The following is a 72,089-nucleotide window of genomic DNA, read 5'->3' on the forward strand; positions in this document are numbered from 1 at the left end:
CACTGAAGACACAGGATAGAACTGTGGCCTGAAGACACTACAGTGAAGACACAGGGTAGAACTGTGGCCTGAAGACACTACATTGAAGACACAGGATAAAACTGTAACCTGAAAACACTACAGTAATGACACAGGATAGAACTGTGACCTGAGGACACTAGAGTGAAGACACAGGATAGAACTGTGTCCTAAACACACTACAGTGAAGACACAGGATAGAACTGTGACCTGAAGACATTACACTTAAGACACAGGATAGAACTGAGACCTGAAGAAATTACAGTGAAGACACAGGATAGAACTGTGGCCTGAAGACACTACAGTGAAGACACACGATAGAACTGTGGCCTGAAGACACTGCAGTGAAGACACAGGATAGAACTGTGACCTGAAAACACTACAGTAAAGACACACGATAGAACTGTGGCCTGAACACACTACAGTGAAGACACAGGATAGAACTGTGGCCTGAACACACTAATGTGAAGACACAGGATAAAACTGTGACCTTAAGACATTACAGTGAAGACACAGGATAGAACTGTGACCTGAAGACACTACAGTGAAGACACAGGATAGAACTGTGACCTGAAGACATTACAGTGAAGACACAGGACAGAAATGTGACCTGAAGAAATTACAGTGAAGACACAGGATAGAACTGTGACCTAAAGACACTACAGTGAAGACACATAATAAAACTGTGACCTGAAGACACTACACTGAAGACACAGGATAGAACTGTGACCTGAAGACACTACAGTGAAGACACAGGATAGAACTGTGACCTGAAGACATTACAGTGAAGACACAGGATAGAACTTTGACCTGAAGACACTATAGTGAAGACACAGGCAAGAAATGTGACGTGAAGACACTAAAGTGAAGACACAGGATAGAACTGTGACCTGAAGACACTAAAGTGAAGACAGAGGATAGAAATGTGACCTGAAAACACTACAGTGAAGCCACCGGAGAGAACTGTGGCCTGAAGACATTATAGTGAAGACACAGGATAGAACTGTGAGTTGAAGACACTACGGTGAAGACACAGTATAGAACTTTGTGCTGAAGACACTACAGTGAAGACACAGGATAGAAATGTGACCTGAAGACATTACAGTGAAGACACAGGATAGAACTGTGACCTAAAGACACTACAGTGAAGACACAGGGTTAAACTGTGGCCTGAAGACAACACAGTGAAGACGCAGGATAGAACAGTGACCTGAAGACATTACAGTGAAGACACAAAATAGAACTGTGACCTGAAGACATTACAGTGAAGACACAGGATAGAACTGTGACCTGAAGACACTACAGTGGAGACACAGAATAGAACTGTGACCTGAAGACACTACAGTGAAGACACTGGATAGAACTGTGACCTGAAGACATTACAGTGAAGACACAGGATAGAACTGTGACCTGAAGACATTACAATGAAGACACAGGATAGAACTGTAACCTGAAGACATTACAGTGAAGACACATTACAGAACTGTGACCTGAAGACATTTCAGTGAAGACACAGGATAGAACTGTGGCCTGAAGACACTACAGTGAAGACACACGATAGAACTGTGTCCTGACGACACTACAGTGAAGACACAGGATAGAACTGTGACCTGAAGACACTATAGTGAAGACACAGGCTAGAACTGTGACCTGAAGACACTAAAGTGAAGACATAGGATAGAACTGTGACTTGAAGACACTACAGTGAAGACAGAGGATATAACTGTGACCTGAAGACACTACAGTGAAGCCACCGGAAAGAACTGTGGCCTGAAGACACTACAGTGAAGACACAGGATAGAACTGTGAGTTGAAGACACTACAGTGAAGACACAGTATAGAACTTTGAGCAGAAGACCACAGTGAAGACACAGGATAGAACTGTGACCTGAAGACACTACAGTGAAGACACAGGATAGAACTGTGACCTGAAGACACTACAGTGAAGGTACAGGATAAAACTGTGACCTGAAGACACTAGAGTGAAGACACAGGATAGAACTGTGACCTGAAGACATTATAGTGAAGACACACGATAGAACTGTGACCTGAAGAGATTACAGTGAAGACACAGGATAGAACGGAGACCTGAAGACATTACACTGAAGACACAGGATAGAACTGTGGCCTGAAGACACTACAGTGAAGACACAGGGTAGAACTGTGGCCTGAAGACACTACATTGAAGACACAAGATAGAACTGTAACCTGAAAACACTACAGTAATGACACAGGATGGAACTGTGACCTGAGGACACTACAGTGAAGACAGAGGATAGAACTGTGTCCTAAACACACTACAGTGAAGACACAGGATAGAACTGTGACCTGAAGACATTACACTGAAGACACAGGATAGAACTGAGACCTGAAGAAATTACAGTGAAGACACAGGATAGAATTGTGGCCTGAAGACACTACAGTGAAGACACACGATAGAACTGTGGCCTGAAGAAATTACAGTGATGACACAGGATAGAACTGAGACCTGAAAACACTACAGTAAAGACACAGGATAGAACTGTGGTCTGAACACCCTACAGTGAAGACACAGGATAGAACTGTGGCCTGAAAACACTACTGTGAAGACACAGGATAAAACTGTGACCTTAAGACATTACAGTGAAGACACAGGATAGAACTGTGACCTGAAGACACTACAGTGAAGACACAGGATAGAACTGTGACCTGAAGACATTACAGTGAAGACACAGGATAGAAATGTGACCTGAAGACATTACAGTGAAGACACAGGATAGAACTGTGACCTGAAGACATTACAGTGAAGACACAGGATAGAAATGTGACCTGAAGACCTTACAGTGAAGACACAGGATAGAACTGTGACCTGAAGACATTACAGTGAAGACACAGGATAGAAATGTGACCTGAAGACATTACAGTGAAGACGCAGGATAGAACTGTGACCTCAAAACTTTACAGTGAAGACACAAAATAGAACTGTGACCTGAAGACATTACAGTGAAGACACAGTATACAACTGTGACCTGAAGACACTACAGTGGAGACACAGAATAGAACTGTGACCTGAAGACACTACAGTGAAGACACTGGATAGAACTGTGACCTGAAGACATTACAGTGAAGACACAGGATAGAACTGTGAACTGAAGACATTACAGTGAAGACACAGGATAGAACTGTAACCTGAAGACATTACAGTGAAGACACATTATAGAATTGTGACCTGAAGACATTTCAGTGAAGACACACGATAGAACTGTGGCCTGAAGACACTACAGTGAAGACACACGATAGAACTGTGTCCTGACGACACTACACTGAAGACACAGGATAGAACTGTGACCTGAAGACACTATAGTGAAGACACAGGCTAGAACTGTGACCTGAAGACACTAAAGTGAAGACATAGGATAGAACTGTGACTTGAAGACACTACAGTGAAGACAGAGGATATAACTGTGACCTGAAGACACTACAGTGAAGCCACCGGAAAGAACTGTGGCCTGAAGACACTACAGTGAAGGTACAGGAAAGAACTGTGACGTGAAGACACTACAGTGAAGACACAGGATAGAACTGTGACCTGAAGACATTATACTGAAGACACAGGATAGAACTGTGACCTGAAGAGATTGCAGTGAAGACACAGGATATAACGGAGACCTGAAGACATTACACTGAAGACACAGGATAGAACTGTGGCCTGAAGACACTACAGTGAAGACACAGGGTAGAACTGTGGCCTGAAGACACTACATTGAAGACACAGGATAGAACTGTAACCTGAAAACACTACAGTAAAGACACAGGATAGAACTGTGGCCTGAACACACTACAGTGAAGACACAGGATAGAACTGTCGCCTGAACACACTACAGTGAAGACACAGGATAAAACTGTGACCTTAAGACATTGCAGTGAAGACACAGGATAGAAATGTGACCTGAAGACACTACAGTGAAGACACAGGATAGAACTGTGACCTGAAGACATTACAGTGAAGACACAGGATAGAAATGTGACCTGAAGACATTACAGTGAAGACACATTATAGAACTGTGACCTGAAGACATTACAGTGAAGACGCAGGATAGAACTGTGACCTGAAAACATTACAGTGAAGACACAAAATAGAACTGTGACCTGAAGACATTACAGTGAAGACACAGGATAGAACTGTGACCTGAAGACACTACAGTGGAGACACAGAATAGAACTGTGACCTGAAGACACTACAGTGAAGACACTGGATAGAAGTGTGACCTGAAGACATTACAGTGAAGACACAGGATAGAACTGTGAACTGAAGACACTACAGTGAAGACACAGGATAGAACTGTGACCTGAAGACAGTACATGAAGACGCAGGATAGAACTGTGACCTGAAGACACTACAGTGAAGACACATTATAAAACTGTGACCTGAAGACACCACATGAAGACACAGGATAGAACTGTGAACTGAAGACACTGCAGTGAAGACACAGGATAGAACTGTGACCTGAACACACTACAGTGAAGACATAAGATAGTAATGTGACCTGAAGATATTACAGTGAAGACACAGGATAGAACTGTGACCTTAAGACACTACAGTGAAGACAAAGGATAGAACTGTGACCTGAAGACACTACAGTGAAGACAGGGCATAGAACTGTGACCTGAAGACATTACAGTGAAGACACAGGATAGAATTGTGACCTGAAGACACTATAGTGAAGACACAGGCAAGAAATGTGACCTGAAGACACTAAAGTGAAGACACAGGATAGAACTGTGACCTAAAGACACTAAAGTGAAGACAGAGGATAGAAATGTGACCTGAAGACACTACAGTGAAGCCACCGGAGAGAACTGTGGCCTGAAGATATTATAGTGAAGACACAGGATAGAACTGTGAGTTGAAGACACTACAGTGAAGACACAGTATAGAACTTTGAGCTGAAGATACTACAGTGAAGACACAGGATAGAAATGTGACCTGAAGACATTACAGTGAAGACACAGGATAGAACTGTGACCTAAAGACACTACAGTGAAGACACAGGGTTAAACTGTGACCTGAAGACAATACAGTGAAGACGCAGGATAGAACTGTGACCTGAAGACATTACAGTGAAGACACAGCATAGAACTGTGACCTGAAGACATTACAGTGAAGACAAGGATAGAACTGTGACCTGAAGACACTACAGTGGAGACACAGAATAGAACTGTGACCTGAAGACACTACAGTGAAGACACTGGATAGAACTGTGACCTGAAGACATTACAGTGAAGACACAGGATAGAACTGAGAACTGAAGACATTACAGTGAAGACAGAGGATAGAACTGTAACCTGAAGACACTACAGTGAAGATTCACGATAGAACTGTGTCCTGACGACACTACAGTGAAGACACAGGATAGAACTGTGACCTGAAGACACTATAGTGAAGACACAGGCTAGAACTGTGACCTGAAGACACTAAAGTGAAGACATAGGATAGAACTGTGACTTGAAGACACAACAGTGAAGACAGAGGATATAACTGTGATCTGAAGACACTACAGTGAAGCCACCGGAAAGAACTGTGGCCTGAAGAAACTAAAGTGAAGACACAGGATAGAACTGTGAGTTGAAGACACTACAGTGAAGACACAGTATAGAACTTTGAGCAGAAGACCACAGTGAAGACACAGGATAGAACTGTGACCTGAAGACACTACAGTGAAGACACAGGATAGAACTGTGACCTGAAGACACTACAGTGAAGGTACAGGATAGAACTGTGACCTGAAGACACTACAGTGAAGACACAGGATAGAACTGTGACCTGAAGACATTATAGTGAAGACACAGGATAGAACTGTGACCTGAAGAGATTGCAGTAAAGACACAGTATAGAACGGAGACCTGAAGGCATTACACTGAAGACACATAATAGAACTGTGGCCTGAAGACACTACAGTGAAGACACAGGGTAGAACTGTGGCCTGAAGACACTACATTGAAGACACAGGATAGAACTGTAACCTGAAAACACTACAGTAATGACACAGGATAGAACTGTGACCTGAGGACACTACAGTGAAGACACAGGATAGAACTGTGGCCTAAACACACTACAGTGAAGACACAGGCTAGAACTGTGACCTGAGGACATTACACTGAAGACACAGGATAGAACTGAGACCTGAAGAAATTACAGTGAAGACACAGGATAGAACTGTGGCCTGAAGACACCACAGTGAAGACACAGGATAGAACTGTGGCCTGAAGACACTGCAGTGAAGACACAGGATAGAACTGTGACCTGAAAACACTACAGTAAAGACACAGGATTGAACTGTGGCCTGAACACACTACAGTGAAGACACAGGATAGAACTGTGGCCTGAACACACTACAGTGAAGACACAGGATAAAACTGTGACCTTAAGACATAACAGTGAAGACACAGGATAGAACTGTGACCTGAAGACACTACAGTGAAGACACAGGATAGAACTGTGACCTGAAGACATTACAGTGAAGACACAGGATAGAAATGTGACCTGAAGACATTACAGTGAAGACACAGGATAGAACTGTGACCTGAAGACATTACAGTGAAGACACAGGATAGAAATGTGACCTGAAGACCTTACAGTGAAGACACAGGATAGAACTGTGACCTGAAGACATTACAGTGAAGACACAGGATAGAAATGTGACCTGAAGACATTACAGTGAAGACGCAGGATAGAACTGTGACCTCAAAACTTTACAGTGAAGACACAAAATAGAACTGTGACCTGAAGACATTACAGTGAAGACACAGTATACAACTGTGACCTGAAGACACTACAGTGGAGACACAGAATAGAACTGTGACCTGAAGACACTACAGTGAAGACACTGGATAGAACTGTGACCTGAAGACATTACAGTGAAGACACAGGATAGAACTGTGAACTGAAGACATTACAGTGAAGACACAGGATAGAACTGTAACCTGAAGACATTACAGTGAAGACACATTATAGAATTGTGACCTGAAGACATTTCAGTGAAGACACAGGATAGAACTGTGGCCTGAAGACACTACAGTGAAGACACACGATAGAACTGTGTCCTGACGACACTACACTGAAGACACAGGATAGAACTGTGACCTGAAGACACTATAGTGAAGACACAGGCTAGAACTGTGACCTGAAGACACTAAAGTGAAGACATAGGATAGAACTGTGACTTGAAGACACTACAGTAAAGACAGAGGATATAACTGTGACCTGAAGACACTACAGTGAAGCCACCGGAAAGAACTGTGGCCTGAAGACACTACAGTGAAGGTACAGGAAAGAACTGTGACGTGAAGACACTACAGTGAAGACACAGGATAGAACTGTGACCTGAAGACATTATACTGAAGACACAGGATAGAACTGTGACCTGAAGAGATTGCAGTGAAGACACAGGATATAACGGAGACCTGAAGACATTACACTGAAGACACAGGATAGAACTGTGGCCTGAAGACACTACAGTGAAGACACAGGGTAGAACTGTGGCCTGAAGACACTACATTGAAGACACAGGATAGAACTGTAACCTGAAAACACTACAGTAAAGACACAGGATAGAACTGTGGCCTGAACACACTACAGTGAAGACACAGGATAGAACTGTCGCCTGAACACACTACAGTGAAGACACAGGATAAAACTGTGACCTTAAGACATTGCAGTGAAGACACAGGATAGAAATGTGACCTGAAGACACTACAGTGAAGACACAGGATAGAACTGTGACCTGAAGACATTACAGTGAAGACACAGGATAGAAATGTGACCTGAAGACATTACAGTGAAGACACATTATAGAACTGTGACCTGAAGACATTACAGTGAAGACGCAGGATAGAACTGTGACCTGAAAACATTACAGTGAAGACACAAAATAGAACTGTGACCTGAAGACATTACAGTGAAGACACAGGATAGAACTGTGACCTGAAGACACTACAGTGGAGACACAGAATAGAACTGTGACCTGAAGACACTACAGTGAAGACACTGGATAGAAGTGTGACCTGAAGACATTACAGTGAAGACACAGGATAGAACTGTGAACTGAAGACACTACAGTGAAGACACAGGATAGAACTGTGACCTGAAGACAGTACACGAAGACGCAGGATAGAACTGTGACCTGAAGACACTACAGTGAAGACACATTATAAAACTGTGACCTGAAGACACCACATGAAGACACAGGATAGAACTGTGAACTGAAGACACTGCAGTGAAGACACAGGATAGAACTGTGACCTGAACACACTACAGTGAAGACATAAGATAGTAATGTGACCTGAAGATATTACAGTGAAGACACAGGATAGAACTGTGACCTTAAGACACTACAGTGAAGACAAAGGATAGAACTGTGACCTGAAGACACTACAGTGAAGACAGGGCATAGAACTGTGTCCTGAAGACATTACAGTGAAGACACAGGATAGAACTGTGACCTGAAGACACTATAGTGAAGACACAGGCAAGAAATGTGACCTGAAGACACTAAAGTGAAGACACAGGATAGAACTGTGACCTAAAGACACTAAAGTGAAGACAGAGGATAGAAATGTGACCTGAAGACACTACAGTGAAGCCACCGGAGAGAACTGTGGCCTGAAGACATTATAGTGAAGACACAGGATAGAACTGTGAGTTGAAGACACTACAGTGAAGACACAGTATAGAACTTTGAGCTGAAGATACTACAGTGAAGACACAGGATAGAAATGTGACCTGAAGACATTACAGTGAAGACACAGGATAGAACTGTGACCTAAAGACACTACAGTGAAGACACAGGGTTAAACTGTGACCTGAAGACAATACAGTGAAGACGCAGGATAGAACTGTGACCTGAAGACATTACAGTGAAGACACAGCATAGAACTGTGACCTGAAGACATTACAGTGAAGACAAGGATAGAACTGTGACCTGAAGACACTACAGTGGAGACACAGAATAGAACTGTGACCTGAAGACACTACAGTGAAGACACTGGATAGAACTGTGACCTGAAGACATTACAGTGAAGACACAGGATAGAACTGAGAACTGAAGACATTACAGTGAAGACAGAGGATAGAACTGTAACCTGAAGACACTACAGTGAAGATTCACGATAGAACTGTGTCCTGACGACACTACAGTGAAGACACAGGATAGAACTGTGACCTGAAGACACTATAGTGAAGACACAGGCTAGAACTGTGACCTGAAGACACTAAAGTGAAGACATAGGATAGAACTGTGACTTGAAGACACTACAGTGAAGACAGAGGATATAACTGTGATCTGAAGACACTACAGTGAAGCCACCGGAAAGAACTGTGGCCTGAAGAAACTAAAGTGAAGACACAGGATAGAACTGTGAGTTGAAGACACTACAGTGAAGACACAGTATAGAACTTTGAGCAGAAGACCACAGTGAAGACACAGGATAGAACTGTGACCTGAAGACACTACAGTGAAGACACAGGATAGAACTGTGACCTGAAGACACTACAGTGAAGGTACAGGATAGAACTGTGACCTGAAGACACTACAGTGAAGACACAGGATAGAACTGTGACCTGAAGACATTATAGTGAAGACACAGGATAGAACTGTGACCTGAAGAGATTGCAGTAAAGACACAGTATAGAACGGAGACCTGAAGGCATTACACTGAAGACACAGGATAGAACTGTGGCCTGAAGACACTACAGTGAAGACACAGGGTAGAACTGTGGCCTGAAGACACTACATTGAAGACACAGGATAGAACTGTAACCTGAAAACACTACAGTAATGACACAGGATAGAACTGTGACCTGAGGACACTACAGTGAAGACACAGGATAGAACTGTGGCCTAAACACACTACAGTGAAGACACAGGATAGAACTGTGACCTGAGGACATTACACTGAAGACACAGGATAGAACTGAGACCTGAAGAAATTACAGTGAAGACACAGGATAGAACTGTGGCCTGAAGACACCACAGTGAAGACACAGGATAGAACTGTGGCCTGAAGACACTGCAGTGAAGACACAGGATAGAACTGTGACCTGAAAACACTACAGTAAAGACACAGGATTGAACTGTGGCCTGAACACACTACAGTGAAGACACAGGATAGAACTGTGGCCTGAACACACTACAGTGAAGACACAGGATAAAACTGTGACCTTAAGACATAACAGTGAAGACACAGGATAGAACTGTGACCTGAAGACACTACAGTGAAGACACAGGATAGAACTGTGACCTGAAGACATTACAGTGAAGACACAGGATAGAAATGTGACCTGAAGACATTACAGTGAAGACACAGGATAGAACTGTGACCTGAAGACATTACAGTGAAGACACAGGATAGAAATGTGACCTGAAGACCTTACAGTGAAGACACAGGATAGAACTGTGACCTGAAGACATTACAGTGAAGACACAGGATAGAAATGTGACCTGAAGACATTACAGTGAAGACGCAGGATAGAACTGTGACCTGAAAACATTACAGTGAAGACACAAAATAGAACTGTGACCTGAAGACATTACAGTGAAGACACAGGATACAACTGTGACCTGAAGACACTACAGTGGAGACACAGAATGGAACTGTGACCTGAAGACACTACAGTGAAGACACTGGATAGAACTGTGAACTGAAGACATTACAGTGAAGACACAGGATAGAACTGTAACCTGAAGACATTACAGTGAAGACACATTATAGAACTGTGACCTGAAGACATTTCAGTGAAGACACAGGATAGAACTGTGGCCTGAAGACACTACAGTGAAGACACACGATAGAACTGTGTCCTGACGACACTACACTGAAGACACAGGATAGAACTGTGACCTGAAGACACTATAGTGAAGATACAGGCTAGAACTGTGACCTGAAGACACTAAAGTGAAGACATAGGATAGAACTGTGACTTGAAGACACTACAGTAAAGACAGAGGATATAACTGTGACCTGAAGACACTACAGTGAAGCCACCGGAAAGAACTGTGGCCTGAAGACACTACAGTGAAGGTACAGGAAAGAACTGTGACGTGAAGACACTACAGTGAAGACACAGGATAGAACTGTGACCTGAAGACATTATACTGAAGACACAGGATAGAACTGTGACCTGAAGAGATTGCAGTGAAGACACAGGATATAACGGAGACCTGAAGACATTACACTGAAGACACAGGATAGAACTGTGGCCTGAAGACACTACAGTGAAGACACAGGGTAGAACTGTGGCCTGAAGACACTACATTGAAGACACAGGATAGAACTGTAACCTGAAAACACTACAGTAAAGACACAGGATAGAACTGTGGCCTGAACACACTACAGTGAAGACACAGGATAGAACTGTCGCCTGAACACACTACAGTGAAGACACAGGATAAAACTGTGACCTTAAGACATTGCAGTGAAGACACAGGATAGAAATGTGACCTGAAGACACTACAGTGAAGACACAGGATAGAACTGTGACCTGAAGACATTACAGTGAAGACACAGGATAGAAATGTGACCTGAAGACATTACAGTGAAGACACATTATAGAACTGTGACCTGAAGACATTACAGTGAAGACGCAGGATAGAACTGTGACCTGAAAACATTACAGTGAAGACACAAAATAGAACTGTGACCTGAAGACATTACAGTGAAGACACAGGATAGAACTGTGACCTGAAGACACTACAGTGGAGACACAGAATAGAACTGTGACCTGAAGACACTACAGTGAAGACACTGGATAGAAGTGTGACCTGAAGACATTACAGTGAAGACACAGGATAGAACTGTGAACTGAAGACACTACAGTGAAGACACAGGATAGAACTGTGACCTGAAGACAGTACACGAAGACGCAGGATAGAACTGTGACCTGAAGACACTACAGTGAAGACACATTATAAAACTGTGACCTGAAGACACCACATGAAGACACAGGATAGAACTGTGAACTGAAGACACTGCAGTGAAGACACAGGATAGAACTGTGACCTGAACACACTACAGTGAAGACATAAGATAGTAATGTGACCTGAAGATATTACAGTGAAGACACAGGATAGAACTGTGACCTTAAGACACTACAGTGAAGACAAAGGATAGAACTGTGACCTGAAGACACTACAGTGAAGACAGGGCATAGAACTGTGTCCTGAAGACATTACAGTGAAGACACAGGATAGAACTGTGACCTGAAGACACTATAGTGAAGACACAGGCAAGAAATGTGACCTGAAGACACTAAAGTGAAGACACAGGATAGAACTGTGACCTAAAGACACTAAAGTGAAGACAGAGGATAGAAATGTGACCTGAAGACACTACAGTGAAGCCACCGGAGAGAACTGTGGCCTGAAGACATTATAGTGAAGACACAGGATAGAACTGTGAGTTGAAGACACTACAGTGAAGACACAGTATAGAACTTTGAGCTGAAGATACTACAGTGAAGACACAGGATAGAAATGTGACCTGAAGACATTACAGTGAAGACACAGGATAGAACTGTGACCTAAAGACACTACAGTGAAGACACAGGGTTAAACTGTGACCTGAAGACAATACAGTGAAGACGCAGGATAGAACTGTGACCTGAAGACATTACAGTGAAGACACAGCATAGAACTGTGACCTGAAGACATTACAGTGAAGACAAGGATAGAACTGTGACCTGAAGACACTACAGTGGAGACACAGAATAGAACTGTGACCTGAAGACACTACAGTGAAGACACTGGATAGAACTGTGACCTGAAGACATTACAGTGAAGACACAGGATAGAACTGAGAACTGAAGACATTACAGTGAAGACAGAGGATAGAACTGTAACCTGAAGACACTACAGTGAAGATTCACGATAGAACTGTGTCCTGACGACACTACAGTGAAGACACAGGATAGAACTGTGACCTGAAGACACTATAGTGAAGACACAGGCTAGAACTGTGACCTGAAGACACTAAAGTGAAGACATAGGATAGAACTGTGACTTGAAGACACTACAGTGAAGACAGAGGATATAACTGTGATCTGAAGACACTACAGTGAAGCCACCGGAAAGAACTGTGGCCTGAAGAAACTAAAGTGAAGACACAGGATAGAACTGTGAGTTGAAGACACTACAGTGAAGACACAGTATAGAACTTTGAGCAGAAGACCACAGTGAAGACACAGGATAGAACTGTGACCTGAAGACACTACAGTGAAGACACAGGATAGAACTGTGACCTGAAGACACTACAGTGAAGGTACAGGATAGAACTGTGACCTGAAGACACTACAGTGAAGACACAGGATAGAACTGTGACCTGAAGACATTATAGTGAAGACACAGGATAGAACTGTGACCTGAAGAGATTGCAGTAAAGACACAGTATAGAACGGAGACCTGAAGGCATTACACTGAAGACACAGGATAGAACTGTGGCCTGAAGACACTACAGTGAAGACACAGGGTAGAACTGTGGCCTGAAGACACTACATTGAAGACACAGGATAGAACTGTAACCTGAAAACACTACAGTAATGACACAGGATAGAACTGTGACCTGAGGACACTACAGTGAAGACACAGGATAGAACTGTGGCCTAAACACACTACAGTGAAGACACAGGATAGAACTGTGACCTGAGGACATTACACTGAAGACACAGGATAGAACTGAGACCTGAAGAAATTACAGTGAAGACACAGGATAGAACTGTGGCCTGAAGACACCACAGTGAAGACACAGGATAGAACTGTGGCCTGAAGACACTGCAGTGAAGACACAGGATAGAACTGTGACCTGAAAACACTACAGTAAAGACACAGGATTGAACTGTGGCCTGAACACACTACAGTGAAGACACAGGATAGAACTGTGGCCTGAACACACTACAGTGAAGACACAGGATAAAACTGTGACCTTAAGACATAACAGTGAAGACACAGGATAGAACTGTGACCTGAAGACACTACAGTGAAGACACAGGATAGAACTGTGACCTGAAGACATTACAGTGAAGACACAGGATAGAAATGTGACCTGAAGACATTACAGTGAAGACACAGGATAGAACTGTGACCTGAAGACATTACAGTGAAGACACAGGATAGAAATGTGACCTGAAGACCTTACAGTGAAGACACAGGATAGAACTGTGACCTGAAGACATTACAGTGAAGACACAGGATAGAAATGTGACCTGAAGACATTACAGTGAAGACGCAGGATAGAACTGTGACCTGAAAACATTACAGTGAAGACACAAAATAGAACTGTGACCTGAAGACATTACAGTGAAGACACAGGATACAACTGTGACCTGAAGACACTACAGTGGAGACACAGAATGGAACTGTGACCTGAAGACACTACAGTGAAGACACTGGATAGAACTGTGAACTGAAGACATTACAGTGAAGACACAGGATAGAACTGTAACCTGAAGACATTACAGTGAAGACACATTATAGAACTGTGACCTGAAGACATTTCAGTGAAGACACAGGATAGAACTGTGGCCTGAAGACACTACAGTGAAGACACACGATAGAACTGTGTCCTGACGACACTACACTGAAGACACAGGATAGAACTGTGACCTGAAGACACTATAGTGAAGACACAGGCTAGAACTGTGACCTGAAGACACTAAAGTGAAGACATAGGATAGAACTGTGACTTGAAGACACTACAGTAAAGACAGAGGATATAACTGTGACCTGAAGACACTACAGTGAAGCCACCGGAAAGAACTGTGGCCTGAAGACACTACAGTGAAGGTACAGGAAAGAACTGTGACGTGAAGACACTACAGTGAAGACACAGGATAGAACTGTGACCTGAAGACATTATACTGAAGACACAGGATAGAACTGTGACCTGAAGAGATTGCAGTGAAGACACAGGATATAACGGAGACCTGAAGACATTACACTGAAGACACAGGATAGAACTGTGGCCTGAAGACACTACAGTGAAGACACAGGGTAGAACTGTGGCCTGAAGACACTACATTGAAGACACAGGATAGAACTGTAACCTGAAAACACTACAGTAAAGACACAGGATAGAACTGTAGCCTGAACACACTACAGTGAAGACACAGGATAGAACTGCGGCCTGAACACACTACAGTGAAGACACAGGATAAAACTGTGACCTTAAGACATTACAGTGAAGACACAGGATAGAAATGTGACCTGAAGACACTACAGTGAAGACACAGGATAGAACTGTGACCTGAAGACATTACAGTGAAGACACAGGATAGAAATGTGACCTGAAGACATTACAGTGAAGACACATTATAGAACTGTGACCTGAGGACATTACAGTGAAGACGCAGGATAGAACTGTGACCTGAAAACATTACAGTGAAGACACAAAATAGAACTGTGACCTGAAGACATTACAGTGAAGACACAGGATAGAACTGTGACCTGAAGACACTACAGTGGAGACACAGAATAGAACTGTGACCTGAAGACACTACAGTGAAGACACTGGATAGAACTGTGACCTGAAGACATTACAGTGAAGACACAGGATAGAACTGTGAACTGAAGACACTACAGTGAAGACACAAGATAGAACTGTGACCTGAAGACAGTACACGAAGACGCAGGATAGAACTGTGACCTGAAGACACTACAGTGAAGACACATTATAAAACTGTGACCTGAAGACACCACATGAAGACACAGGATAGAACTGTGAACTGAAGACACTGCAGTGAAGACACAGGATAGAACTGTGACCTGAACACACTACAGTGAAGACATAAGATAGTAATGTGACCTGAAGACATTACAGTGAAGACACAGGATAGAACTGTGACCTTAAGACACTACAGTGAAGACAAAGGATAGAACTGTGACCTGAAGACACTACAGTGAAGACAGGGCATAGAACTGTGACCTGAAGACATTACAGTGAAGACACAGGATAGAACTGTGACCTGAAGACACTATAGTGAAGACACAGGCAAGAAATGTGACCTGAAGACACTAAAGTGAAGACACAGGATAGAACTGTGACCTAAAGACACTAAAGTGAAGACAGAGGATAGAACTGTGAGTTGAAGACACTACAGTGAAGACACAGTATAGAACTTTGAGCTGAAGATACTACAGTGAAGACACAGGATAGAAATGTGACCTGAAGACATTACAGTGAAGACACAGGATAGAACTGTGACCTAAAGACACTACAGTGAAGACACAGGGTTAAACTGTGACCTGAAGACAATACAGTGAAGACGCAGGATAGAACTGTGACCTGAAGACATTACAGTGAAGACACAGCATAGAACTGTGACCTGAAGACATTACAGTGAAGACAAGGATAGAACTGTGACCTGAAGACACTACAGTGGAGACACAGAATAGAACTGTGACCTGAAGACACTACAGTGAAGACACAGGATAGAACTGAGAACTGAAGACATTACAGTGAAGACAGAGGATAGAACTGTAACCTGAAGACACTACAGTGAAGATTCACGATAGAACTGTGTCCTGACGACACTACAGTGAAGACACAGGATAGAACTGTGACCTGAAGACACTATAGTGAAGACACAGGCTAGAACTGTGACCTGAAGACACTAAAGTGAAGACATAGGATAGAACTGTGACTTGAAGACACTACAGTGAAGACAGAGGATATAACTGTGACCTGAAGACACTACAGTGAAGCCACAGTAAAGAACTGTGGCCTGAAGAAACTAAAGTGAAGACACAGGATAGAACTGTGAGTTGAAGACACTACAGTGAAGACACAGTATAGAACTTTGAGCAGAAGACCACAGTGAAGACACAGGATAGAACTGTGACCTGAAGACACTACAGTGAAGACACAGGATAGAACTGTGACCTGAAGACACTACAGTGAAGGTACAGGATAGAACTGTGACCTGAAGACACTACAGTGAAGACACAGGATAGAACTGTGACCTGAAGACATTATAGTGAAGACACAGGATAGAACTGTGACCTGAAGAGATTGCAGTAAAGACACAGTATAGAACGGAGACCTGAAGGCATTACACTGAAGACACAGGATAGAACTGTGGCCTGAAGACACTACAGTGAAGACACAGGGTAGAACTGTGGCCTGAAGACACTACATTGAAGACACAGGATAGAACTGTAACCTGAAAACACTACAGTAATGACACAGGATAGAACTGTGACCTGAGGACACTACAGTGAAGACACAGGATAGAACTGTGGCCTAAACACACTACAGTGAAGACACAGGATAGAACTGTGACCTGAGGACATTACACTGAAGACACAGGATAGAACTGAGACCTGAAGAAATTACAGTGAAGACACAGGATAGAACTGTGGCCTGAAGACACCACAGTGAAGACACAGGATAGAACTGTGGCCTGAAGACACTGCAGTGAAGACACAGGATAGAACTGTGACCTGAAAACACTACAGTAAAGACACAGGATTGAACTGTGGCCTGAACACACTACAGTGAAGACACAGGATAGAACTGTGGCCTGAACACACTACAGTGAAGACACAGGATAAAACTGTGACCTTAAGACATAACAGTGAAGACACAGGATAGAACTGTGACCTGAAGACACTACAGTGAAGACACAGGATAGAACTGTGACCTGAAGACATTACAGTGAAGACACAGGATAGAAATGTGACCTGAAGACATTACAGTGAAGACACAGGATAGAACTGTGACCTGAAGACATTACAGTGAAGACACAGGATAGAAATGTGACCTGAAGACCTTACAGTGAAGACACAGGATAGAACTGTGACCTGAAGACATTACAGTGAAGACACAGGATAGAAATGTGACCTGAAGACATTACAGTGAAGACGCAGGATAGAACTGTGACCTGAAAACATTACAGTGAAAGACACAAAATAGAACTGTGACCTGAAGACATTACAGTGAAGACACAGGATACAACTGTGACCTGAAGACACTACAGTGGAGACACAGAATGGAACTGTGACCTGAAGACACTACAGTGAAGACACTGGATAGAACTGTGAACTGAAGACATTACAGTGAAGACACAGGATAGAACTGTAACCTGAAGACATTACAGTGAAGACACATTATAGAACTGTGACCTGAAGACATTTCAGTGAAGACACAGGATAGAACTGTGGCCTGAAGACACTACAGTGAAGACACACGATAGAACTGTGTCCTGACGACACTACACTGAAGACACAGGATAGAACTGTGACCTGAAGACACTATAGTGAAGACACAGGCTAGAACTGTGACCTGAAGACACTAAAGTGAAGACATAGGATAGAACTGTGACTTGAAGACACTACAGTAAAGACAGAGGATATAACTGTGACCTGAAGACACTACAGTGAAGCCACCGGAAAGAACTGTGGCCTGAAGACACTACAGTGAAGGTACAGGAAAGAACTGTGACGTGAAGACACTACAGTGAAGACACAGGATAGAACTGTGACCTGAAGACATTATACTGAAGACACAGGATAGAACTGTGACCTGAAGAGATTGCAGTGAAGACACAGGATATAACGGAGACCTGAAGACATTACACTGAAGACACAGGATAGAACTGTGGCCTGAAGACACTACAGTGAAGACACAGGGTAGAACTGTGGCCTGAAGACACTACATTGAAGACACAGGATAGAACTGTAACCTGAAAACACTACAGTAAAGACACAGGATAGAACTGTGGCCTGAACACACTACAGTGAAGACACAGGATAGAACTGCGGCCTGAACACACTACAGTGAAGACACAGGATAAAACTGTGACCTTAAGACATTACAGTGAAGACACAGGATAGAAATGTGACCTGAAGACACTACAGTGAAGACACAGGATAGAACTGTGACCTGAAGACATTACAGTGAAGACACAGGATAGAAATGTGACCTGAAGACATTACAGTGAAGACACATTATAGAACTGTGACCTGAGGACATTACAGTGAAGACGCAGGATAGAACTGTGACCTGAAAACATTACAGTGAAGACACAAAATAGAACTGTGACCTGAAGACATTACAGTGAAGACACAGGATAGAACTGTGACCTGAAGACACTACAGTGGAGACACAGAATAGAACTGTGACCTGAAGACACTACAGTGAAGACACTGGATAGAACTGTGACCTGAAGACATTACAGTGAAGACACAGGATAGAACTGTGAACTGAAGACACTACAGTGAAGACACAAGATAGAACTGTGACCTGAAGACAGTACACGAAGACGCAGGATAGAACTGTGACCTGAAGACACTACAGTGAAGACACATTATAAAACTGTGACCTGAAGACACCACATGAAGACACAGGATAGAACTGTGAACTGAAGACACTGCAGTGAATACACAGGATAGAACTGTGACCTGAACACACTACAGTGAAGACATAAGATAGTAATGTGACCTGAAGACATTACAGTGAAGACACAGGATAGAACTGTGACCTTAAGACACTACAGTGAAGACAAAGGATAGAACTGTGACCTGAAGACACTACAGTGAAGACAGGGCATAGAACTGTGACCTGAAGACATTACAGTGAAGACACAGGATAGAACTGTGACCTGAAGACACTATAGTGAAGACACAGGCAAGAAATGTGACCTGAAGACACTAAAGTGAAGACACAGGATAGAACTGTGACCTAAAGACACTAAAGTGAAGACAGAGGATAGAACTGTGAGTTGAAGACACTACAGTGAAGACACAGTATAGAACTTTGAGCTGAAGATACTACAGTGAAGACACAGGATAGAAATGTGACCTGAAGACATTACAGTGAAGACACAGGATAGAACTGTGACCTAAAGACACTACAGTGAAGACACAGGGTTAAACTGTGACCTGAAGACAATACAGTGAAGACGCAGGATAGAACTGTGACCTGAAGACATTACAGTGAAGACACAGCATAGAACTGTGACCTGAAGACATTACAGTGAAGACAAGGATAGAACTGTGACCTGAAGACACTACAGTGGAGACACAGAATAGAACTGTGACCTGAAGACACTACAGTGAAGACACTGGATAGAACTGTGACCTGAAGACATTACAGTGAAGACACAGGATAGAACTGAGAACTGAAGACATTACAGTGAAGACAGAGGATAGAACTGTAACCTGAAGACACTACAGTGAAGATTCACGATAGAACTGTGTCCTGACGACACTACAGTGAAGACACAGGATAGAACTGTGACCTGAAGACACTATAGTGAAGACACAGGCTAGAACTGTGACCTGAAGACACTAAAGTGAAGACATAGGATAGAACTGTGACTTGAAGACACTACAGTGAAGACAGAGGATATAACTGTGACCTGAAGACACTACAGTGAAGCCACAGTAAAGAACTGTGGCCTGAAGAAACTAAAGTGAAGACACAGGATAGAACTGTGAGTTGAAGACACTACAGTGAAGACACAGTATAGAACTTTGAGCAGAAGACCACAGTGAAGACACAGGATAGAACTGTGACCTGAAGACACTACAGTGAAGACACAGGATAGAACTGTGACCTGAAGACACTACAGTGAAGGTACAGGATAGAACTGTGACCTGAAGACACTACAGTGAAGACACAGGATAGAACTGTGACCTGAAGACATTATAGTGAAGACACAGGATAGAACTGTGACCTGAAGAGATTGCAGTAAAGACACAGTATAGAACGGAGACCTGAAGGCATTACACTGAAGACACAGGATAGAACTGTGGCCTGAAGACACTACAGTGAAGACACAGGGTAGAACTGTGGCCTGAAGACACTACATTGAAGACACAGGATAGAACTGTAACCTGAAAACACTACAGTAATGACACAGGATAGAACTGTGACCTGAGGACACTACAGTGAAGACACAGGATAGAACTGTGGCCTAAACACACTACAGTGAAGACACAGGATAGAACTGTGACCTGAGGACATTACACTGAAGACACAGGATAGAACTGAGACCTGAAGAAATTACAGTGAAGACACAGGATAGAACTGTGGCCTGAAGACACCACAGTGAAGACACAGGAGAGAACTGTGGCCTGAAGACATTAAAGTGAAGACACATTATAGAACTGTGACCTGAAGACATTTCAGTGAAGACACAGGATAGAAATGTGGCCTGAAGACACTACAGTGAAGACACACGATAGAACTGTGTCCTGACGACACTACAGTGAAGACACAGGATAGAACTGTGACCTGAAGACATTATAGTGAAGACACAGGCTAGAACTGTGACCTGAAGACACTAAAGTGAAGACATAGGATAGAACTGTGACTTGAAGACACTACAGTAAAGACAGAGGATATAACTGTGACCTGAAGACACTACAGTGAAGCCACCGGAAAGAACTGAGGCCTGAAAACTCTACAGTGAAGGTACAGGAAAGAACTGTGACGTGAAGACACTACAGTGAAGACACAGGATAGAACTGTGACCTGAAGACATTATACTGAAGACACAGGATAGAACTGTGACCTGAAGAGATTGCAGTGAAGACACAGGATAGAACGGAGACCTGAAGACATTACACTGAAGACACAGGATAGAACTGTGGCCTGAAGACACTACAGTGAAGACACAGGGTAGAACTGTGGCCTGAAGACACTACATTGAAGACACAGGATAGAACTGTAACCTGAAAACACTACAGTAATGACACAGGATAGAACTGTGACCTGAGGACACTACAGTGAAGACACAGGATAGAACTGAATCCTAAACACACTACAGTGAAGACACAGGATAGAACTGTGACCTGAAGACATTACACTGAAGACACAGGATAGAACTGAGACCTGAAGAAATTACAGTGAAGACACAGGATAGAACTGTGGCCTGAAGACACCACAGTGAAGACACAGGATAGAACTGTGGCCTGAAGACACTGCAGTGAAGACACAGGATAGAACTGTGACCTGAAAACACTACAGTAAAGACACAGGATAGAACTGTGGCCTGAACACACTACAGTGAAGACACAGGATAGAACTGTGGCCTGAACACACTACAGTGAAGACACAGGATAAAACTGTGACCTTAAGACATTACAGTGAAGACACAGGATAGAACTGTGACCTGAAGACACTACAGTGAAGACACAGGATAGAACTGTGACCTGAAGACCTTACAGTGAAGACACAGGATAGAAATGTGACCTGAAGACATTACAGTGAAGACACAGGATAGAACTGTGACCTGAAGACATTACAGTGAAGACACAGGATAGAAATGTGACCTGAAGACATTACAGTGAAGACACAGTATAGAACTGTGACCTGAAGACATTACAGTGAAGACACAGGATAGAAATGTGACCTGAAGACATTACAGTGAAGACGTAGGATAGAACTGTGACCTGAAAACATTACAGTGAAGACACAAAATAGAACTGTGACCTGAAGACATTACAGTGAAGACACAGGATAGAACTGTGACCTGAAGACACTACAGTGGAGACACAGAACAGAACTGTGACCTGAAGACACTACAGTGAAGACACTGGATAGAACTGTGACCTGAAGACATTACAGTGAAGACACAGGATAGAACTGTGAACTGAAGACATTACAGTGAAGACACAGGATAGAACTGTAACCTGAAGACATTACAGTGAAGACACATTATAGAACTGTGACCTGAAGACATTTCAGTGAAGACACAGGATAGAACTGTGGCCTGAAGACACTACAGTGAAGACACATGATAGAACTGTGTCCTGACGACACTACAGTGAAGACACAGGATAGAACTGTGACCTGAAGACACTATAGTGAAGACACAGGCTAGAACTGTGACCTGAAGACACTAAAGTGAAGAAATAGGATAGAACTGTGACTTGAAGACACTACAGTAAAGACAGAGGATATAACTGTGACCTGAAGACACTACAGTGAAGCCACCGGAAAGAACTGTGGCCTGAAGACACTACAGTGAAGACACAGGATAGAACTGTGACCTGAAGAGATTACAGTGAAGACACAGGATAGAACGGAGACCTGAAGACATTACACTGAAGACACAGGATAGAACTGTGGCCTGAAGACACTACACTGAAGACACAGGGTAGAACTGTGGCCTGAAGACACTACATTGAAGACACAGGATAAAACTGTAACCTGAAAACACTACAGTAATGACACAGGATAGAACTGTGACCTGAGGACACTAGAGTGAAGACACAGGATAGAACTGTGTCCTAAACACACTACAGTGAAGACACAGGATAGAACTGTGACCTGAAGACATTACACTTAAGACACAGGATAGAACTGAGACCTGAGGAAATTACAGTGAAGACACAGGATAGAACTGTGGCCTGAAGACACTACAGTGAAGACACACGATAGAACTGTGGCCTGAAGACTCTGCAGTGAAGACACAGGATAGAACTGACACCTGAAGAAATTACAGTGAAGACACAGGATAGAACTGTGGCCTGAAGACACTACAGTGAAGACACAGGATAGAACTGTGGCCTGAAGACACTGCAGTGAAGACACAGGATAGAACTGTGGCCTGAACACACTTTATTGATGACAGAGCATAAAACTGTGACCTTTAGACATTACAGTGAAGACACAGGATAGAACTGTGACCTGAAGACACTACAGTGAAGACAAAGGATAGTACTGTGACCTGAAGACACTACAGTGAAGACAAAGGATAGAACTGTGACCTGAAGACACTACAGTGAAGACACAGGATAGAACTGTGGCCTGAACACACTACAGTGAAGACACAGGATAAAACTGTGGCCTGAACACACTACAGTGAAGACACAGGATAAAACTGTGACCTTAAGACATTACACTGAAGACACAGGATAGAACTGTGACCTGAAGACACTACAGTGAAGACACAGGATAGAACTGTGACCTGAAGACATTACAGTGAAGACACAGGATAGGAATGTGACCTGAAGACATTACAGTGAAGACACAGGATAGAACTGTGACCTAAAGACACTACAGGGAAGACACATAATAAAACTGTGACCTGAAGACACTACAGTAAAGTCACAGGATCGAACTGTGACCTGAAGACACTACAGTGAAGACACAGGATAGAACTGTGACCTGAAGACATTACAGTGAAGACACAGGATAGAACTCTGACCTGAAGACACTACAGTGGAGACACAGAGTAGAACTGTGACCTAAAGACACTACAGTGAAGACACTGGATAGAACTGTGACCTGAAGACATTACAGTGAAGACACAGGATAGAACTGTGACCTGAAGACATTACAGTGAAGACACAGGATAGAATTCTGCCCTGAAGACACTACAGTGAAGACATAGGATAGAACTGTGGCCTGACGGCACTACAGTGAAGACACAGGATAGAACTCTGACCTGAATACACAGGCTAGAACTGTGACCTGAAGACACAAAAGTGAAGACACAGGATAGAACTGTGACTTGAGGACACTACAGTGAAGACAGAGGATAGAACTGTGACCTGAAGACACTACAGTGAATCCACCGGAAAGAACTGTGGCCTGAAGACACTACAGTGAAGACACAGGATAGAACTGTGAGTTGAAGACACTACAGTGAAGACACAGTGTAGAACTTTGAGCAGAAGACCACAGTGAAGACATAGGATAGAACTGTGCCCTGAAGACACTACAGTGAAGACACAGGGTAGAACTGTGGCCTGAAGACACTACAGTGAAGACACAGGATAAAACTGTGACCAGAAGACACTACAGTGAAGACACAGGATAGAACTGTGACCTGAAGACACTACAGTGAAGACACAGGATAGAACTGTGACCTGAAGACACTACAGTGAAGACACAGGATAGATCTGTGACCTGAAGACACTACAGTGAAGACACAGGATAGAACTGTAACCTGAAAACATTACAGTGAAGACAGATTATAGAACTGTGAGCTGAAGACATTTCAGTGAAGACACAGGATAGAACTGTGGCCTGAAGACACTACAGTGAAGACACACGATAGAACTGTGACCTGAAGACACTACAGTGAAGACACAGGATAGAACTGTGACCTGAAGACACTACAGTGAAGACACAGGATAGAACTGTGACCTGAAGACACTACAGTGAAGACACTGGATAGAACTGTGACCTGAAGACACTACAGTGAAGACACAGGATAGAACTGTGGCCTGACGACACTACAGTGAAGACACAGTATAGAACTGTGACCTGAAGACACTATAGTGAAGACACAGCCTAGAACTGTGACCTGAAGAGACTACAGTGAAGACACAGGATAGAACTGTGACCTGAAGACATTATAGTGAAGACACAGGATAGAACTGTGACCTGAAGAGATTACAGTGAAGACACAGGATAGAACTGAGACCTGAAGACATTACACTGAAGACACAGGATAGAAATGTGGCCTGAAGATGCTACAGTGAAGACACACGGTAGAACTGTGGCCTGAAGACACTACACTGAAAACACAGGATAGAACTGTAACCTGAAAACACTACAGTAATGACACAGGATAGACCTGTGACCTGAGGACACTACAGTGAACACACAGGATAGAACTGTGGCCTGAACACACTACAGTGAAGACTCAGGATAGAACTGTGACCTGAAGACATTACAGTGAAGACACAGGATAGAACTGAGACCTGAAGAAATTACAGTGAAGACACAGGATAAAACTGTGGCCTGAAGACAGAACAGTGAAGACAGAGGATAGAACTGTGGCCTGAAGACACTGCAGTGAAGACACAGGATAGAACTGTGACCTGAAAACACTACAGTAAAGACATAGGATAGAACTGTGGCCTGAACACACTACAGTGAAGACACAGGATAGAACTGTGGCCTGAACACACTACAGTGAAGACACAGGATAAAACTGTGACCTTAAGACATTACAGTGAAGACACAGGATAGAACTGTGACCTGAAGACACTACAGTGAAGACACAGGATAGAACTGTGACCTGAAGACATTACAGTGAAGACACAGGATAGAAATGTGACCTGAAGACATTACAGTGAAGACACAGGATAGAACTGTGACCTGAAGACATTACAGTGAAGACACAGGATAGAAATGTGACCTGAAGACCTTACAGTGAAGACACAGGATAGAACTGTGACCTGAAGACATTACAGTGAAGACACAGGATAGAAATGTGACCTGAAGACATTACAGTGAAGACGCAGGATAGAACTGTGACCTGAAAACATTACAGTGAAGACACAAAATAGAACTGTGACCTGAAGACATTACAGTGAAGACACAGGATACAACTGTGACCTGAAGACACTACAGTGGAGACACAGAATAGAACTGTGACCTGAAGACACTACAGTGAAGACACTGGATAGAACTGTGACCTGAAGACATTACAGTGAAGACACAGGATAGAACTGTGAACTGAAGACATTACAGTGAAGACACAGGATAGAACTGTAACCTGAAGACATTACAGTGAAGACATATTATAGAACTGTGACCTGAAGACATTTCAGTGAAGACACAGGATAGAACTGTGGCCTGAAGACACTACAGTGAAGACACACGATAGAACTGTGTCCTGACGACACTACAGTGAAGACACAGGATAGAACTGTGACCTGAAGACACTAAAGTGAAGACATAGGATAGAACTGTGACTTGAAGACACTACAGTAAAGACAGAGGATATAACTGTGACCTGAAGACACTACAGTGAAGCCACCGGAAAGAACTGTGGCCTGAAGACACTACAGTGAAGGTACAGGAAAGAACTGTGACGTGAAGACACTACAGTGAAGACACAGGATAGAACTGTGACCTGAAGACATTATACTGAAGACACAGGATAGAACTGTGACCTGAAGAGATTGCAGTGAAGACACAGGATAGAACGGAGACCTGAAGACATTACACTGAAGACACAGGATAGAACTGTGGCCTGAAGACACTACAGTGAAGACACAGGGTAGAACTGTGGCCTGAAGACACTACATTGAAGACACAGGATAGAACTGTAACCTGAAAACACTACAGTAATGACACAGGATAGAACTGTGACCTGAGGACACTAGAGTAAAGACACAGGATAGAACTGTGGCCTAAACACACTACAGTGAAGACACAGGATAGAACTGTGACCTGAAGACATTACACTGAAGACACAGGATAGAACTGAGACCTGAAGAAATTACAGTGAAGACACAGGATAGAACTGTGGCCTGAAGACACCACAGTGAAGACACAGGATAGAACTGTGGCCTGAAGACACTGCAGTGAAGACACAGGATAGAACTGTGACCTGAAAACACTACAGTAAAGACACAGGATAGAACTGTGGCCTGAACACACTACAGTGAAGACACAGGATAGAACTGTGGCCTGAACACACTACAGTGAAGACACAGGATAAAACTGTGACCTTAAGACATTACAGTGAAGACACAGGATAGAACTGTGACCTGAAGACACTACAGTGAAGACACAGGATAGAACTGTGACCTGAAGACATTACAGTGAAGACACAAGATAGAAATGTGACCTGAAGACATTACAGTGAAGACACAGGATAGAACTGTGACCTGAAGACATTACAGTGAAGACACAGGATAGAAATGTGACCTGAAGACATTACAGTGAAGACACAGGATAGAACTGTGACCTGAAGACATTACAGTGAAGACAAAGGATAGAACTTTGACCTGAAGACACTATAGGGAAGACACAGGCAAGAAATGTGACGTGAAGACACTAAAGTGAAGACACAGGATAGAACTGTGACCTGAAGACACTAAAGTGAAGACAGAGGATAGAAATGTGACCTGAAGACACTACAGTGAAGCCACCGGAGAGAACTGTGGCCTGAAGACATTATAGTGAAGACACAGGATAGAACTGTGAGTTGAAGACACTACAGTGAAGACACAGTATAGAACTTTGAGCTGAAGACACTACAGTGAAGACACAGGATAGAAATGTGACCTGAAGACATTACAGTGAAGACACAGGATAGAACTGTGACCTAAAGACACTACAGTGAAGACACAGGGTTAAACTGTGACCTGAAGACAACACAGTGAAGACGCAGGATAGAACAGTGACCTGAAGACATTACAGTGAAGACACAAAATAGAACTGTGACCTGAAGACATTACAGTGAAGACACAGGATAGAACTGTGACCTGAAGACACTACAGTGGAGACACAGAATAGAACTGTGACCTGAAGACACTACAGGGAAGACACTGGATAGAACTGTGACCTGAAGACATTACAGTGAAGACACAGGATAGAACTGTGAACTAAAGACATTACAATGAAGACACAGGATAGAACTGTAACCTGAAGACATTACAGTGAAGACACATTATAGAACTGTGACCTGAAGACATTTCAGTGAAGACACAGGATAGAATTGTGGCCTGAAGACACTACAGTGAAGACACACGATAGAACTGTGTCCTGACGACACTACAGTGAAGACACAGGATAGAACTGTGACCTGAAGACACTATAGTGAAGACACAGGTAGAACTGTGACCTGAAGACACTAAAGTGAAGATATAGGATAGAACTGTGACTTGAAGACACTACAGTGAAGACAGAGGATATAACTGTGACCTGAAGACACTACAGTGAAGCCACCGGAAAGAACTGTGGCCTGAAGACACTACAGTGAAGACACAGGATAGAACTGTGAGTTGAAGACACTACAGTGAAGACACAGTATAGAACTTTGAGCAGAAGACCACAGTGAAGACACAGGATAGAACTGTGACCTGAAGACACTACAGTGAAGACACAGGATAGAACTGTGACCTGAAGACACTACAGTGAAGGTACAGGATAGAACTGTGACCTGAAGACACTAGAGTGAAGACACAGGATAGAACTGTGACCTGAAGACATTATAGTGAAGACACAGGATAGAACTGTGACCTGAAGAGATTACAGTGAAGACACAGGATAGAACGGAGACCTGAAGACATTACACTGAAGACACAGGATAGAACTGTGGCCTGAAGACACTACAGTGAAGACACAGGATAGAACTGTGACCTGAAGACATTACAGTGAAGACACAGGATAGAACGGAGACCTGAAGACATTACACTGAAGACACAGGATAGAACTGTGGCCTGAGGACACTACAGTGAAGACACAGGGTAGATCTGTGGCCTGAAGACACTACATTGAAGACACAGGATAGAACTGTAACCTGAAAACACTACAGTAATGACACAGGATAGAACTGTGACCTGAGGACACTACAGTGAAGACACAGGATAGAACTGTGTCCTAAACACACTACAGTGAAGACACAGGATAGAACTGTGACCTGAAGACATTACACTGAAGACACAGGATAGAACTGAGACCTGAAGAAATTACAGTGAAGACACAGGATAGAACTGTGGCCTGAAGACACTACAGTGAAGACACACGATAGAACTGTGGCCTGAAGACAGTGCAGTGAAGACACAGGATAGAACTGTGACCTGAAAACACTACAGTAAAGACACACGATAGAACTGTGGCCTGAACACACTACAGTGAAGACACAGGATAGAACTGTGGCCTGAACACACTACAGTGAAGACACAGGATAAAACTGTGACCTTAAGACATTACAGTGAAGACACAAGATAGAACTGTGACCTGAAGACACTACAGTGAAGACACAGGATAGAACTGTGACCTGAAGACATTACAGTGAAGACACAGGATAGAAATGTGACCTGAAGAAATTACAGTGAAGACACAGGATAGAACTGTGACCTAAAGACACTACAGTGAAGACACATAATAAAACTGTGACCTGAAGACACTACAGTGAAGACACAGGATAGAACTGTGACCTGAAGACACTACAGTGATGGTACAGGATAGAACTGTGACCTGAAGACAGTACAGTGAAGACACAGGATAGAACTGTGACCTGAAGACATTATAGTGAAGACACAGGATAGAACTGTGACCTGAAGAGATTGCAGTAAAGACACAGTAAAGAACGGAGACCTGAAGGCATTACACTGAAGACACAGGATAGAACTGTGAACTGAAGACATTACAGTGAAGACACAGGATAGAACTGTAACCTGAAGACATTACAGTGAAGACACATTATAGAACTGTGACCTGAAGACATTTCAGTGAAGACACAAGATAGAACTGTGGCCTGAAGACACTACACTGAAGACACACTATAGAACTGTGTCCTGACGACACTACACTGAAGACACAGGATAGAACTGTGACCTGAAGACACTATAGTGAAGACACAGGCTAGAACTGTGACCTGAAGACACTAAAGTGAAGACATAGGATAGAACTGTGACTTGAAGACACTACAGTAAAGAGAGAGGATATAACTGTGACCTGAAGACACTACAGTGAAGCCACCGGAAAGAACTGTGGCCTGAAGACACTACAGTGAAGGTACAGGAAAGAACTGTGACGTGAAGACACTACAGTGAAGACACAGGATAGAACTGTGACCTGAAGACATTATACTGAAGACACAGGATAGAACTGTGACCTGAAGAGATTGCAGTGAAGACACAGGATAGAACGGAGACCTGAAGACATTACACTGAAGACACAGGATAGAACTGTGGCCTGAAGACACTACAGTGAAGACACAGGGTAGAACTGTGGCCTGAAGACACTACATTGAAGACACAGGATAGAACTGTAACCTGAAAACACTACAGTAATGACACAGGATAGAACTGTGACCTGAGGACACTACAGTGAAGACACAGGATAGAACTGTGGCCTAAACACACTACAGTGAAGACACAGGATAGAACTGTGACCTGAAGACATTACACTGAAGACACAGGATAGAACTGAGACCTGAAGAAATTACAGTGAAGACACAGGATAGAACTGTGGCCTGAAGACACCACAGTGAAGACACAGGATAGAACTGTGGCCTGAAGACACTGCAGTGAAGACACAGGATAGAACTGTGACCTGAAAACACTACAGTAAAGACACAGGATAGAACTGTGGCCTGAACACACTACAGTGAAGACACAGGATAGAACTGTGGCCTGAACACACTACAGTGAAGACACAGGATAAAACTGTGACCTTAAGACATTACAGTGAAGACACAGGATAGAACTGTGACCTGAAGACACTACAGTGAAGACACAGGATAGAACTGTGACCTGAAGACATTACAGTGAAGACACAGGATAGAAATGTGACCTGAAGACATTACAGTGAAGACACAGGATAGAACTGTGACCTGAAGACATTACAGTGAAGACACAGGATAGAAATGTGACCTGAAGACATTACAGTGAAGACACAGGATAGAACTGTGACCTGAAGACATTACAGTGAAGACACAGGATAGAACTTTGACCTGAAGACACTATAGGGAAGACAAAGGCAAGAAATGTGACGTGAAGACACTAAAGTGAAGACACAGGATAGAACTGTGACCTGAAGACACTAAAGTGAAGACAGAGGATAGAAATGTGACCTGAAGACACTACAGTGAAGCCACCGGAGAGAACTGTGGCCTAAAGACATTATAGTGAAGACACAGGATAGAACTGTGAGTTGAAGACACTACAGTGAAGACACAGTATAGAACTTTGAGCTGAAGACACTACAGTGAAGACACAGGATAGAAATGTGACCTGAAGACATTACAGTGAAGACACAGGATAGAACTGTGACCTAAAGACACTACAGTGAAGACACAGGGTTAAACTGTGACCTGAAGACAACACAGTGAAGACGCAGGATAGAACAGTGACCTGAAGACATTACAGTGAAGACACAAAATAGAACTGTGACCTGAAGACATTACAGTGAAGACACAGGATAGAACTGTGACCTGAAGACACTACAGTGGAGACACAGAATAGAACTGTGACCTGAAGACACTACAGGGAAGACACTGGATAGAACTGTGACCTGAAGACATTACAGTGAAGACACAGGATAGAACTGTGAACTAAAGACATTACAATGAAGACACAGGATAGAACTGTAACCTGAAGACATTACAGTGAAGACACATTATAGAACTGTGACCTGAAGACATTTCAGTGAAGACACAGGATAGAATTGTGGCCTGAAGACACTACAGTGAAGACACACGATAGAACTGTGTCCTGACGACACTACAGTGAAGACACAGGATAGAACTGTGACCTGAAGACACTAAAGTGAAGACATAGGATAGAACTGTGACTTGAAGACACTACAGTGAAGACAGAGGATATAACTGTGACCTGAAGACACTACAGTGAAGCCACCGGAAAGAACTGTGGCCTGAAGACACTACAGTGAAGACACAGGATAGAACTGTGAGTTGAAGACACTACAGTGAAGACACAGTATAGAACTTTGAGCAGGAGACCACAGTGAAGACACAGGATAGAACTGTGACCTGAAGACACTACAGTGAAGACACAGGATAGAACTGTGACCTGAAGACACTACAGTGAAGGTACAGGATAGAACTGTGACCTGAAGACACTAGAGTGAAGACACAGGATAGAACTGTGACCTGAAGACATTATAGTGAAGACACAGGATAGAACTGTGACCTGAAGAGATTACAGTGAAGACACAGGATAGAACGGAGACCTGAAGACATTACACTGAAGACACAAGATAGAACTGTGGCCTGAAGACACTACAGTGAAGACACAGGATAGAAATGTGACCTGAAGAGATTACAGTGAAGACACAGGATAGAACGGAGACCTGAAGACATTACACTGAAGACACAGGGTAGAACTGTGGCCTGAGGACACTACAGTGAAGACACAGGGTAGAACTGTGGCCTGAAGACACTACATTGAAGACACAGGATTGAACTGTAACCTGAAAACACTACAGTAATGACACAGGATAGAACTGTGACCTGAGGACACTACAGTGAAGACACAGGATAGAACTGTGTCCTAAACACACTACAGTGAAGACACAGGATAGAACTGTGACCTGAAGACATTACACTGAAGACACAGGATAGAACTGAGACCTGAAGAAATTACAGTGAAGACACAGGATAGAACTGTGGCCTGAAGACACTACAGTGAAGACACACGATAGAACTGTGGCCTGAAGACAGTGCAGTGAAGACACAGGATAGAACTGTGACCTGAAAACACTACAGTAAAGACACACGATAGAACTGTGGCCTGAACACACTACAGTGAAGACACAGGATAGAACTGTGGCCTGAACACACTACAGTGAAGATACAGGATAAAACTGTGACCTTAAGACATTACAGTGAAGACACAGGATAGAACTCTGACCTGAAGACACTACAGTGAAGACACAGCATAGAACTGTGACCTGAAGACATTACAGTGAAGACACAGGATAGAAATGTGACCTGAAGAAATTACAGTGAAGACACAGGATAGAACTGTGACCTAAAGACACTACAGTGAAGACACATAATAAAACTGTGACCTGAAGACACTACACTGAAGACACAGGATAGAACTGTGACCTGAAGACACTACAGTGAAGACACAGGATAGAACTGTGACCTGAAGACATTACAGTGAAGACACAGGATAGAACTTTGACTTGAAGACACTATAGTGAAGAAACAGGCAAGAAATGTGACGTGAAGACACTAAAGTGAAGACACAGGATAGAACTGTGACCTGACGACACTAAAGTGAAGACAGAGGATAGAAATGTGACCTGAAGACACTATAGTGAAGACACTGGATAGAACTGTGGCCTGAAGACATTATAGTGAAGACACAGGATAGAACTGTGAGTTGAAGACACTACAGTGAAGACACAGTATAGAACTTTGAGCTGAAGACACTACAGTGAAGACACAGGATAAAAATGTGACCTGAAGACATTACAGTGAAGACACAGGATAGAACTGTGACCTAAAGACACTAAAGTGAAGACACAGGGTTAAAATGTGACCTGAAGACAATACAGTGAAGACGCAGGATAGAACTGTGACCTGAAGACATTACAGTGAAGACACAAAATAGAACTGTGACCTGAAGACATTACAGTGAAGACACAGGATAGAACTGTGACGTGAAGACACTACAGTGGAGACACAGAATAGAACTGTGACCTGAAGACACTACAGTGAAGACACTGGATAGAACTGTGACCTGAAGACATTACAGTGAAGACACAGGATAGAACTGTGAACTGAAGACATTACAGTGAAGACACAGGATAGAACTGTAACCTGAAGACATTACAGTGAAGACACATTATAGAACTGTGACCTGAAGACATTTCAGTGAAGACACAGGATAGAACTGTGGCCTGAAGACACTACAGTGAAGACACAGGATAGAACTGTGTCCTGAAGAGATTATAGTGAAGACATAGGATAGAACTGTGACTTGAAGACACTTCTGTGAAGACAGAGGATAGAACTGTGACCTGAAGACACTACAGTGAAGCCACCGGAAAGAACTGTGGCCTGAAGACACTACAGTGAAGACACAGGATAGAACTGTGAGTTGAAGACACTAAAGTGAAGACACATTATACAACTGTGACCTGAAGACACCACATGAAGACACAGGATAGAACTGTGACCTGTAGACACTACAGTGAAGACACTGGATAGAACTGTGACCTGAAGACATTACAGTGAAGACTCAGGATAGAACTGTGACCTGAAGACATTGCAGTGAAGACACAGGATAGAACTGTGACCTGTAGACATTACAGTGAAGACACATAATACAACTGTGACCTGAAGACATTTCAGTGAAGACACAGCATAGTACTGTGGCCTGAAGACACTACACTGAATACACAGGATAGAACTGTGGCCTGACGACACTACAGTGAACACACAGGATAGAACTTTGACCTGAAGACACGATAGTGAAGACACAGGCTAGAACTGTGACCTGAAGACACTACAGTGAAGACACAGGATAGAACTGTGACCTGAAGACATTACAGTGAAGACACAGGATAGAATTGTGACCTGAAGACATTACAGTGAAGACACAGGATAGAACAGTGACCTGAAGACACTACAGTGAAGACACATTATACAACTGTGACCAGAAGACACCACATGAAGACACAGGATAGAACTGTGACCTGAAGACACTACAGTGAAGACACAGGATAGAACTGTGACCTGAAGACACTATAGTGAAGATACAGGCTAGAACTGTGACCTGAAGACACTAAAGTCAAGACACAGGATAGAACTGTGACCTGAAGACACTACAGTGAAGACAGAGGATAGAACTGTGACCTGAAGACACTACAGTGAATCCACCGGATAGAACTGTGGCCTGAAGACACTATAGTGAAGACACAGGACAGAACTGTGAGTTGAAGACACTACAGTGAAGACACAGTATAGAACTTTGAGCTGAAGACACTACAGTGAAGAAAGAGATTGAACAGTGACCTGAAGAAACTACAGTGAAGACACAGGATAGAACTGTGACCTGAAGACATTATAGTGAAGACACAGGATAGAAATGTGACCTGAAGACATTACAGTGAAGACACAGTATAGAACTCTGACCTAAAGACACTACAGTGAAGAAACAGGATAAAAATGTGACCTGAAGACACAGGATAGAACTGTGACCTGAAGACACTACAGTGAAGACACAGGATAGAACTGTGACCTGAAGACACTACAGTGAAGACACAGGATAGAACTGTGACCTGAAAACACTACAGTGAAGACACAGGATAGAACTGTGACCTGAAGACACTACAGTGGAGACACAGCATAGAACTCTGACCTGAAGACACTACACTGAAGACACTGGATAGAACTGTGACCTGAAGACATTACAGTGAAGACACAGGATAGAACTGTGACCTGAAGGCATTACCGTGAAGACACAGGATAGAACTGTGACCTGAAGACATTACAGTGAAGACACAGGATAGAAATGTGACCTGAAGACATTTCAGTGAAGACACAGAATAGAAATGTGGCCTGAAGACACTACAGTGAAGACACAGGATAGAACTGTGGCCTGAAGACACTACAGTGAAGACACAGGATAGAACTGTGACCTGAAGACACTACAGTGAAGACACAGGATAGAACTGTGACCTGAAGACATTATAGTGAAGACACAGGATAGAACTGTGACCTGAAGAGATTGCAGTAAAGACACAGTAAAGAACGGAGACCTGAAGGCATTACACTGAAGACACAGGATAGAACTGTGGCCTGAAGACACTACAGTGAAGACACAGGGTAGAACTGTGGCCTGAAGACACTACATTGAAGACACAGGATAGAACTGTAACCTGAAAACACTACAGTAATGACACAGGATAGAACTGTGACCTGAGGACACTACAGTGAAGACACAGGATAGAACTGTGGCCTAAACACACTACAGTGAAGACACAGGATAGAACTGTGACCTGAAGACATTACACTGAAGACACAGGATAGAACTGAGACCTGAAGAAATTACAGTGAAGACACAGGATAGAACTGTGGCCTGAAGACACCACAGTGAAGACACAGGATACAACTGTGGCCTGAAGACACTGCAGTGAAGACACAGGATAGAACTGTGACCCGAAAACACTACAGTAAAGACATAGGATAGAACTGTGGCCTGAACACACTACAGTGAAGACACAGGATAGAACTGTGGCCTGAACACACTACAGTGAAGACACAGGATAAAACTGTGACCTTAAGACATTACAGTGAAGACACAGGATAGAACTGTGACCTGAAGACACTACAGTGAAGACACAGGATAGAACTGTGACCTGAAGACATTACAGTGAAGACACAGGATAGAAATGTGACCTGAAGACATTACAGTGAAGACACAGGATAGAACTGTGACCTGAAGACATTACAGTGAAGACACAGGATAGAAATGTGACCTGAAGACCTTACAGTGAAGACACAGGATAGAACTGTGACCTGAAGACATTACAGTGAAGACACAGGATAGAAATGTGACCTGAAGACATTACAGTGAAGACGCAGGATAGAACTGTGACCTGAAAACATTACAGTGAATACACAAAATAGAACTGTGACCTGAAGACATTACAGTGAAGACACAGGATACAACTGTGACCTGAAGACACTACAGTGGAGACACAGAATAGAACTGTGACCTGAAGACACTACAGTGAAGACACTGGATAGAACTGTGACCTGAAGACATTACAGTGAAGACACAGGATAGAACTGTGAACTGAAGACATTACAGTGAAGACACAGGATAGAACTGTAACCTGAAGACATTACAGTGAAGACACATTATAGAACTGTGACCTGAAGACATTTCAGTGAAGACACAGGTTAGAACTGTGGCCTGAAGACACTACACTGAAGACACACGATAGAACTGTGTCCTGACGACACTACAGTGAAGACACAGGATAGAACTGTGACCTGAAGACACTATAGTGAAGACACAGGCTAGAACTGTGACCTGAAGACACTAAAGTGAAGACATAGGATATAACTGTGACTTGAAGACACTACAGTAAAGAGAGAGGATATAACTGTGACCTGAAGACACTACAGTGAAGCCACCGGAAAGAACTGTGGCCTGAAGACACTACAGTGAAGGTACAGGAAAGAACTGTGACGTGAAGACACTACAGTGAAGACACAGGATAGAACTGTGACCTGAAGACATTATACTGAAGACACAGGATAGAACTGTGACCTGAAGAGATTGCAGTGAAGACACAGGATAGAACGGAGACCTGAAGACATTACACTGAAGACACAGGATAGAACTGTGGCCTGAAGACACTACAGTGAAGACACAGGGTAAAACTGTGGCCTGAAGACACTACATTGAAGACACAGGATAGAACTGTAACCTGAAAACACTACAGTAATGACACAGGATAGAACTGTGACCTGAGGACACTACAGTGAAGACACAGGATAGAACTGTGGCCTAAACACACTACAGTGAAGACACAGGATAGAACTGTGACCTGAAGACATTACACTGAGGACACAGGATAGAACTGAGACCTGAAGAAATTACAGTGAAGACACAGGATAGAACTGTGGCCTGAAGACACCACAGTGAAGACACAGGATAGAACTGTGGCCTGAAGACACTGCAGTGAAGACACAGGATAGAACTGTGACCTGAAAACACTACAGTAAAGACACAGGATAGAACTGTGGCCTGAACACACTACAGTGAAGACACAGGATAGAACTGTGGCCTGAACACACTACAGTGAAGACACAGGATAAAACTGTGACCTTAAGACATTACAGTGAAGACACAGGATAGAACTGTGACCTGAAGACACTACAGTGAAGACACAGGATAGAACTGTGACCTGAAGACATTACAGTGAAGACACAGGGTAGAAATGTGACCTGAAGACATTACAGTGAAGACACAGGATAGAACTGTGACCTGAAGACATTACAGTGAAGACACAGGATAGAAATGTGACCTAAAGACACTACAGTGAAGACACAGGGTTAAACTGTGACCTGAAGACAACACAGTGAAGACGCAGGATAGAACAGTGACCTGAAGACATTACAGTGAAGACACAAAATAGAACTGTGAACTGAAGACATTACAGTGAAGACACAGGATAGAACTGTGACCTGAAGACACTACAGTGGAGACACAGAATAGAACTGTGACCTGAAGACACTACAGGGAAGACACTGGATAGAACTGTGACCTGAAGACATTATAGTGAAGACACAGGATAGAACTGTGACCTGAAGAGATTACACTGAAGACACAGGATAGAACGGAGACCTGAAGACATTACACTGAAGACACAGGATAGAACTATGGCCTGAAGACACTACAGTGAAGACACAGGATAGAACTGTGACCTGAAGAGATTGCAGTGAAGACACAGGATAGAACGGAGACCTGAAGACATTACACTGAAGACACAGGATAGAACTGTGGCCTGAGGACACTACAGTGAAGACACAGGGTAGAACTGTGGCCTGAAGACACTACATTGAAGACACAGGATTGAACTGTAACCTGAAAACACTACAGTAATGACACAGGATAGAACTGTGACCTGAGGACACTACAGTGAAGACACAGGATAGAACTGTGTCCTAAACACACTACAGTGAAGACACAGGATAGAACTGTGACCTGAAGACATTACACTGAAGACACAGGATAGAACTGAGACCTGAAGAAATTACAGTGAAGACACAGGATAGAACTGTGGCCTGAAGACACTACAGTGAAGACACACGATAGAACTGTGGCCTGAAGACAGTGCAGTGAAGACACAGGATAGAACTGTGACCTGAAAACACTACAGTAAAGACACACGATAGAACTGTGGCCTGAACACACTACAGTGAAGACACAGGATAGAACTGTGGCCTGAACACACTACAGTGAAGATACAGGATAAAACTGTGACCTTAAGACATTACAGTGAAGACACAGGATAGAACTGTGACCTGAAGACACTACAGTGAAGACACAGGATAGAACTGTGACCTGACGACACTAAAGTGAAGACAGAGGATAGAAATGTGACCTGAAGACACTATAGTGAAGACACTGGATAGAACTGTGGCCTGAAGACATTATAGTGAAGACACAGGATAGAACTGTGAGTTGAAGACACTACAGTGAAGACACAGTATAGAACTTTGAGCTGAAGACACTACAGTGAAGACACAGGATAAAAATGTGACCTGAAGACATTACAGTGAAGACACAGGATAGAACTGTGGCCTGAAGACACCACAGTGAAGACACAGGATAGAACTGTGGCCTGAAGACACTGCAGTGAAGACACAGGATAGAACTGTGACCTGAAAACACTACAGTAAAGACACAGGATAGAACTGTGGCCTGAACACACTACAGTGAAGACACAGGATAGAACTGTGGCCTGAACACACTACAGTGAAGACACAGGATAAAACTGTGACCTTAAGACATTACAGTGAAGACACAGGATAGAACTGTGACCTGAAGACACTAAAGTGAAGACAGAGGATAGAAATGTGACCTGAAGACACTACAGTGAAGCCACCGGAGAGAACTGTGGCCTGAAGACATTATAGTGAAGACACAGGATAGAACTGTGAGTTGAAGACACTACAGTGAAGACACAGTATAGAACTTTGAGCTGAAGACACTACAGTGAAGACACAGGATAGAACTGTGAACTAAAGACATTACAATGAAGACACAAAATAGAACTGTGACCTGAAGACATTACAGTGAAGACACAGGATAGAACTGTGACCTGAAGACACTACAGTGGAGACACAGAATAGAACTGTGACCTGAAGACACTACAGGGAAGACACTGGATAGAACTGTGACCTGAAGACATTACAGTGAAGACACAGGATAGAACTGTGAACTAAAGACATTACAATGAAGACACAGGATAGAACTGTAACCTGAAGACATTACAGTGAAGACACATTATAGAACTGTGACCTGAAGACATTTCAGTGAAGACACAGGATAGAATTGTGGCCTGAAGACACTACAGTGAAGACACACGATAGAACTGTGTCCTGACGACACTACAGTGAAGACACAGGATAGAACTGTGACCTGAAGACACTATAGTGAAGACACAGGCTAGAACTGTGACCTGAAGACACTAAAGTGAAGACATAGGATAGAACTGTGACTTGAAGACACTACAGTGAAGACAGAGGATATAACTGTGACCTGAAGACACTACAGTGAAGCCACCGGAAAGAACTGTGGCCTGAAGACACTACAGTGAAGACACAGGATAGAACTGTGAGTTGAAGACACTACAGTGAAGACACAGTATAGAACTTTGAGCAGAAGACCACAGTGAAGACACAGGATAGAACTGTGACCTGAAGACACTACAGTGAAGACACAGGATAGAACTGTGACCTGAAGACACTACAGTGAAGGTACAGGATAGAACTGTGACCTGAAGACACTAGAGTGAAGACACAGGATAGAACTGTGACCTGAAGACATTATAGTGAAGACACAGGATAGAACTGTGACCTGAAGAGATTACAGTGAAGACACAGGATAGAACGGAGACCTGAAGACATTACACTGAAGACACAGGATAGAACTGTGGCCTGAAGACACTACAGTGAAGACACAGGATAGAACTGTGACCTGAAGAGATTACAGTGAAGACACAGGATAGAACGGAGACCTGAAGACATTACACTGAAGACACAGGATAGAACTGTGGCCTGAGGACACTACAGTGAAGACACAGGGTAGAACTGTGGCCTGAAGACACTACATTGAAGACACAGGATTGAACTGTAACCTGAAAACACTACAGTAATGACACAGGATAGAACTGTGACCTGAGGACACTACAGTGAAGACACAGGATAGAACTGTGTCCTAAACACACTACAGTGAAGACACAGGATAGAACTGTGACCTGAAGACATTACACTGAAGACACAGGATAGAACTGAGACCTGAAGAAATTACAGTGAAGACACAGGATAGAACTGTGGCCTGAAGACACTACAGTGAAGACACACGATAGAACTGTGGCCTGAAGACAGTGCAGTGAAGACACAGGATAGAACTGTGACCTGAAAACACTACAGTAAAGACACACGATAGAACTGTGGCCTGAACACACTACAGTGAAGACACAGGATAGAACTGTGGCCTGAACACACTACAGTGAAGACACAGGATAAAACTGTGACCTTAAGACATTACAGTGAAGACACAGGATAGAACTGTGACCTGAAGACACTACAGTGAAGACACAGGATAGAACTGTGACCTGAAGACATTACAGTGAAGACACAGGATAGAAATGTGACCTGATGAAATTACAGTGAAGACACAGGATGGAACTGTGACCTAAAGACACTACAGTGAAGACACATAATAAAACTGTGACCTGAAGACACTACACTGAAGACACAGGATAGAACTGTGACCTGAAGACACTACAGTGAAGACACAGGATAGAACTGTGACCTGAAGACACTACAGTGAAGACACAGGATAGAACTTTGACTTGAAGACACTATAGTGAAGAAACAGGCAAGAAATGTGACGTGAAGACACTAAAGTGAAGACACAGGATAGAACTGTGACCTGACGACACTAAAGTGAAGACAGAGGATAGAAATGTGACCTGAAGACACTATAGTGAAGACACTGGATAGAATTGTGGCTTGAAGACATTATAGTGAAGACACAGGATAGAACTGTGAGTTGAAGACACTACAGTGAAGACACAGTATAGAACTTTGAGCTGAAGACACTACAGTGAAGACACAGGATAAAAATGTGACCTGAAGACATTACAGTGAAGACACAGGATAGAACTGTGACCTAAAGACACTAAAGTGAAGACACAGGGTTAAACTGTGACCTGAAGACAATACAGTGAAGACGCAGGATAGAACTGTGACCTGAAGACATTACAGTGAAGACACAAAATAGAACTGTGACCTGAAGACATTACAATGAAGACACAGGATAGAACTGTGACGTGAAGACACTACAGTGGAGACACAGAATAGAACTGTGACCTGAAGACACTACAGTGAAGACACTGGATAGAACTGTGACCTGAAGACATTACAGTGAAGACACAGGATAGAACTGTGAACTGAAGACATTACAGTGAAGACACAGGATAGAACTGTAACCTGAAGACATTACAGTGAAGACACATTATAGAACTGTGACCTGAAGACATTTCAGTGAAGACACAGGATAGAACTGTGGCCTGAAGACACTACAGTGAAGACACAGGATAGAACTGTGTCCTGAAGAGATTATAGTGAAGACATAGGATAGAACTGTGACTTGAAGACACTTCAGTGAAGACAGAGGATAGAACTGTGACCTGAAGACACTACAGTGAAGCCACCGGAAAGAACTGTGGCCTGAAGACACTACAGTGAAGACACAGGATAGAACTGTGAGTTGAAGACACTAAAGTGAAGACACATTATACAACTGTGACCTGAAGACATTTCAGTGAAGACACAGCATAGTACTGTGGCCTGAAGACACTACAGTGAATACACAGGATAGAACTGTGGCCTGACGACACTACAGTGAACACACAGGATAGAACTTTGACCTGAAGACACGATAGTGAAGACACAGGCTAGAACTGTGACCTGAAGACACTACAGTGAAGACACAGGATAGAACTGTGACCTGAAGACATTACAGTGAAGACACAGGATAGAATTGTGACCTGAAGACATTACAGTGAAGACACAGGATAGAACAGTGACCTGAAGACACTACAGTGAAGACACATTATACAACTGTGACCTGAAGACACCACATGAAGACACAGGATAGAACTGTGACCTGAAGACACTACAGTGAAGACACAGGATAGAACTGTGACCTGAAGACACTATAGTGAAGATACAGGCTAGAACTGTGACCTGAAGACACTAAAGTCAAGACACAGGATAGAACTGTGACCTGAAGACACTACAGTGAAGACAGAGGATAGAACTGTGACCTGAAGACACTACAGTGAATCCACCGGATAGAACTGTGGCCTGAAGACACTATAGTGAAGACACAGGATAGAACTGTGAGTTGAAGACACTACAGTGAAGACACAGTATAGAACTTTGAGCTGAAGACACTACAGTGAAGAAACAGATTGAACAGTGACCTGAAGAAACTACAGTGAAGACACAGGATAGAACTGTGACCTGAAGACATTATAGTGAAGACACAGGATAGAAATGTGACCTGAAGACATTACAGTGAAGACACAGTATAGAACTCTGACCTAAAGACACTACAGTGAAGACACAGGATGAAAATGTGACCTGAAGACACAGGATAGAACTGTGACCTGAAGACACTACAGTGAAGACACAGGATAGAACTGTGACCTGAAGACACTACAGTGAAGACACAGGATAGAACTGTGACCTGAAAACACTACAGTGAAGACACAGGATAGAACTGTGACCTGAAGACACTACAGTGGAGACACAGCATAGAACTCTGACCTGAAGACACTACACTGAAGACACTGGATAGAACTGTGACCTGAAGACATTACAGTGAAGACACAGGATAGAACTGTGACCTGAAGGCATTACCGTGAAGACACAGGATAGAACTGTGACCTGAAGACATTACAGTGAAGACACAGGATAGAAATGTGACCTGAAGACATTTCAGTGAAGACACAGGATAGAAATGTGGCCTGAAGACACTACAGTGAAGACACAGGATAGAACTGTGGCCTGACGACACTACAGTGAAGACACAGGATAGAATTGTGACCTGAAGGCACTATAGTGAAGACACAGGCTAGAACTGTGACCTGAAGACACTAAAGTGAAGACACAGGATAGAACTGTGACCTGAAGACACTGAAGTGAAGGCACAGGATAGAACTGTGACCTGAAGACACTACAGTGAAGCCACCGGGTAGAACTGTGGCCTGAAGACACTATAGTGAAGACACAGGATAGAACTGTGAGTTGAAGACACTACAGTGAAGACACAGTATAGAACTTTGAGCTGAAGACACTACAGTGAACACACAGGATAGAACTGTGACCTGAAGACACTACAGTGAAGACACAGGATAGAACTGTGACCTGAAGACACTACAGTGAAGGTACAGGATAGAACTGTGACCTGAAGACACTACAGTGAAGACACAGGATAGAACTGTGACCTGAAGACATTACAGTGAAGACACAGGATAGAACTGTGACGTGAAGACATTATAGTGAAGACACAGGATAGAACTGTGACCTGAATACATTGCAGTGAGGACTCATTATAGAACTGTGACCTGAAGTCATTACAGTGAAGACACAGGATAGAACTGTGGCCTGAAGACACTACAGTGAAGACACAGGATAGAACTGTGACCTGAAGACACTACAGTGAAGACACAGGATAGAACTGTGACCTGAAGACACTACAGTGAAGACACAGGACAGAACTGTGACCTGAAGACACTACAGTGAAGACACAGGATAGAACTGTGACCTGAAGACACTACAGTGAAGACACTGGAGAGAACTGTGACCTGAACACAGTACAGTGAAGACACAGGATAGAACTGTGACCTGAAGACATTACACTGAAGACACAGGATAGAACTGTGACCTGAAGACATTATAGTGAAGACACCGGATAGAACTGTGACCTGAAGACATTACAGTGAAGACACAGGATAAAACTGTGACCTGAAGATACTACAGTGAAGACACAGGATAGAACTGTGACCTGAAGACACTACAGTGAAGACACACGATAGAACTGTGACCTGAAGACACTACAGTGAAGACACAGGCTAGAATTGTGACCTGAAGACACTACAGTGGAGACACAGAATAGAACTATGAGCTGAAGACACTACAGTGAAGACACTGGATAGAACTGTGACCTGAAGACACTACAGTGGAGACACAGAATAGAACTGTGACCTGAAGACACTACAGTGAAGACACAGGATAGAACTGTGACCTGAAGTCATTACAGTGAAGACACAGAATAGAACTGTGACCTGAAGACATTACAGTGAAGACACATTATACAATTGTGAGCTGAAGACATTACAGTGAAGACACAGGATAGAACTGTGGCCTGAAGACACTACAGTGAAGACACAGGATAGAACTGTGGCCTGACGAAACTACAGTGAAGACACAGGATAGAACTGTGACCTGAAGACAGTATAGTGAAGACACAGGCTAGAACTGTGACCTGAAGACACTAAAGTGAAGACACAGGATAGAACTGTGACCTGAAGACACTACAGTGAAGACAGAGGATAGAACTGTGACCTGAAGACACTACAGTGAAGCCACCGGATAGAATTGTGGCCTGAAGACACTATAGTGAAGACACAGGATAGAACTGTGAGTTGAAGACACTACAGTGAAGACACAGTATAGAACTTTGAGCTGAAGACACTACAGTGAAGACACTGGATAGAACTGTGACCTGAAGACATTATTGTGAAGACACAGGATAGAACTCTGACCTGAAGACATTACAGTGAAGACACAGGATAGAACTGTGACCTGAAGACATTACAGTGAAGACACATTATAGAACTGTGACCTGAACACATTTCAGTGAAGACAGAGGATAGAACTGTGGCCTGAAGACACTACAGTGAAGACACAGGATAGAACTGTGGCCTGACGACACTACAGTGAAGACACAGGATAGAACTGTGGCCTGAACACACTACAGTGAAGACACAGGATACAACTGTGACCTGACGACATTACAGTGAACACACAGGATAGAACTGTGACCAGAAGACATTACAGTGAAGACACAGGATAGAACTGTGACCCGAAGACATTACAGTGAAGACACATTATAGAACTGTGACCTGAAGACATTTCAGTGAAGATACAGGATAGAACTGTGGCCTGAAGGCACTACAGTGAAGACACAGGATAGAACTGTGCCCTGACGACACTACAGTGAAGACACAGGATAGAACTGTGACCTGAAGACACTATAGTGAAGACACAGGCTAGAACTGTGAACTGAAGACACTAAACTGAAGACACAGGATAGAACTGTGACCTGAAGACACTACAGTGAAGACAGAGGATAGAAGTGTGACCTGAAGACACTACAGTGAAGCCACCGGTTAGAACTGTGGCCTGAAGACACTATAGTGAAGACACAGGATATAACTGTGAGTTGAACACTACAGTGAAGACACAGTATAGAACTTTGAGCTGAAGACACTACAGTGAAGACACAGGATAGAACTCTGACCTGAAGACACTACAGTGAAGACAGAGGATAGAACTGTGACCTGAAGACATTACAGTGAACACACAGGATAGAAATGTGAACTGAAGACATTACAGTGAAGACACATAATAGAACTGTGACCTAAGGACACTACAGTTAAGACACAGGATAAAACTGTGACCTGAAGACACTACAGTGAAGACACAGGATAGAACTGTGACCTGAAGACATTATAGTGAAGACACAGGATAGAACTGTGACCTGAAGAGATTACAGTGAAGACACAGGATAGAACGGAGACCTGAAGACATTACACTGAAGACACAGGATAGAACTGTGGCCTGAAGACACTACAGTGAAGACACAGGATAGAACTGTGACCTGAAGAGATTACAGTGAAGACACAGGATAGAACGGAGACCTGAAGACATTACACTGAAGACACAGGATAGAACTGTGGCCTGAGGACACTACAGTGAAGACACAGGGTAGAACTGTGGCCTGAAGACACTACATTGAAGACACAGGATTGAACTGTAACCTGAAAACACTACAGTAATGACACAGGATAGAACTGTGACCTGAGGACACTACAGTGAAGACACAGGATAGAACTGTGTCCTAAACACACTACAGTGAAGACACAGGATAGAACTGTGACCTGAAGACATTACACTGAAGACACAGGATAGAACTGAGACCTGAAGAAATTACAGTGAAGACACAGGATAGAACTGTGGCCTGAAGACACTACAGTGAAGACACACGATAGAACTGTGGCCTGAAGACAGTGCAGTGAAGACACAGGATAGAACTGTGACCTGAAAACACTACAGTAAAGACACACGATGGAACTGTGGCCTGAACACACTACAGTGAAGACACAGGATAGAACTGTGGCCTGAACACACTACAGTGAAGACACAGGATAAAACTGTGACCTTAAGACATTACAGTGAAGACACAGGATAGAACTGTGACCTGAAGACACTACAGTGAAGACACAGGATAGAACTGTGACCTGAAGACATTACAGTGAAGACACAGGATAGAAATGTGACCTGATGAAATTACAGTGAAGACACAGGATGGAACTGTGACCTAAAGACACTACAGTGAAGACACATAATAAAACTGTGACCTGAAGACACTACACTGAAGACACAGGATAGAACTGTGACCTGAAGACACTACAGTGAAGACACAGGATAGAACTGTGACCTGAAGACACTACAGTGAAGACACAGGATAGAACTTTGACTTGAAGACACTATAGTGAAGAAACAGGCAAGAAATGTGACGTGAAGACACTAAAGTGAAGACACAGGATAGAACCGTGACCTGACGACACTAAAGTGAAGACAGAGGATAGAAATGTGACCTGAAGACACTATAGTGAAGACACTGGATAGAATTGTGGCTTGAAGACATTATAGTGAAGACACAGGATAGAACTGTGAGTTGAAGACACTACAGTGAAGACACAGTATAGAACTTTGAGCTGAAGACACTACAGTGAAGACACAGGATAAAAATGTGACCTGAAGACATTACAGTGAAGACACAGGATAGAACTGTGACCTAAAGACACTAAAGTGAAGACACAGGGTTAAACTGTGACCTGAAGACAATACAGTGAAGACGCAGGATAGAACTGTGACCTGAAGACATTACAGTGAAGACACAAAATAGAACTGTGACCTGAAGACATTACAATGAAGACACAGGATAGAACTGTGACGTGAAGACACTACAGTGGAGACACAGAATAGAACTGTGACCTGAAGACACTACAGTGAAGACACTGGATAGAACTGTGACCTGAAGACATTACAGTGAAGACACAAGATAGAACTGTGAACTGAAGACATTACAGTGAAGACACAGGATAGAACTGTAACCTGAAGACATTACAGTGAAGACACATTATAGAACTGTGACCTGAAGACATTTCAGTGAAGACACAGGATAGAACTGTGGCCTGAAGACACTACAGTGAAGACACAGGATAGAACTGTGTCCTGAAGAGATTATAGTGAAGACATAGGATAGAACTGTGACTTGAAGACACTTCAGTGAAGACAGAGGATAGAACTGTGACCTGAAGACACTACAGTGAAGCCACCGGAAAGAACTGTGGCCTGAAGACACTTCAGTGAAGACACAGGATAGAACTCTGAGTTGAAGACACTAAAGTGAAGACACATTATACAACTGTGACCTGAAGACACCACATGAAGACACAGGATAGAACTGTGACCTGTAGACACTACAGTGAAGACACTGGATAGAACTGTGACCTGAAGACATTACAGTGAAGACTCAGGATAGAACTGTGACCTGAAGCCATTACAGTGAAGACACAGGATAGAACTGTGACCTGTAGACATTACAGTGAAGACACATTATACAACTGTGACCTGAAGACATTTCAGTGAAGACACAGCATAGTACTGTGGCCTGAAGACACTACAGTGAATACACAGGATAGAACTGTGGCCTGACGACACTACAGTGAACACACAGGATAGAACTTTGACCTGAAGACACGATAGTGAAGACACAGGCTAGAACTGTGACCTGAAGACACTACAGTGAAGACACAGGATAGAACTGTGACCTGAAGACATTACAGTGAAGACACAGGATAGAATTGTGACCTGAAGACATTACAGTGAAGACACAGGATAGAACAGTGACCTGAAGACACTACAGTGAAGACACATTATACAACTGTGACCTGAAGACACCACATGAAGACACAGGATAGAACTGTGACCTGAAGACACTACAGTGAAGACACAGGATAGAACTGTGACCTGAAGACACTATAGTGAAGATACAGGCTAGAACTGTGACCTGAAGACACTAAAGTCAAGACACAGGATAGAACTGTGACCTGAAGACACTACAGTGAAGACAGAGGATAGAACTGTGACCTGAAGACACTACAGTGAATCCACCGGATAGAACTGTGGCCTGAAGACACTATAGTGAAGACACAGGATAGAACTGTGAGTTGAAGACACTACAGTGAAGACACAGTATAGAACTTTGAGCTGAAGACACTACAGTGAAGAAACAGATTGAACAGTGACCTGAAGAAACTACAGTGAAGACACAGGATAGAACTGTGACCTGAAGACATTATAGTGAAGACACAGAATAGAAATGTGACCTGAAGACATTACAGTGAAGACACAGTATAGAACTCTGACCTAAAGACACTACAGTGAAGACACAGGATAAAAATGTGACCTGAAGACACAGGATAGAACTGTGACCTGAAGACACTACAGTGAAGACACAGGATAGAACTGTGACCTGAAGACACTACAGTGAAGACACAGGATAGAACTGTGACCTGAAAACACTACAGTGAAGACACAGGATAGAACTGTGACCTGAAGACACTACAGTGGAGACACAGCATAGAACTCTGACCTGAAGACACTACACTGAAGACACTGGATAGAACTGTGACCTGAAGACATTACAGTGAAGACACAGGATAGAACTGTGACCTGAAGGCATTACCGTGAAGACACAGGATAGAACTGTGACCTGAAGACATTACAGTGAAGACACAGGATAGAAATGTGACCTGAAGACATTTCAGTGAAGACACAGGATAGAAATGTGGCCTGAAGACACTACAGTGAAGACACAGGATAGAACTGTGGCCTGACGACACTACAGTGAAGACACAGGATAGAATTGTGACCTGAAGGCACTATAGTGAAGACACAGGCTAGAACTGTGACCTGAAGACACTAAAGTGAAGACACAGGATAGAACTGTGACCTGAAGACACTGAAGTGAAGGCACAGGATAGAACTGTGACCTGAAGACACTACAGTGAAGCCACCGGGTAGAACTGTGGCCTGAAGACACTATAGTGAAGACACAGGATAGAACTGTGAGTTGAAGACACTACAGTGAAGACACAGTATAGAACTTTGAGCTGAAGACACTACAGTGAACACACAGGATAGAACTGTGACCTGAAGACACTACAGTGAAGACACAGGATAGAACTGTGACCTGAAGACACTACAGTGAAGGTACAGGATAGAACTGTGACCTGAAGACACTACAGTGAAGACACAGGATAGAACTGTGACCTGAAGACATTACAGTGAAGACACAGGATAGAACTGTGACGTGAAGACATTATAGTGAAGACACAGGATAGAACTGTGACCTGAATACATTGCAGTGAGGACTCATTATAGAACTGTGACCTGAAGTCATTACAGTGAAGACACAGGATAGAACTGTGGCCTGAAGACACTACAGTGAAGACACAGGATAGAACTGTGACCTGAAGACACTACAGTGAAGACACAGGATAGAACTGTGACCTGAAGACACTACAGTGAAGACACAGGACAGAACTGTGACCTGAAGACACTACAGTGAAGACACAGGATAGAACTGTGACCTGAAGACACTACAGTGAAGACACTGGATAGAACTGTGACCTGAACACAGTACAGTGAAGACACAGGATAGAACTGTGACCTGAAGACATTACACTGAAGACACAGGATAGAACTGTGACCTGAAGACATTATAGTGAAGACACCGGATAGAACTGTGACCTGAAGACATTACAGTGAAGACACAGGATAAAACTGTGACCTGAAGATACTACAGTGAAGACACAGGATAGAACTGTGACCTGAAGACACTACAGTGAAGACACACGATAGAACTGTGACCTGAAGACACTACAGTGAAGACACAGGCTAGAATTGTGACCTGAAGACACTACAGTGGAGACACAGAATAGAACTATGAGCTGAAGACACTACAGTGAAGACACTGGATAGAACTGTGACCTGAAGACACTACAGTGGAGACACAGAATAGAACTGTGACCTGAAGACACTACAGTGAAGACACAGGATAGAACTGTGACCTGAAGTCATTACAGTGAAGACACAGAATAGAACTGTGACCTGAAGACATTACAGTGAAGACACATTATACAATTGTGAGCTGAAGACATTACAGTGAAGACACAGGATAGAACTGTGGCCTGAAGACACTACAGTGAAGACACAGGATAGAACTGTGGCCTGACGAAACTACAGTGAAGACACAGGATAGAACTGTGACCTGAAGACAGTATAGTGAAGACACAGGCTAGAACTGTGACCTGAAGACACTAAAGTGAAGACACAGGATAGAACTGTGACCTGAAGACACTACAGTGAAGACAGAGGATAGAACTGTGACCTGAAGACACTACAGTGAAGCCACCGGATAGAATTGTGGCCTGAAGACACTATAGTGAAGACACAGGATAGAACTGTGAGTTGAAGACACTACAGTGAAGACACAGTATAGAACTTTGAGCTGAAGACACTACAGTGAAGACACTGGATAGAACTGTGACCTGAAGACATTATTGTGAAGACACAGGATAGAACTCTGACCTGAAGACATTACAGTGAAGACACAGGATAGAACTGTGACCTGAAGACATTACAGTGAAGACACATTATAGAACTGTGACCTGAACACATTTCAGTGAAGACAGAGGATAGAACTGTGGCCTGAAGACACTACAGTGAAGACACAGGATAGAACTGTGGCCTGACGACACTACAGTGAAGACACAGGATAGAACTGTGGCCTGAACACACTACAGTGAAGACACAGGATACAACTGTGACCTGACGACATTACAGTGAACACACAGGATAGAACTGTGACCAGAAGACATTACAGTGAAGACACAGGATAGAACTGTGACCCGAAGACATTACAGTGAAGACACATTATAGAACTGTGACCTGAAGACATTTCAGTGAAGATACAGGATAGAACTGTGGCCTGAAGGCACTACAGTGAAGACACAGGATAGAACTGTGCCCTGACGACACTACAGTGAAGACACAGGATAGAACTGTGACCTGAAGACACTATAGTGAAGACACAGGCTAGAACTGTGAACTGAAGACACTAAACTGAAGACACAGGATAGAACTGTGACCTGAAGACACTACAGTGAAGACAGAGGATAGAAGTGTGACCTGAAGACACTACAGTGAAGCCACCGGTTAGAACTGTGGCCTGAAGACACTATAGTGAAGACACAGTATATAACTGTGAGTTGAACACTACAGTGAAGACACAGTATAGAACTTTGAGCTGAAGACACTACAGTGAAGACACAGGATAGAACTCTGACCTGAAGACACTACAGTGAAGACAGAGGATAGAACTGTGACCTGAAGACATTACAGTGAACACACAGGATAGAAATGTGAACTGAAGACATTACAGTGAAGACACATAATAGAACTGTGACCTAAGGACACTACAGTTAAGACACAGGATAAAACTGTGACCTGAAGACACTACAGTGAAGACACAGGATAGAACTGTGAACTGAAGACACTACAGTGAAGACACAGGATAGAACTGTGACCTGAAGACACTACAGTGAAGACACAGGATAGAACTGTGACCTGAAGACATTACAGTGAAGACACAGGATAGAACTGTGACCTGAAGACACTACAGTGGAGACACAGGATAGAACTGTGACCTGAAGACATTATAGTGAAGACACAGGATAGAACTGTGACCTGAAGACATTACAGTGAAGACACAGGATAGAACTGTGACCTGAAGACATTACAGTGAAGACACGTTACAGAACTGTGACCTGAAGATATTTCAGTTAAGACACATTATAAAAATGTGGCCTGAAGACACTACAGTGAACACACAGGATAGAACTGTGGCCTGACGACACTACAGTGAAGACACAGGATAGAACTGTGACCTGAAGACAGTATACTGAAGACACATTATACAACTGTGACCTGAAGACACCACATGAAGACACAGGTAAAACTGTGACCTGAAGACACTACAGTGAAGACAATGGATAGAACTGTGCCCTGACGACACTACAGTGAAGACACGGGATAGAACTGTGACCTGAAGACACTATAGTGAAAACACATTATATAACTGTGACCTGAAGACACCACATGAAGACACAGGATAGAAATGTGACCTGAAGACACTACAGTGAAGACACTGGATAGAACTGTGACCTGAAGACATTACAGTGAAGACACAGGATAGAACTGTGAACTGAAGACTTTACAGTGAAGACACAGGATAGAACTGTGACCTGAAGACATTACAGTGAAGACACATTATACAACTGTGACCGGAAGATATTTCAGTGAAGACAAAGGATAGAACTGTGCCCTGAAGACACTACAGTGAATACACAGGATAGAACTGTGACCTGACGACACTACAGTGAACACACAGGATAGAACTGTGACCTGAAGACACGATAGTGAAGAAACAGGCTTGAACTGTGACCTGAAGACACTAAAGTGAACACACAGGATAGAACTCTGACCTGAAGACACTACAGTGAAGACAGATTATAGAATTGTGACCTGAATACACTACAGTGAAGCCACTGGATAGAACTTTGGCCTGAAGACACTATAGTGAAGACACAGGATAGAACTGTGAGTTGAAGACACTACAGTGAAGACACAGGATAGAACTGTGACCTGAAGACACTACAGTGAAGACACAGGATAGAACTGTGACCTGAAGACACTACAGTGAAGACACAGGATAGAACTGTGACCTGAAGACACTATAGTGAAGACACATGCTAGAACTGTGACCTGAAGACACTAAAGTCAAGACACAGGATAGAACTGTGACCTGAAGACACTACAGTGAAGACAGAGGATAGAACTGTGACCTGAAGACACTACAGTGAATCCACCGGATAGAACTTTTTCCTGAAGACACTATAGTGAAGACACAGGATAGAACTGTGAGTTGAAGACACTACAGTGAAGACACAGTATAGAACTGTGACCTGAAGACACTACAGTGAAGACACAGGATAGAACTGTGACCTGAAGTCATTATAGTGAAGACACAGGATAGAACTGTGACCTGAAGACATTACAGTTAAGACACAGGAGAGAATTGTGACCTGAAGACATTACAGTGAAGACACAGGATAGAACAGTGACCTGAAGACACTACAGTGAAGACACATTATACAACTGTGACCTGAAGACACCACATGAAGACACAGGATAGAACTGTGACCTGAAGACACTACAGTGAGGACACAGGATAGAACTGTGACCTGAAGACACTACAGTGAAGACACAAGATAGAACTGTGACCTGAAGACATTACAGTGAAGACACAGGATAGAACTGAGACCTGAAGACACTACAGTGAAGACACAGGATAGAAGTATGACCTGAAGACACTACAGTGAAGACACAGGATAGAACTGTGACCTGAAGACACTATAGTGAAGACACAGGCTAGAACTGTGACCTGAAGACACTACAGTGAATCCACCGGATAGAACTGTGGCCTGAAGACACTATAGTGAAGACACAGGATAGAACTGTGAGTTGAAGACACTACAGTGAAGACACAGTATAGAACTTTGAGCTGAAGACACTACAGTGAAGACACAGATTGAACAGTGACCTGAAGAAACTACAGTGAAGACACAGGATAGAACTGTGACCTGAAGACATTACAGTGAAGACACAGGATAGAAATGTGACCTGAAGACATTACAGTGAAGACACAGGATAGAACTCTGACCTAAATACACTACACTGAAGACACAGGATAAAAATGTGACCTGAAGACAGTACAGTGAAGACACAGGATAGAACTGTGACCTGAAGACACTACAGTGAAGACACAGGATAGATCTGTGACCTGAAGACACTACAGTGGAGACACAGCATAGAACTGTGACCTGAAGACACTGAAGTGAAGACACAGGATAGAACTGTGACCTGAAGACACTACAGTGAAGCCACCGGATAGAACTGTGGCCTGAAGACACTATAGTGAAGACACAGCATAGAACTGTGAGTTGAAGACACTATAGTGAAGACACAGTACAGAACATTGAGCTGAAGACACTACAGTGAAGACACAGGATAGAACTGTGACCTGAAGACACTACAGTGAAGACACAGGATAGAATTGTGACCTGAAGACACTACAGTGAAGGTACGGGATAGAACTGTGACCTGAAGACACTACAGTGAAGACACAGGATAGAACTGTGACCTGAAGACATTACAGTGAAGACACAGGATAGAACTGTGACCTGAAGACATTATAGTGAAGACACAGGATAGAACTGTGACCTGAAGACATTGCAGTGAGGACTCATTATAGAACTGTGACCTGAAGTCATTACAGTGAAGAGACAGGATAGAACTGTGGCCTGAAGACACTACAGTGAAGACACAGGATAGAACTGTGGCCTGAAGACACTACAGTGAAGACACAGGATAGAACTGTGACCTGAAGACATTATAGTGAAGACACCGGATAGAACTGTGACCTGAAGACATTACAGTGAAGACACAGGATAGAACTGAGACCTGAAGACACTACATTGAAGACGCATTTTAGAACTGTGACCCGAGGACATTACAGTGAAGACACAGGATAGAACTGTGACCTGAAGACAATACAGTGAAGACACAGGATAGAAAGGTGACCTGAAGACACTACAGTGAAGACACAGGATAGAACTGTTACCTGAAGACATTACAGTGAAGACACAGGATAGAACTGTGACCTGAAGACATTACAGTGAAGACACAGGATAGAACTGTGACCTGAAGACATTACATTGAAGACACAGGATAGAACTGTGACCTGAAGACACTACAGTGAAGACACAGGATAGAACTGTGACCTGAAGACATTACAGTGAAGACACAGGAAAGAACTGTGACCTGAAGACATTACAGTGAATACACAGGATAGAATTGTGACCTGAAGACACTACAGTGAAGACACAGGATAGAACTGTGACCTGAAGACATTACAGTGAAGACACAGGATAGAACTGTGACCTGAAGAGAGTACAGTGAAGACACAGGATAGAACTGTGGCCTGAAGACATTACAGTGAAGACACAGGATAGAACTGTGACCTGAAGACATTACAGTGAAGACACAGGATAGAACTGTGACCTGAAGACATTACAGTGAAGACACAGTATAGAACTGTGACCTGAAGACATTATAGTGAAGACACCGGATAGAACTCTGACCTGAAGACATTACAGTGAAGACACAGGATAGAAGTGTGACCTGAAGACACTACAGTGAAGACGCAGGTTAGAACTGTGACCCGAGGACATTACAGTGAAGACACTGGATAGAACTGTGACCTGAAGACTTTACAGTGAAGACACGAGATAGAACTGTGACCTGAAGACACTACTGTGAAGACACAGGGTAGAACTGTGACCTGAAGACATTACAGTGAAGACACAGGATAGAACTGTTACCTGAAGACACTACAGTGAAGACACAGGATAGAACTGTGACCTGAAGACATTACAGTGAAGACACAGGATAGAACTGTGACCTCAAGATTCTACAGTTAAGACACAGGATAGAACTGTGACCTGAAGACACTACAGTGAAGACACAGGATAGAACTGTGACCTGAAGACACTACAGTGAAGACACAGGACAGAACTGTGACCTGAAGACACTACAGTGAAGACACAGGATAGAACTGTGACCTGAAGACACTACAGTGAAGACACTGGATAGAACTGTGACCTGAACACAGTACAGTGAAGACACAGGATAGAACTGTGACCTGAAGACATTACACTGAAGACACAGGATAGAACTGTGACCTGAAGACATTATAGTGAAGACACCGGATAGAACTGTGACCTGAAGACATTACAGTGAAGACACAGGATAAAACTGTGACCTGAAGATACTACAGTGAAGACACAGGATAGAACTGTGACCTGAAGACACTACAGTGAAGACACACGATAGAACTGTGACCTGAAGACACTACAGTGAAGACACAGGCTAGAATTGTGACCTGAAGACACTACAGTGGAGACACAGAATAGAACTATGAGCTGAAGACACTACAGTGAAGACACTGGATAGAACTGTGACCTGAAGACACTACAGTGGAGACACAGAATAGAACTGTGACCTGAAGACACTACAGTGAAGACACAGGATAGAACTGTGACCTGAAGTCATTACAGTGAAGACACAGAATAGAACTGTGACCTGAAGACATTACAGTGAAGACACATTATACAATTGTGAGCTGAAGACATTACAGTGAAGACACAGGATAGAACTGTGGCCTGAAGACACTACAGTGAAGACACAGGATAGAACTGTGGCCTGACGAAACTACAGTGAAGACACAGGATAGAACTGTGACCTGAAGACAGTATAGTGAAGACACAGGCTAGAACTGTGACCTGAAGACACTAAAGTGAAGACACAGGATAGAACTGTGACCTGAAGACACTACAGTGAAGACAGAGGATAGAACTGTGACCTGAAGACACTACAGTGAAGCCACCGGATAGAATTGTGGCCTGAAGACACTATAGTGAAGACACAGGATAGAACTGTGAGTTGAAGACACTACAGTGAAGACACAGTATAGAACTTTGAGCTGAAGACACTACAGTGAAGACACTGGATAGAACTGTGACCTGAAGACATTATTGTGAAGACACAGGATAGAACTCTGACCTGAAGACATTACAGTGAAGACACAGGATAGAACTGTGACCTGAAGACATTACAGTGAAGACACATTATAGAACTGTGACCTGAACACATTTCAGTGAAGACAGAGGATAGAACTGTGGCCTGAAGACACTACAGTGAAGACACAGGATAGAACTGTGGCCTGACGACACTACAGTGAAGACACAGGATAGAACTGTGGCCTGAACACACTACAGTGAAGACACAGGATACAACTGTGACCTGACGACATTACAGTGAACACACAGGATAGAACTGTGACCAGAAGACATTACAGTGAAGACACAGGATAGAACTGTGACCCGAAGACATTACAGTGAAGACACATTATAGAACTGTGACCTGAAGACATTTCAGTGAAGATACAGGATAGAACTGTGGCCTGAAGGCACTACAGTGAAGACACAGGATAGAACTGTGACCTGAAGACACTAAACTGAAGACACAGGATAGAACTGTGACCTGAAGACACTACAGTGAAGACAGAGGATAGAAGTGTGACCTGAAGACACTACAGTGAAGCCACCGGTTAGAACTGTGGCCTGAAGACACTATAGTGAAGACACAGGATATAACTGTGAGTTGAACACTACAGTGAAGACACAGTATAGAACTTTGAGCTGAAGACACTACAGTGAAGACACAGGATAGAACTCTGACCTGAAGACACTACAGTGAAGACAGAGGATAGAACTGTGACCTGAAGACATTACAGTGAACACACAGGATAGAAATGTGAACTGAAGACATTACAGTGAAGACACATAATAGAACTGTGACCTAAGGACACTACAGTTAAGACACAGGATAAAACTGTGACCTGAAGACACTACAGTGAAGACACAGGATAGAACTGTGAACTGAAGACACTACAGTGAAGACACAGGATAGAACTGTGACCTGAAGACACTACAGTGAAGACAGAGGATAGAACTGTGACCTGAAGACACTACAGTGAAGACACAGGATAGAACTGTGACCTGAAGACATTACAGTGAAGACACAGGATAGAACTGTGACCTGAAGACACTACAGTGGAGACACAGGATAGAACTGTGACCTGAAGACATTATAGTGAAGACACAGGATAGAACTGTGACCTGAAGACATTACAGTGAAGACACAGGATAGAACTGTGACCTGAAGACATTACAGTGAAGACACGTTACAGAACTGTGACCTGAAGATATTTCAGTTAAGACACATTATAAAAATGTGGCCTGAAGACACTACAGTGAACACACAGGATAGAACTGTGGCCTGACGACACTACAGTGAAGACACAGGATAGAACTGTGACCTGAAGACAGTATACTGAAGACACATTATACAACTGTGACCTGAAGACACCACATGAAGACACAGGTAAAACTGTGACCTGAAGACACTACAGTGAAGACAATGGATAGAACTGTGCCCTGACGACACTACAGTGAAGACACGGGATAGAACTGTGACCTGAAGACACTATAGTGAAAACACATTATATAACTGTGACCTGAAGACACCACATGAAGACACAGGATAGAACTGTGACCTGAAGACACTACAGTGAAGACACTGGATAGAACTGTGACCTGAAGACATTACAGTGAAGACACAGGATAGAACTGTGAACTGAAGACTTTACAGTGAAGACACAGGATAGAACTGTGACCTGAAGACATTACAGTGAAGACACATTATACAACTGTGACCGGAAGATATTTCAGTGAAGACAAAGGATAGAACTGTGCCCTGAAGACACTACAGTGAATACACAGGATAGAACTGTGACCTGACGACACTACAGTGAACACACAGGATAGAACTGTGACCTGAAGACACGATAGTGAAGAAACAGGCTTGAACTGTGACCTGAAGACACTAAAGTGAACACACAGGATAGAACTGTGACCTGAAGACACTACAGTGAAGACAGATTATAGAATTGTGACCTGAATACACTACAGTGAAGCCACTGGATAGAACTTTGGCCTGAAGACACTATAGTGAAGACACAGGATAGAACTGTGAGTTGAAGACACTACAGTGAAGACACAGGATAGAACTGTGACCTGAAGACACTACAGTGAAGACACAGGATAGAACTGTGACCTGAAGACACTACAGTGAAGACACAGGATAGAACTGTGACCTGAAGACACTATAGTGAAGACACAGGCTAGAACTGTGACCTGAAGACACTAAAGTCAAGACACAGGATAGAACTGTGACCTGAAGACACTACAGTGAAGACAGAGGATAGAACTGTGACCTGAAGACACTACAGTGAATCCACCGGATAGAACTTTTTCCTGAAGACACTATAGTGAAGACACAGGATAGAACTGTGAGTTGAAGACACTACAGTGAAGACACAGTATAGAACTGTGACCTGAAGACACTACAGTGAAGACACAGGATAGAACTGTGACCTGAAGTCATTATAGTGAAGACACAGGATAGAACTGTGACCTGAAGACATTACAGTTAAGACACAGGAGAGAATTGTGACCTGAAGACATTACAGTGAAGACACAGGATAGAACAGTGACCTGAAGACACTACAGTGAAGACACATTATACAACTGTGACCTGAAGACACCACATGAAGACACAGGATAGAACTGTGACCTGAAGACACTACAGTGAGGACACAGGATAGAACTGTGACCTGAAGACACTACAGTGAAGACACAAGATAGAACTGTGACCTGAAGACATTACAGTGAAGACACAGGATAGAACTGAGACCTGAAGACACTACAGTGAAGACACAGGATAGAAGTATGACCTGAAGACACTACAGTGAAGACACAGGATAGAACTGTGACCTGAAGACACTATAGTGAAGACACAGGCTAGAACTGTGACCTGAAGACACTACAGTGAATCCACCGGATAGAACTGTGGCCTGAAGACACTATAGTGAAGACACAGGATAGAACTGTGAGTTGAAGACACTACAGTGAAGACACAGTATAGAACTTTGAGCTGAAGACACTACAGTGAAGACACAGATTGAACAGTGACCTGAAGAAACTACAGTGAAGACACAGGATAGAACTGTGACCTGAAGACATTACAGTGAAGACACAGGATAGAAATGTGACCTGAAGACATTACAGTGAAGACACAGGATAGAACTCTGACCTAAATACACTACACTGAAGACACAGGATAAAAATGTGACCTGAAGACAGTACAGTGAAGACACAGGATAGAACTGTGACCTGAAGACACTACAGTGAAGACACAGGATAGATCTGTGACCTGAAGACACTACAGTGGAGACACAGCATAGAACTGTGACCTGAAGACACTGAAGTGAAGACACAGGATAGAACTGTGACCTGAAGACACTACAGTGAAGCCACCGGATAGAACTGTGGCCTGAAGACACTATAGTGAAGACACAGGATAGAACTGTGAGTTGAAGACACTATAGTGAAGACACAGTACAGAACATTGAGCTGAAGACACTACAGTGAAGACACAGGATAGAACTGTGACCTGAAGACACTACAGTGAAGACACAGGATAGAACTGTGACCTGAAGACACTACAGTGAAGGTACGGGATAGAACTGTGACCTGAAGACACTACAGTGAAGACACAGGATAGAACTGTGACCTGAAGACATTACAGTGAAGACACAGGATAGAACTGTGACCTGAAGACATTATAGTGAAGACACAGGATAGAACTGTGACCTGAAGACATTGCAGTGAGGACTCATTATAGAACTGTGACCTGAAGTCATTACAGTGAAGAGACAGGATAGAACTGTGGCCTGAAGACACTACAGTGAAGACACAGGATAGAACTGTGGCCTGAAGACACTACAGTGAAGACACAGGATAGAACTGTGACCTGAAGACATTATAGTGAAGACACCGGATAGAACTGTGACCTGAAGACATTACAGTGAAGACACAGGATAGAACTGAGACCTGAAGACACTACATTGAAGACGCATTTTAGAACTGTAACCCGAGGACATTACAGTGAAGACACAGGATAGAACTGTGACCTGAAGACACTACAGTGAAGACACAGGATAGAAAGGTGACCTGAAGACACTACAGTGAAGACACAGGATAGAACTGTTACCTGAAGACATTACAGTGAAGACACAGGATAGAACTGTGACCTGAAGACATTACAGTGAAGACACAGGATAGAACTGTGACCTGAAGACATTACATTGAAGACACAGGATAGAACTGTGACCTGAAGACACTACAGTGAAGACACAGGATAGAACTGTGACCTGAAGACATTACAGTGAAGACACAGGAAAGAACTGTGACCTGAAGACATTACAGTGAATACACAGGATAGAACTGTGACCTGAAGACACTACAGTGAAGACACAGGATAGAACTGTGACCTGAAGACATTACAGTGAAGACACAGGATAGAACTGTGACCTGAAGAGAGTACAGTGAAGACACAGGATAGAACTGTGGCCTGAAGACATTACAGTGAAGACACAGGATAGAACTGTGACCTGAAGACATTACAGTGAAGACACAGGATAGAACTGTGACCTGAAGACATTACAGTGAAGACACAGTATAGAACTGTGACCTGAAGACATTATAGTGAAGACACCGGATAGAACTCTGACCTGAAGACATTACAGTGAAGACACAGGATAGAAGTGTGACCTGAAGACACTACAGTGAAGACGCAGGTTAGAACTGTGACCCGAGGACATTACAGTGAAGACACTGGATAGAACTGTGACCTGAAAACTTTACAGTGAAGACACGAGATAGAACTGTGACCTGAAGACACTACTGTGAAGACACAGGGTAGAACTGTGACCTGAAGACATTACAGTGAAGACACAGGATAGAACTGTTACCTGAAGACACTACAGTGAAGACACAGGATAGAACTGTGACCTGAAGACATTACAGTGAAGACACAGGATAGAACTGTGACCTCAAGATTCTACAGTTAAGACACAGGATAGAACTGTGACCTGAAGACACTACAGTGAAGACACAGGATAGAACTGTGACCTGAAGACACTACAGTGAAGACACAGGACAGAACTGTGACCTGAAGACACTACAGTGAAGACACAGGATAGAACTGTGACCTGAAGACACTACAGTGAAGACACTGGATAGAACTGTGACCTGAACACAGTACAGTGAAGACACAGGATAGAACTGTGACCTGAAGACATTACACTGAAGACACAGGATAGAACTGTGACCTGAAGACATTATAGTGAAGACACCGGATAGAACTGTGACCTGAAGACATTACAGTGAAGACACAGGATAAAACTGTGACCTGAAGATACTACAGTGAAGACACAGGATAGAACTGTGACCTGAAGACACTACAGTGAAGACACACGATAGAACTGTGACCTGAAGACACTACAGTGAAGACACAGGCTAGAATTGTGACCTGAAGACACTACAGTGGAGACACAGAATAGAACTATGAGCTGAAGACACTACAGTGAAGACACTGGATAGAACTGTGACCTGAAGACACTACAGTGGAGACACAGAATAGAACTGTGACCTGAAGACACTACAGTGAAGACACAGGATAGAACTGTGACCTGAAGTCATTACAGTGAAGACACAGAATAGAACTGTGACCTGAAGACATTACAGTGAAGACACATTATACAATTGTGAGCTGAAGACATTACAGTGAAGACACAGGATAGAACTGTGGCCTGAAGACACTACAGTGAAGACACAGGATAGAACTGTGGCCTGACGAAACTACAGTGAAGACACAGGATAGAACTGTGACCTGAAGACAGTATAGTGAAGACACAGGCTAGAACTGTGACCTGAAGACACTAAAGTGAAGACACAGGATAGAACTGTGACCTGAAGACACTACAGTGAAGACAGAGGATAGAACTGTGACCTGAAGACACTACAGTGAAGCCACCGGATAGAATTGTGGCCTGAAGACACTATAGTGAAGACACAGGATAGAACTGTGAGTTGAAGACACTACAGTGAAGACACAGTATAGAACTTTGAGCTGAAGACACTACAGTGAAGACACTGGATAGAACTGTGACCTGAAGACATTATTGTGAAGACACAGGATAGAACTCTGACCTGAAGACATTACAGTGAAGACACAGGACAGAACTGTGACCTGAAGACATTACAGTGAAGACACATTATAGAACTGTGACCTGAACACATTTCAGTGAAGACAGAGGATAGAACTGTGGCCTGAAGACACTACAGTGAAGACACAGGATAGAACTGTGGCCTGACGACACTACAGTGAAGACACAGGATAGAACTGTGGCCTGAACACACTACAGTGAAGACACAGGATACAACTGTGACCTGACGACATTACAGTGAACACACAGGATAGAACTGTGACCAGAAGACATTACAGTGAAGACACAGGATAGAACTGTGACCCGAAGACATTACAGTGAAGACACATTATAGAACTGTGACCTGAAGACATTTCAGTGAAGATACAGGATAGAACTGTGGCCTGAAGGCACTACAGTGAAGACACAGGATAGAACTGTGCCCTGACGACACTACAGTGAAGACACAGGATAGAACTGTGACCTGAAGACACTATAGTGAAGACACAGGCTAGAACTGTGAACTGAAGACACTAAACTGAAGACACAGGATAGAACTGTGACCTGAAGACACTACAGTGAAGACAGAGGATAGAAGTGTGACCTGAAGACACTACAGTGAAGCCACCGGTTAGAACTGTGGCCTGAAGACACTATAGTGAAGACACAGGATATAACTGTGAGTTGAACACTACAGTGAAGACACAGTATAGAACTTTGAGCTGAAGACACTACAGTGAAGACACAGGATAGAACTCTGACCTGAAGACACTACAGTGAAGACAGAGGATAGAACTGTGACCTGAAGACATTACAGTGAACACACAGGATAGAAATGTGAACTGAAGACATTACAGTGAAGACACATAATAGAACTGTGACCTAAGGACACTACAGTTAAGACACAGGATAAAACTGTGACCTGAAGACACTACAGTGAAGACACAGGATAGAACTGTGAACTGAAGACACTACAGTGAAGACACAGGATAGAACTGTGACCTGAAGACACTACAGTGAAGACAGAGGATAGAACTGTGACCTGAAGACACTACAGTGAAGACACAGGATAGAACTGTGACCTGAAGACATTACAGTGAAGACACAGGATAGAACTGTGACCTGAAGACACTACAGTGGAGACACAGGATAGAACTGTGACCTGAAGACATTATAGTGAAGACACAGGATAGAACTGTGACCTGAAGACATTACAGTGAAGACACAGGATAGAACTGTGACCTGAAGACATTACAGTGAAGACACGTTACAGAACTGTGACCTGAAGATATTTCAGTTAAGACACATTATAAAAATGTGGCCTGAAGACACTACAGTGAACACACAGGATAGAACTGTGGCCTGACGACACTACAGTGAAGACACAGGATAGAACTGTGACCTGAAGACAGTATACTGAAGACACATTATACAACTGTGACCTGAAGACACCACATGAAGACACAGGTAAAACTGTGACCTGAAGACACTACAGTGAAGACAATGGATAGAACTGTGCCCTGACGACACTACAGTGAAGACACGGGATAGAACTGTGACCTGAAGACACTATAGTGAAAACACATTATATAACTGTGACCTGAAGACACCACATGAAGACACAGGATAGAACTGTGACCTGAAGACACTACAGTGAAGACACTGGATAGAACTGTGACCTGAAGACATTACAGTGAAGACACAGGATAGAACTGTGAACTGAAGACTTTACAGTGAAGACACAGGATAGAACTGTGACCTGAAGACATTACAGTGAAGACACATTATACAACTGTGACCGGAAGATATTTCAGTGAAGACAAAGGATAGAACTGTGCCCTGAAGACACTACAGTGAATACACAGGATAGAACTGTGACCTGACGACACTACAGTGAACACACAGGATAGAACTGTGACCTGAAGACACGATAGTGAAGAAACAGGCTTGAACTGTGACCTGAAGACACTAAAGTGAACACACAGGATAGAACTGTGACCTGAAGACACTACAGTGAAGACAGATTATAGAATTGTGACCTGAATACACTACAGTGAAGCCACTGGATAGAACTTTGGCCTGAAGACACTATAGTGAAGACACAGGATAGAACTGTGAGTTGAAGACACTACAGTGAAGACACAGGATAGAACTGTGACCTGAAGACACTACAGTGAAGACACAGGATAGAACTGTGACCTGAAGACACTACAGTGAAGACACAGGATAGAACTGTGACCTGAAGACACTATAGTGAAGACACAGGCTAGAACTGTGACCTGAAGACACTAAAGTCAAGACACAGGATAGAACTGTGACCTGAAGACACTACAGTGAAGACAGAGGATAGAACTGTGACCTGAAGACACTACAGTGAATCCACCGGATAGAACTTTTTCCTGAAGACACTATAGTGAAGACACAGGTAGAACTGTGAGTTGAAGACACTACAGTGAAGACACAGTATAGAACTGTGACCTGAAGACACTACAGTGAAGACACAGGATAGAACTGTGACCTGAAGTCATTATAGTGAAGACACAGGATAGAACTGTGACCTGAAGACATTACAGTTAAGACACAGGAGAGAATTGTGACCTGAAGACATTACAGTGAAGACACAGGATAGAACAGTGACCTGAAGACACTACAGTGAAGACACATTATACAACTGTGACCTGAAGACACCACATGAAGACACAGGATAGAACTGTGACCTGAAGACACTACAGTGAGGACACAGGATAGAACTGTGACCTGAAGACACTACAGTGAAGACACAAGATAGAACTGTGACCTGAAGACATTACAGTGAAGACACAGGATAGAACTGAGACCTGAAGACACTACAGTGAAGACACAGGATAGAAGTATGACCTGAAGACACTACAGTGAAGACACAGGATAGAACTGTGACCTGAAGACACTATATTGAAGACACAGGCTAGAACTGTGACCTGAAGACACTACAGTGAATCCACCGGATAGAACTGTGGCCTGAAGACACTATAGTGAAGACACAGGATAGAACTGTGAGTTGAAGACACTACAGTGAAGACACAGTATAGAACTTTGAGCTGAAGACACTACAGTGAAGACACAGATTGAACAGTGACCTGAAGAAACTACAGTGAAGACACAGGATAGAACTGTGACCTGAAGACATTACAGTGAAGACACAGGATAGAAATGTGACCTGAAGACATTACAGTGAAGACACAGGATAGAACTCTGACCTAAATACACTACACTGAAGACACAGGATAAAAATGTGACCTGAAGACAGTACAGTGAAGACACAGGATAGAACTGTGACCTGAAGACACTACAGTGAAGACACAGGATAGATCTGTGACCTGAAGACACTACAGTGGAGACACAGCATAGAACTGTGACCTGAAGACACTGAAGTGAAGACACAGGATAGAACTGTGACCTGAAGACACTACAGTGAAGCCACCGGATAGAACTGTGGCCTGAAGACACTATAGTGAAGACACAGGATAGAACTGTGAGTTGAAGACACTATAGTGAAGACACAGTACAGAACATTGAGCTGAAGACACTACAGTGAAGACACAGGATAGAACTGTGACCTGAAGACACTACAGTGAAGACACAGGATAGAACTGTGACCTGAAGACACTACAGTGAAGGTACGGGATAGAACTGTGACCTGAAGACACTACAGTGAAGACACAGGATAGAACTGTGACCTGAAGACATTACAGTGAAGACACAGGATAGAACTGTGACCTGAAGACATTATAGTGAAGACACAGGATAGAACTGTGACCTGAAAACATTGCAGTGAGGACTCATTATAGAACTGTGACCTGAAGTCATTACAGTGAAGAGACAGGATAGAACTGTGGCCTGAAGACACTACAGTGAAGACACAGGATAGAACTGTGGCCTGAAGACACTACAGTGAAGACACAGGATAGAACTGTGACCTGAAGACATTATAGTGAAGACACCGGATAGAACTGTGACCTGAAGACATTACAGTGAAGACACAGGATAGAACTGAGACCTGAAGACACTACATTGAAGACGCATTTTAGAACTGTGACCCGAGGACATTACAGTGAAGACACAGGATAGAACTGTGACCTGAAGACACTACAGTGAAGACACAGGATAGAAAGGTGACCTGAAGACACTACAGTGAAGACACAGGATAGAACTGTTACCTGAAGACATTACAGTGAAGACACAGGATAGAACTGTGACCTGAAGACATTACAGTGAAGACACAGGATAGAACTGTGACCTGAAGACATTACATTGAAGACACAGGATAGAACTGTGACCTGAAGACACTACAGTGAAGACACAGGATAGAACTGTGACCTGAAGACATTACAGTGAAGACACAGGAAAGAACTGTGACCTGAAGACATTACAGTGAATACACAGGATAGAACTGTGACCTGAAGACACTACAGTGAAGACACAGGATAGAACTGTGACCTGAAGACATTACAGTGAAGACACAGGATAGAACTGTGACCTGAAGAGAGTACAGTGAAGACACAGGATAGAACTGTGGCCTGAAGACATTACAGTGAAGACACAGGATAGAACTGTGACCTGAAGACATTACAGTGAAGACACAGGATAGAACTGTGACCTGAAGACATTACAGTGAAGACACAGGATAGAAGTGTGACCTGAAGACACTACAGTGAAGACGCAGGTTAGAACTGTGACCCGAGGACATTACAGTGAAGACACTGGATAGAACTGTGACCTGAAGACTTTACAGTGAAGACACGAGATAGAACTGTGACCTGAAGACACTACTGTGAAGACACAGGGTAGAACTGTGACCTGAAGACATTACAGTGAAGACACAGGATAGAACTGTTACCTGAAGACACTACAGTGAAGACACAGGATAGAACTGTGACCTGAAGACATTACAGTGAAGACACAGGATAGAACTGTGACCTCAAGATTCTACAGTTAAGACACAGGATAGAACTGTGACCTGAAGACACTACAGTGAAGACACAGGATAGAACTGTGACCTAAAGACACTACATTGAAGACACAGGATAGAACTGTGACCTGAAGACACTACAGTGAAGACACAGATTAGAACTGTGACCTGAAGACACTACAGTGAAGACACAGGATAGAACTGTGCCCTGACGACACTACAGTGAAGACACAGGATAGAACTGTGACCTGAAGACACTATAGTGAAGACACAGGCTAGAACTGTGAACTGAAGACACTAAACTGAAGACACAGGATAGAACTGTGACCTGAAGACACTACAGTGAAGACAGAGGATAGAAGTGTGACCTGAAGACACTACAGTGAAGCCACCGGTTATAACTGTGGCCTGAAGACACTATAGTGAAGACACAGGATATAACTGTGAGTTGAACACTACAGTGAAGACACAGTATAGAACTTTGAGCTGAAGACACTACAGTGAAGACACAGGATAGAACTCTGACCTGAAGACACTACAGTGAAGACAGAGGATAGAACTGTGACCTGAAGACATTACAGTGAACACACAGGATAGAAATGTGAACTGAAGACATTACAGTGAAGACACATAATAGAACTGTGACCTAAGGACACTACAGTTAAGACACAGGATAAAACTGTGACCTGAAGACACTACAGTGAAGACACAGGATAGAACTGTGAACTGAAGACACTACAGTGAAGACACAGGATAGAACTGTGACCTGAAGACACTACAGTGAAGACAGAGGATAGAACTGTGACCTGAAGACACTACAGTGAAGAGACAGGATAGAACTGTGACCTGAAGACATTACAGTGAAGACACAGGATAGAACTGTGACCTGAAGACACTACAGTGGAGACACAGGATAGAACTGTGACCTGAAGACATTACAGTGAAGACACAGGATAGAACTGTGACCTGAAGACATTACAGTGAAGACACAGGATAGAACTGTGACCTGAAGACATTACAGTGAAGACACAGGATAGAACTGTGACCTGAAGACATTACAGTGAAGACACGTTACAGAACTGTGACCTGAAGATATTTCAGTTAAGACACATTATAAAAATGTGGCCTGAAGACACTACAGTGAAGACACAGGATAGAACTGTGGCCTGACGACACTACAGTGAAGACACAGGATAGAACTGTGACCTGAAGACAGTATACTGAAGACACATTATACAACTGTGACCTGAAGACACCACATGAAGACACAGGTAAAACTGTGACCTGAAGACACTACAGTGAAGACAATGGATAGAACTGTGCCCTGACGACACTACAGTGAAGACACAGGATAGAACTGTGACCTGAAGACACTATAGTGAAAACACATTATACAACTGTGACCTGAAGACACCACAGGAAGACACAGGATAGAACTGTGACCTGAAGACACTACAGTGAAGACACTGGATAGAACTGTGACCTGAAGACATTACAGTGAAGACACAGGATAGAACTGTGACCTGAAGACTTTACAGTGAAGACACAGGATAGAACTGTGACCTGAAGACATTACAGTGAAGACACATTATACAACTGTGACCTGAAGATATTTCAGTGAAGACAAAGGATAGAACTGTGGCCTGAAGACACTACAGTGAATACACAGGATAGAACTGTGACCTGACGACACTACAGTGAACACACAGGATAGAACTGTGACCTGAAGACACGATAGTGAAGACACAGGCTTCAACTGTGACCTGAAGACACTAAAGTGAACACACAGGATAGAACTGTGACCTGAAGACACTACAGTGAAGACAGATTATAGAATTGTGACCTGAATACACTACAGTGAAGCCACTGGATAGAAATTTGGCCTGAAGACACTATAGTGAAGACACAGGATAGAACTGTGAGTTGAAGACACTACAGTGAAGACACAGTATAGAACTGTGACCTGAAGACACTACAGTGAAAACACAGGATAGAACTGTGACCTGAAGTCATTATAGTGAAGACACAGGATAGAACTGCGACCTGAAGACATTACAGTGAAGACACAGGATAGAATTGTGACCTGAAGACATTACAGTGAAGACACAGGATAGAACAGTGACCTGAAGACACTACAGTGAAGACACATTATACAAGTGTGACCTGAAGACACCACATGAAGACACAGGATAGAACTGTGACCTGAAGACACTACAGTGAGGACACAGGATAGAACTGTGACCTGAAGACACTACAGTGAAGACACAAGTTACAACTGTGACCGGAAGACATTACAGTGAAGACACAGGATAGAACTGTGACCTGAAGACACTACAGTGAAGACACAGGATAGAACTGTGACCTGAAGACACTACAGTGAAGACACAGGATAGAACTGTGACCTGAAGACACTATAGTGAAGACACAGGCTAGAACTGTGACCTGAAGACACTAAAGTCAAGACACAGGATAGAACTGTGACCTGAAGACACTACAGTGAAGACAGAGGATAGAACTGTGACCTGAAGACACTACAGTGAATCCACCGGATAGAACTTTTTCCTGAAGACACTATAGTGAAGACACAGGATAGGACTGTGACCTGAAGACACTACAGTGAAGACACAGGATAGAACTGTGACCTGAAGTCATTATAGTGAAGACACAGGATA

This window comes from Elephas maximus, chromosome 21, assembly GCF_024166365.1.
Source record: "Elephas maximus indicus isolate mEleMax1 chromosome 21, mEleMax1 primary haplotype, whole genome shotgun sequence".
NCBI classification, from domain to species: domain Eukaryota; kingdom Metazoa; phylum Chordata; class Mammalia; order Proboscidea; family Elephantidae; genus Elephas; species Elephas maximus.